The sequence below is a fragment of the Choloepus didactylus genome, chromosome 1 (assembly GCF_015220235.1).
Source record: "Choloepus didactylus isolate mChoDid1 chromosome 1, mChoDid1.pri, whole genome shotgun sequence".
NCBI lineage: Eukaryota > Metazoa > Chordata > Mammalia > Pilosa > Megalonychidae > Choloepus > Choloepus didactylus.
The window spans coordinates 24,539,904-24,611,992 of NC_051307.1; the positions used below are offsets into that span (position 1 = coordinate 24,539,904).

Below are 72,089 nucleotides of genomic sequence, written 5' to 3' on the forward strand. Positions count from 1 at the left end.
TCTGCTTCAGGGAAGTGTCACAAACTCTCTGAACCTAAATTTCCTCTTCTGGAAGATGAGGATTAGTATGTCTATTGCACAGATAATTGTAAGAATTAATAAACATGGCCATGTGGTTGGCACATGTTCTAGCCATTATCATTACAACATCATCCCAATCAAGTTAGTTTCTGTGATACTGGTGTGATCCAATTACCCGCCCCCATGTGATTCATGATTAAACTTGCTTAAACTCTATGTTTAGAGGCTTTGTTTAAATGTTGCTCTAAAATGTTCTGAAAGCAAAGATACTGTTTCTAGATGGAGTTTGCAGTGGTTTGGGGCTGTATATACTCCAAAAAACAAAACAAACAAACAAACAAAAAACCAAAAAACCCACAAACAAGTTCTTAAATCTATAATCCATTCATGTGAATGTGAAACCATTGTAAGTAGGACCTTTTGATGAGGTTACTTAGTTAAGGTGTGGCCTGGCCAAATCAGAATGGGTCTTAATCCTGCTACGGGAGTCCTTTATAAGCAGAGTGATATGCGGACCAACAGAGACAAAGACAGAAGCAAAAGCTGAAACTCAACAGAACCTGGAAGAGAACAGAGAGGCCAGGAGAGGCCACCACGTGCATTGCTATGTGACAGAGGGGCCAAGGACCAAGGGCTACCATCAACCAGCTTCACAATACCAGTCTTCAGGAAGAAAGCATTGCCTTGATGATACCTTGAGTTTGACTTTCTTTTAGCCTCAAAACTGTGAGCAAGTAAATTCCCATGGTTTAACCGGACCCATTTCATGGTGTTTGCTTTAAGGAGGCCAGGAAACTAAAATAGATTCTGGTACCAAGAGAGCAGGGTGCTGCTATTGCAAGTAACAAAAATGTGAAATGGTTTTGGAATTGGGTAATGTGTAGAGGATGGAAGAATTGTCCGGTGCTTGATAGAAAAGGCCTAGATTGCTTTGAAGAGACCATTGGTAGAAATATGGACTCTAAAAGTAACTCTGATAAGGACTTAGACAGAAATGATGAATGCGTCATTGCAAACTAGAAGAAAGGTGAGCCTTGTTTTAAAGTAGCAGAGAACTTGGTGAAATTGAGTTCTGATGTCAGATGGAAGGCCAAAGCTGAAAGCAATGAACTTGGATATTTAGCTGAGGTGCAACCTGGTTTCTCTTGCAGGTAATAGTGAAATGAGAGAGGAAAGGGCTAAGCTAAGCTGAACCCTGGGGTATACAGAAACCAGAAATTGATGGTTTGGGAAAAAAAAAACTAGCTTCTGGAAAGCAAGTTCCCAGAGAATGGTGCTCCCTGTGAGGGTTTAACTGAACATGAAACCGGTCAGCCATTTCAGGGGAAGTTAGCATTGGAGATGCAGCTATGCACCAAAGACCTATGGAAGGCTCTATTGTCTGACGGTTTAGACCCCTGTGAACTACATGCAAGGGGAACAAGGTTTTTGCATCATTTGTATGAACAGAACCACTGCCAACCTGGAGTAAAAGGAACAGAGAAGGGATAAGTTGAAGGAGGAATCACTCAGAGGAAGACCCAGGGAAGCTGAGGTGTGGATGGAAGATATGTCCTCAGGTCAAGAGAGCAGGCTCATTCGTGTGTGTGGAAAGAGTAAGTCTGCCCTGGTGCTTGGAGAGGGTGGGGCCAATGCCCTGGATTTGTGGCGAGTCTGTTTGCCATCCCAACCTGTGGAAAGGGTGGAGTGTTCACCCCAGTGTTTGGGGAGAGCACAGCCACTGTGCAAGCGCTTGGAGGGGATGGGGCTGCTGCTTCATCCTTTTGCCCTGAGGATAAAACATTGCTCCACAGATGACTCTTAGACCTTGAAATCTTATGGAGTATGCCCTGCTGGGTTTAGGATCGTTGGGGCCTGTTGCCCGTTTTCCTCCTAATTTCTCCCTTTTGGGATGGAAATTTTTATCCCATTCCTGTACCTCCATTATATTTTGTAAGCAGATAACTTGTTCTCTAGCTTTTACAGGTCTACAGACAGAGGGGAATTGTTTCCCAGGACAGACCACACCCATAACCTATTGATGAGACTGTACTCAGAATGGTTTCTGAAATGACTGTTTCTTTTGGTATGTTGTGATGGAATGAACGCATTGTGCATGTAGAAAGAAAATGCCTTTTTGGGGTCCAGAGGCTGGAGTGCGGTGATTTGAAGCTGTATGTACAGGGTTAAATGGGCACAGTCTCCAAAGGTTGGTGAAACAAAGAGCTTCCTAGGAAATCACTGCATACAAATTTAAGAAGGAAGCAAAAATACACTGAGGCACAGGTATATCTATTCTGTGGTTTAAATTAGGATCTTCAGTGAGAGGTGGCCAGATAAAATGCAGATTGGGTATAAATATAAGCCCTGTCACTCACTTAAACTTCTATTTTAAAAGTGAAGAACCTATCCCTCCAAGGAGACAGCAGCATAATAGCCACTCAGGCTTATCACAGTATTTTTACCTTAGCCGGCACTGCCACTTGTTGGCGGCATATTCCAATTGCAAGTCAAAGAAATGGCAGGAGTTGCTGGGGAGTGGGGGAGGCCGCGAATTTGTAAACCACATGTAAAGCTGCAGCATTACACAACTCTGAATAAAAGCATTTTCTTACCTATGATGTGCTTACTTCAAATAGCAACAGCATTTTGGTACCATAAAAGAATTAGACCCTGTGCTGGAGTTTTTTTTTTTTTTTTTTTTTTTTTTGGCAAGGACATTCATTCATTCAAGTATCTATAGAGCGTCTACTATGCGCCACACACAGTTCTAGGCACTTGGGATACATCAGTGAACAGGAGACAAAAATTCTGCCCCCGGATGACTTTTAGTACGGTTCCTATACTCTCTCTATATAGAATATATCCTTATCTAGATTATTTGTAAAGAGTTTTACGTATTCCCCCAATGTCAACAGGACGTGTCTTGAGGTCCACATTAATATGGCCAATTAAATGGAGAACCCGCGCGCTGACCCACTCCAGCGACCAAAGAAACCACCCCCGCAAACAGAGTAAAGGCACGAGCTAGGAGATACCGACACGGCCACTCGGGCTGACCACGAAAGTAACCATAATTAGAAGCCGCCTCTCCGCAGTTCCTCTCTCCACAGATGAGCTCCTCGGAAACAAGCGTTTCGCTCCACCAGCGGGGCTCCACCGCGCTCAGGGCCGACGGCCGAGGGCGATGGCGCACACCATGCTCCGCCTGTCTAAAGGAAGCAATTGCTTCCCTGCAGAGCCCACGAGGTGGCGGACTTGCTCCCCTGGGGATCCAGCACCTCTTGGTCACCCGCCGCGTCCCGGGACGCCGGAATTTGGCTGGTTAATCCTCACGCAGTGCGAATGCGCCCTCTGGTGGCGGTGCCCAAGCCCGAGCTCCGGGGCCGGAACGGAATTGTCGCACGGAACACGGGGTGCGCAATCAGGGTTTCCGGGGAGGACAGAGAAGAAGTGCGCGCGGCAGTTCCCACGGTCGCGATGGAGGCAATGGCTGTGGTGATCCGAGGGCTGCGATTTTGGCGGGCCGTCGCCAGTGGCGGGGCCGGCTGCAGTGAGTTTCAATGGCCATGGGGACGAGGAGTGAGGCCTAAAGGGTGGGGCTGCATGGCTTTGGGCCTGATGCGAGTCTTGGAGTCGCCAAGAGGTTTGAGGCTGAGAAAGGTTTTCTAGGCCCGGCCGCAGACCAATCCGGGGGCAAGAGGGGTCCCTGGGGCCCTGGGGCCCTAGGGCATGGGGGCGGGCCTGGGGGTGGGCAGTGCCGGAGGAGAAGCCTGGGGTGCCGTCTGGAAGGGAGCCCCTGTCCTCCTACAAACGTTGTCCTCATGTTCCTTCAAGGATACTCATACTATAGGGTTTGGAAAAATAAGCTCAGCTCATCTCACTCTAGATATTGATAGTCTTGGCGTAGGACCTCCAGTCTCCTGGAGCGAAATTTCTTGTCCAAGACCCTTTCACAGCGGCAACTTTGCTCGCCCTCCCAAAGATTCTGGTCTAGTTTTGATTCCACTTCCTGGTTACTTTTTGGCCCTTTTTGTAAAGCACAGATAGGAATTCGTCAGAAGGAGTTTTGAAGATCTGATGGCGAACTAGTCGAGTTGAATAAAGGCGCGGATCCGGGCCAGCTGCGGGTTTCTTCCGTTCGCTTTTGGCTGATGAATATTTACAAGTGGTTTATGTTTACCTCTGAGCGCATTTTTGGCGAACGGCTTTAAAAGTTCTATAGCCTCCTATTATTTCCTTGTTATGTAGGGATAGTGATGTAGGAGTGAAGCAGGGTGAGTTGTCATTCAATATGTCATTTAGTTTTTTCAGTTTTCCTATTTTTTAATAACTTCTCCACAGGGTTTATAGCAACATCACCAGCTTCTCAGCTGTCACCGACCGAGTTGATAGAAATGCGGAATGAGCTCTTTAATAAAGAGAAAAGCAGGCAGTTGTCATTAACTCCTCGAACTGAGAAGATTGAAGTTAAACATATTGGGAAAACTGACCCCGGCACTGTCTTTGTGATGAATAAAAACATTTCAACTCCTTATAGTTGTGCTATGCGTAAGTAATGCAAGATACCAGTTCTGACCATTTTACAGGAGCTGTACAGGAGGACTGCTGCAGAGGAGACAAGATGCTATAATTGCTCTCTGAATTCCCCAGAAGTTCTCCTTTATTTGGCATTTACTGTCTGTTCACTGTCTCTTTAGCTGTTGGTGGTACTGTGGATCTTGCAGGTTGGCACTGTTGTGCAAGAGTTGTCCTGGAATTTCCTTGACTCTAGCTGAGGTTGGGGTGCCATAATTGCTTCTGGCATAAGGTGGATGTGAACTCATTGCTATTATCTCACTTGCCCTTTTTAGACAGTACTCTGCTGCAGTGGGAGCAGTCACCATGTGTGTTTATTTTTTTCATGCATGTCTTTATTACTCACCTACCCATACACTGGATAAAGGGGGTGTTCAGCCCCAAGGTTTTTACAATCACACAATCATAAGATAAAAACTGTATAGTTATACAGTTGTTATCCAAGATCAATGCTACTGGATTACAGTACAACATTATCAAGTATCTCCTTCTCACTTAACACTCTAGAAACTAACAAGAAATGCCTATATAATGAGTCAGTAGTCATAATCATTTGTTAAATCCTCACTTCTCCATTAAAACTCCTCCCTCTCATTTGATCATTCTCTCAGTCTTCAGGGATATTTGGGCAATGACTATTCTAACTTCTTTGTGCTAAAAAGGGCTGCTGACATTATGGGGTAGAGTAATGAAACTGATTGATGTTCTTGGAGAGACTGGTATCTCTGGGTTTCAAGGCTTATCTGGCACAGGAACAATCTGGAGGCTTTATGTTTCTGAAGAAATAAACTTAATAAGTAAAACTTATAGTCTTAGATAAAGCCCAGGATAGTTTTTCTTCTTAAAGGATATGGGATAAAAGGACAGCAATGGCTTCAGATAGCCAGATTTTTTGCCCTCTTTCTCTTTCTATCTATATAGCCTAACAGATCTCTTATCTGCCTCTTTGTTGGGTTTTTGGGTACATTCGTATGCATATTTGGTAAATGTGTGAACGGAAATGTGCATGAGGTGAATGATGGTGCTGGGGTAAAAATATTTGTTTCTGTTTATGTTTTGAGGGAGATAACTACTGATGTTACTTGGTAAGCAAATGAAGGGAACAGGGCCTCTCTATATAATTTTTGATGAAAGTATTTGTGTAATAGCTTTGATAGGACTCAAAATATTTACATTTTGAAAGCCCCCCCCCCAAATACAACATGATATAGATGCACACAAACACATACACACACATACATACACACATAAACATGACAAGTGCATTGTTTTAACTTTTGGAAAACTCAGTAATGATTACATTTAAGTAATTAACAACTTTAGTAATCATGGTAATTGGTTTAAGCTGGGCTACAGAGACTACACTCTCAATATTCCTTTACTTCAGCACTTGAATTAATTTAGATCCTGTACCTACAATAATTGCTTCTTCCTTTGTTTTGCAAGTATTGTTTGAGCTTTTGCTCTGTGATTGGCATTAGAGTTACAGAGGAGAATCAAACAAAACCGGGGCCCATAAGGAGTTTTACACACATCACATGTAGATTTGAGCTTCTGAACAACTCTCAACATGACCCATAGCCTGAGACTTTTCTTGTCATTTATATCTTCATTCAGTAATGAACACCTACTGTATTCCAGGCTTGGTGCGAGGCCCTGTGGATACACTAATGAGGGAGCAAAACTGGACATGACTCCTGCCTTTATGGAACTTATGTAGTGGGTGATTATTTAGACACTGTAGTTTTGGCCACTTTTGTGACTAGTTGTGTACTCACAGAATATTTAATCAGGGTTAGAGTTGCATTCTGGGGTCATAAAAGAGATCAGAGCTGATTGGCTTATTTGTAAATTCATATAATAATTAAAAACAAGGAACTATGATATTTAATTTAAAGATTCTGTATCCTGGAAGTAAGAGATGGTTTGAAGCAAGGCCCAAAACCCATCTAGAACAGATTTATTGCGGTTGTGTATTAATATATTTTCCTTTTTTTCCCTAAGTTGTGTGCATATATATTCAAATAGATCCATGATGAGACTATGAATGTTTAAGTGTAGCTTTTGAAAATTGTTTCATTAATATTGACAAATTAATTTACAACTACGCTTAGATTTAATGATTTTTGTAAATGGTTTGGGTAACTTTGTTAATAATACATAGGGGGAGTTGGGTATTATTTTTATATTGGTTATAGATTGATTCTTATTACTTTTTCTTGAAAAAAGACAACCTACAGAATGTTATTTTGTTTCTTAATGTAGCACTCAAACATGTACCTTTTCATTGGGTTTTGTTGGATTTAGTTCATTAATCCATTTTAAATTCCTAGATTTAAGTGAGTGGTACTGCAGGAAGTCCATTCTGGCTCTTGTGGACGGACAGCCTTGGGACATGTATAAGCCTTTGACCAAGTCCTGTGAAATTAAATTTCTTACTTTCAAAGATCGTGATCCAGGGGAAGTGAATAAGGTATTTCTGTTTCTGTGTTCTTTTTTCCCTCTCCCAGTTTTTTTTTGTTTGTTTGTTTGTTTTTTCACCCTTTTTATTAAAACCATTTTCTGTGGAGAATGAAATGTGAAAATATGGCTAAGGTCAAATATTGAACTATACTGAGTCAGGGTTTTATTTATTAGATTAGACAATTTCATAATTAAAAAAAATACCAGTGGAATTCATTTATCTGTATTTTGGTTTAAGAAAATCATATGACATGTCTTTTACATCCATATTTTTGTTTAACCTGCATTTATGGATCAACTTCTTTGTATTGCAGGTAATTCCATTCACACTTGAATTCAGGCTTTGACTGTCTTCTTGTAGGATTATTTCAATAACTTTTAAACTCTTTGCTTCCATTTTTTTTTAATACTTAAAAATCTTCCTTCATATTTGTATTAGAATTTTATTAGGCACAGTTGGATCATGTCACTTCCCCCTAAAAAGTTGCCTGCCTGATAACATTCGCATAACTTTCCAAGCCCCAGCCTGCCTTTTGAGGTTCACCTTCCAGTTCATCTTCCCATTTCCTCTTTGTTCCAGCCACACTGGAGTACATGGTCACTAATGGTTTATGCTGTGTTACCCTCATTGCTTTTTGTGGCTGCTCTTTCTCAGTCCTGAGCATTTTCCTTCCTCTTCTATTAAGATCCTTTTCAACTTTTATAGTTCATTTAAATGTCATCTGCCCTATGGGAACTTTTCAGTTTCTTCTTGTCAGAATTAATCTCTCTTTTCTCTATGGCCATTATTTTAATTTTCCTTGTAACAGGATACACTAGATTCTTGTCTCTGTGAGGACACGAACCATGTCCCTTATTGGACCTAGTCCTTGACTTGTACACAGTAGCTATTGAATAAATATTTGTTGAAATGAAATAGTTAAACAAGGAATAATAGAAACGATCATAGTAATTGCTAACATTAATTGGGTACTTATGTCTCCAGCACTGTTCTAGGTGATTTACAGGTATTAACTTATTTAATCCTCAAAAATCCTATAAAATAGTTGGTATTATTTCCATTTTCCAAGCAAATAAACTGTGACAAAGAGAGGTTCAGCGTCTTGACTAAGTTTACTGATTTGGTGGGTGGTGGAGTCTGGATTTGAACCTCTGCTTTCTGACTCTGAAGTTTAATGCCACATACATTTTATAGAAATACATTTTGCTACTTGCCTTCAAGACCTGGGTCTGTACCTACTACTTTTAGTGTGTGTTAAGTGGTTGCATGGAATACATTCTGGAGCAGGCTTTGCTAAACACAGCCAAGTGACCTCATTCTTGTAGTCCTCAAATGTGGAGAAAGACATGAAAATTAAGTGCTTGGTTATAGTAATGCCAAGAGAAAAGATAAAGCAGGTACAGTGCAGGTTGCGTATTTCGCTTTATGACTCTGATAAAGAACTGCATGGATACCTATGTCAGGCATGTCTATGAATCTAAGTGTGTTAGTAAAATGAAAGCCAAGTTGATGGTGGGGTTGTTTTGCTGTAAATAAGAGTTACTTCAGTGCTGTATTATGTGATGGTAGGTGTAGGATAGTAGTTATGAAGAATTCTTAAAGTTTTTTTGCCACCATATTTATGGAATAAATAGGTATACATTAATATATTTTATTTTAGTACAAATTTGTTAACGAATTAACTTTATCCTGGGTTAAAAATAAAATTACTATCAGATACTTAAACTTTCTGTTGGTTGCTAATCATTATAGTGCCCAATACTTTGCACAGAAACATTGCTAACAACATAAAGTTAGTTCTTTGTTCTTGTGTGTTTTTTGCTTGGGTGAATAAAAGTAGAGGTAATGTCGTGGTCTGATGGTAATCATTGCTACATGCTGAGAACAGACAGATTTTGAGAAATATTTTCTAAGTCAAAGTCAACCTAAATTTTAATATTGTAGAAACTTTAAAATCTTAATGTGTTTTATGTTTGTTTGTATTTTTTTTATTCTAGGCTTACTGGCGTTCTTGTGCCATGATGATGGGTTGTGTAATAGAGAGGGCGTTCAAAGATGAATATGTGGTCAGTTTGGTCAGAGCTCCAGAAGTGCCTGGTAATGTACAAACTTATAAATGTATAAATACATATACTTTGTGAAATCCTTAAATATTTTGGTACCTATTTTCGATGATGTATAGAGTTCATTTCTAATTTTATCTACTATAAATTATGTCATTATATAACATTTACTATGGGTAACCGTATCCATCCTATTGTGATGTAATATGAAGTAATCTTTAGAAGTCAATAGTTAACATAAAAGAGTTAGTGAAGAGTGTTTCTCTTGAATAGAGATTTCATGGAATTATACTGCCTTGGTGAATTTCTGGGATGAAGCTTCATGAATGAAACTGGGATAATGGCAGCATTTTTATAATTTATAATTACAAAGAGTTATATAGAGTTGGGAAAGATTGCTAACCCTGAATTTTATGGTATAAATATTCAAATGTTGCAAATTAGTTAACTTTGTACCCTAACAGATTTCACTTTGCCTTTTGTTTTGGTTGGATTTACAGTAATTGCCGGAGCCTTCTGCTATGATGTAGTTTTGGATAAGAGACTTGATGAGTGGATGCCAACAAAAGTAAGACCTTTTATTCTTTGGAATATTAATTTTAGAGTCTACCTTTTCCTGTTAGTATGATTCTTATGTTAGTATTGGTAAATGGCAGTGCACTTGAATATATTTAAAAGAATTGTATATTTTTAAAAACTAATTTTTTTGTTGTGGTAACATGTATATATATGACACAAAGTTTCCTATTTTAACCACTTTCATGTGTACAATTCAATGGCATTAATTACATATAAGTGGAATCATATAATATTTGTCCATTTGTGCCTGGCTTATTTTACTCAACCTATTGTCTACAAGCTTCATCTTGTATTAGAGCTTCATTCCTTTTTATGATTGAATGATATTCCATTGTATGTATATACCATATTTTGTTTTTCCATTCATCTGTTAATGTACACTTAGGTTGTTTCCACCTTTTGGCTATTGTGAATAACGCTACTGTGAACATTGGTATAAAATATCTGTTTGAGTCTCTGCTTTCATTTCTTTTGGGTATATACCTGAGAGTGGAAATGCTTCGTCATATGGTAATTTTATGTTTACATTTTTGAGGAATGGCCAAACCTTTCCACAGTGGCTGTACCATTTTATATTCACACCAACAATGTATAAGGGTTCCAGTTTCTCTGCATCATCTCTATCACTTGTCCTTTTCTTTTCTTTTTTGAAGAAAAAAATTAAATAATAGCCATTCTAGTGGCGTGAAGGGTATCTCATTGTGGTTTTGATTTGCATTTCCCAAATGGCTAATGATGTTGAGTAAGGTTTCATGTGCTTTTTGGCCATCCGTATATCTTCATTGGAGAAATGTCTCTTTAAGTCCTCTGCATAGTTTAAAATTGGATTGTTTGTCCTTTTGTTGTTGAGTTGTAGAAGTTCTTTATATAGTCTAGATATTAAATCCTTAGCAGATATATGATTTGCAATTATTTTTTCCCGTTTATGTACTTTGTCTTTTTACTTTCTTTATGTCTTTTAATGTACAAAAGTTTTTCATTTTCATGAAGTCCAATTTATCGGTTTTTTTCTTTTGCTGCTTATGCTTTTGGTATCATATCTAAGATTCTATTGCCAAATATAAGGTCCTAAAGATTCTCCCCTATGTTTTCTTTTAAGAGTTTTATGGTTTTAGCTTTTATATTAGATTGTTGATTCATCTTAAATTATTTTTTTGTATGGTGTGAGGTAATAGTAGCATGGTCAGTTGTCTTAGGATTTTTATGTCTTGACTTTTTCTCAAAGTGCCTTCTGTCTTAGAGTGTTTCTCTAAGTGGCTTTCAAATATTACTGTGGATGCCCAGTATATAGAATATAGAGGCTTAGCTTTCTTGGTTAATGCGGCAGTGGTGGGTCTGGAGCTGTACCTGTTTGAATCCCTAGAGAACAGTTGGAAACCATTGCCTGAAACTATTTTAGCTTGTCGTACACCATGAAGTTCTACCTTTACATATTGAGAACTAAGGTGGATTAAAGAATCAGATTGTTGGCAATGCTGTCCCCTCAAATAACCACAAATAAAACTCCTCTAGAATGGCCTGCCTTCATGATGAGGGTAGCCCTTGTTGTTCTGGGACTTGGGTTGCAACAGGGCCTGGCTAACAAAAACAACCCAGATTGTGTGCTTAGTAGATATGGGGGCAGATGACTACCAAAGGTCAAATCTAGAGACATAGATGTGATTGCAGAGAATAGGCAGATACCTAAGTCTTAGTTAACTTTGTTAAGGCATAAATTGTATGCCTTACAGATTGGAAATTTGGAGATCAGAAATAGCTGAATTTTTTCACTTCCATGGTGTACATTTTTTTTTCTCAGTTTTTATATTTTAATAGCTCTGAAAACAGGATGTGTGCTACAGTGGATGGTATCTCACACTTAAAATTGATAGTTTTTTTCTTAGCACATCTTATAATTGTTGACATCTTAGATTCAGTGAAATACTCTAGTTCTAAAAAGCAAGAGTTTTGAAGTCAGGGCAGATCCAGGTTTAAATTGTGGCTTAGAGGTTATTTCTTGTGTAATCCTGCCCATATTGCTTAATACTGAGAAGGAGAGATGAGGGAAACAGGAAAGAAGGAAGGGGAAAGAAGGAGAGGGGAGAGAGGTCAAGAGAGGCAGGATGGGCAGAATCCTGGGGCTGAGCCTGGACCCTGCATCGTGTGATTCAAAAAGCCTCTGGACCAAAAGGGGGAAAAGAATTGAAAGAAAATAAAGTTTCAGTGGCTGAGAGATTGAGTCGAGAGGTCATTCTGGAGGTAACTCTTATGCGTTATATAGATATCCCTTTTTAGTTTTTAGTTTATTAGAATAGTTAGAAGGAAATATTTGTAACTGTTGAACTGCAATCCAGTATCCTTGATTCTTGAAGGCAATCGTATAACTATATAGCTTATATGGTGCGACCATGTGATTGTGAAAACCTTACGGCTCACACTTCCTTTACCCAGTGTATGGACAAATGAGTGGAAAAAATGGGGACACGAAGTAAATGAATAATATGGAGGAGGGAGGTATGGGACATTTGGGTGCTCTTTTTACTTTTACTTTTATTTTTATTTTTTTGAGTAATGAAAATGTTCAAAAATTGATTGTGGTGATGAGTTGCACAACTGTATAATGATATTGTGAACAGTTGTTTTACGCTTTGGATTATTGTATGGTTTGTGAACATATTTCAATTAAAAAATTAAAAAAAGTAAATGAGGGGGTGAGAAGGGTTATGTGATGTTTTTAGTGTTCTCTTTTACTTTTATTTTTATTCTTATTTTCGTTTTTATTTTTTGGAGTAATGAAAATGTTCAAAAATTGATTGTGGTGTTGAGTGCACAACTATATGATGAAACTGAACAATTGTTGTGTACTTTGGATGACTGTGTGGTATGTGAATATATTTCAATAAAATTACATTTTTAAAAAAAAGGGAGAGGCGGGATGAGGACAAGGGGGCAGGGAAGGGATTGGATCTTTTTCTTCATGATCCCTGGACTCTTGTCAAATGTAGCTTCTTTTCAGGTATGTCTAAAATTTAATAATAGGTTGGGGAATTAAATAAACACAAGCAAGATCAAAGTTCAACTTTCTTTATCCATGAAACTTGCTGCCTCTTTTTTTTTTTTTCTCTAAAAAGTTTGATCCAAAAAATGTACTACCTAATTGAAGGTTCTGTGGAGTTCGGTGGGTGGTGTAGAGAAAGCAGGGGAAGGTTACATTGAAGGAATGATATATTAAAACATGAACATGGATTTGTTATAGTGTAAATTATAGCTTTAAAAATGGGAAAAAGAATCATTTTATACAAAAAAATTCTAGTAGGAAATTTATGGAAATAATTTTATTGTAAAATTATTGTCATAATAGTGGTTGATCTTTGCTTTATCAGTAATTTATAGTACAGAAATTCAGTTATAGTTTCTATTAAAAATCTCATAAACATTGTTAATGTGTATTGTTAGTCAATTATTTTAATCATGTAAAATTTACATTTTCATTGAATAGAAATTAATGAAGTTGAATATATGCTGTATTTTGGACAGGGTCTGTGATGACATTTACATTTTGTATTGAAACTTTCTGAACCACATAAATAATAAGCTTTTTCCCTTTGTATTTGAAAACATTAGTTTTATTCACAGTGTAAACACATTTTTGTATTTGCTGTTTTTTAGTATTTCAACTTGTTGCATCATAGTTTTAATAAACATTTATAGGCTATTTAATTTGGATGAAATGTTTATTAAAATTTTTGTAGGATTATCTTTGCGGGTTATTGGGGAAGGCTGATATCTTAATTACAAGTAAATTATATCATTTGTAAAGCTGAGAGAGATTGCTAACCCTGTGTTTTGTGGTTCAAATATTCAGTTGTTGCAAATTAGTAATTTTCTTCCCTAAGATTTGACTTTGGCTTTGTTTTTATTTGGATTTTTCTTATCTGGTTTACAGAAAAATGCTTTTATGTGAAGTATTACTAAATGTTAATGCTTTCATTTTTAAGGAGAACCTGTGTACCTTCACAAAAGATGCTCATGCTTTAATTTATAAAGATCTTCCATTTGAAACTCTGGAAGTTGATGCAAAAGTGGCATTAGAAATATTTCAGCACAACAAGTAAGTGGTGGCTTCCTTTAAAGCAATGTTAAACTTTCCACAATTACATGTAATGAAGAAATTCAGCTCTTAAAAATTCTTTATTCGGTGTGCATTTGACACTTTTTATTTTTATCCCAATATCCTCTCTTTTTGCCCAGCTATTTACTTTTGTTCATCTCATTTTGTTTATTTCATGAGAAAAACATTCCCCCCATTTTAAAGTTTTCTTACTTCGTTTTACTTCATTTCTTGGCTGGTTCTTCTCTTTTCATTACCATAGCAGTGTGTTTCCCCCTTTCCACTGTGAAGTGATAACATATGTTAAGAAACTCTAAACTATTTTGTGCACTTGGCAGCCTTTTCTTCCCATCCTTCCACTCATTAAATGAAAGGGTAAGACTGAAAAAACACAAGCAGTTTGGAAGGGAGCTAAGAGCTGATGTAAAATGTTTACAAAGCCATGTCTTTGGATTACCCATTTGATGGATTTTCTTTGTCAACATTTCAAATCCTGTTTGGCTTCCCAATTCCTTTTCTAACTCAGAAAACTTCACCTTCTTCTCCTAGTTATATGCTCTAGTAAGTCAATTTACTTGAAATTTAATTGAAATTTAGAACTAATTAGAAAGGGAAATCTGTGCTGCCAAAATATAACTTATGTACTATATTCTGAAGCCAAAATATGCACTCACAAATAGTGAATGACTATGGATTAGAATTTTTTTAAGTATTAAGAGATTGAATCACACATTCTCATAGGGATAATTTATTATAGATATGTATATACTCCTTGATATACTTTAGCATGGGATTTCTCAAACTGATATCCTTCAGAATACTCTTCCAAAATACATTAATTGGTATACTAAAAAAAGGTACTGTGTTTAGTCATGATCAAGTCTTCCAAAGTGGAATAAAAAACAGTATTTTCCAAATGTATTTGCCTGTAGGACCCTTTTCTTGAAGCATTTATTGCATATTCTGTGATCAATGTACTTAGGAACCCATAGGAAAATATTATGTTAACTGAACTGAATTAAAGTATAAATTGTACTGGAAAACGTAACCACCATTCATAGGATGATTCTATAAGAAAGTTAATTCCTTGGATCACCAAATCACCTCCCTTGTCAAAATTCTAGGGTGGTGCTGTCCAATAGAAATCTAATGCGAGTCATCTATCTAATTTTAAATTTTATAGTGTCTACATTTAAGAAAGTAAAAAGAAAACATGAAATTAATTTTACTAATATATTATTTAAACAGTATAACCCAAGTGTTATTTCAACATTGATCAATGTTAAAAAAGTGTTAATGATATTTTACATTCTTTTTCTTGAACTTAGTTTTCAAAATTTGGTGTATATTTTACATTTAGAGTTTATCTCAATTAGGACTAGCCATATTTTAAGTGCTCTGTAGCTACTATATTGGACAGTGAGTGCACTTCAGACTTTCATCCTATGTTCATTGAGGATTCTCTCTCCCCCACTTACCTGTCTTAAGTCTGGTAGGGGCTTCTGGGACTTTGGTAACTTAGATGGGTGTGTTGGGGGAGGTAAGGGTAGTTTTGAAGCCAGTTTGAGAGGATAGAAAAGTTTTGGGTGATTGTAGGTGGGTAAGTAATTGGGCCTTTCTGTTATAGGGTAAGGGTGGGAACTTCCAATGGCTTTGGTTCCCAGGAGTGCCTGGGAGTGCCTCTTAGGTATGGTTTAGTAGGGACAAGTATTCAGAAGAATTGGCTCCCTCAGAAATGCACTGGGGGTAAACAGACAAGTCTCTTGATACTGAGTGAAGTCATGATTTGAACCTGAGCTGGCCACTTCCATTTGTGCTATTTAGTTTTACTGTTAGAATTGGGTAGATTTGACAACATTTAGGCAGTAGAATTGTCAGGATCTGGTAATGAATTGGATGTAGGGCGTGTGGTGGGAGAAGGAGGAATTAAGGAAATCTCCCAGGTTTTTCATGTGGACACGGGTGGTGGATGGTCTCATTTACTAAGATAGGAAATCCAGGAGGACAAACAAGTGTGGATGGGTCAAAGGGAATAATGAGTTCACGTTGGGAATTCGGGGGGTTTAACATACTTGTAGAACAAACTAGTTGGTGCTTAGAAGGGTCTTGGATATACATTTAGGGCTCAAAAGAGTTTTGTGGATTGGAGGCAGAGATGTGGGATATATAAATGCATATGTAGTAACTAAGGCTGTGCAAATCAAGAAGGTAGCATAGGGAGGATGCTCAAGTGAAAAAAGGGCTTAGGACAGAACCCTCAGTTATATTAGTTGGGATTCTCCAGAGAAACAGAATCAACAGAGATTTATTATAGGAATTGCCTCACACAACTGTGGGAATTGGCAAGTCTGAATTCCGTAGGGCAGGTGCAAGTTGTGAACACTGATGAAGGTTTCGATGAATTCAGCTGGCTGGCTTTCAGCCTTCTGACTGCTGAAATCATTGCTTCTCCCTTAAAGGCCTTCGACTGATTGGATGAGACTTCTCTCATTGTTGAAGGCAATCTCCTCAGTTGATTGTAGATGTGATCAACCAATTAATGATTTAAATCCACAGAAAACCCTCACAGTAACAATCAGGCCAGTGCTTGTTTGGCCAGACAACTGGACACCATAATCTAGGTAAGTTGACACATGAACTTGGCCATCACTACCACATTTAAGGAAAAGGCAGAGAAAGAGGCCAGAGTGGTAGAATGACAAGCAGTAGAGCGGGTCATGGAAGCCTGCGGAAGATAGCACTTTGAGAAATAGAGTGAGCAGTATGCTAAGAAAATGAAGAGCTGCCAATTAGGTTGGCACCAAGGAGGTACCTGTGGCTCTGGCAGCAGCAAGTTAGTGGAGTCATGGGGCCATGGCCAGATTGAAAGGGTTAGAAGTGAATGGGAGGTGAGGAAGGGAGACTTCCATGTAGGCTACTCTTTGAAAAAGTATGGCTGAAGCAGAAGAGAAAGGGAAGTACTTCTAAATGCCTTTTTATAGTTTTAGAGTTGAATTTTTTTTTCTTTGCTGTTTTTCAGGTACAAAATAGATTTCATAGAAGAGAAGTCATCCCAGAACCCTGAGAGAATAGTCAAGCTGCACAGGTAAGGAAAAAATCTAAAAATTGGCTCCTATAATAATTCATAGTAATGCTTAGCTTATTGTTACCTAAGCGAAATGCACCACTAAAATAGATGCATTTTTTTATCTTATTTTTTCATTCTGATTACTTTATTTTCTGTTGCTTTGTTTGGGAATTGGAAGCTTTAAATTATGTTCAGGAATGGTTGTGGTTTCTATTCGTCTTTTTATTGTTATTTTTATTTTTGCTTTGCAAGAGTTAAAACCATTGTATAAAAATTAATTTAGAGTTATTATAATTTTGAAATTGGGCAAAATATTCACTGTTATGAATTGAACATGATAGTTCATGTATGTACTGAAATATGGATACTTAACTATTCAATTATTACGTACATTGTATATGTAGTTAAACATAATGTGCTTTCTGAGGCATGCATGAGAGAGGTTCACTGTTTATGTTGGCATCTTCCATGAGATGCAGTTCTCATGATAATGCATTATGCTAAATTGATTTCATGGCATGCGTCTGTTTCCTCAACATCATGTTTTTTTTTATTCAGACCTTTTTTCCTTCTAAAAATGTTTTTGTTTCTAGACACACAATCTGTTCTACATAGTGAATTCCAAACTCTGTTGAGATGAGTTGTTGTAAAGTTGTAAGATTTAACAGTGCTAATCAAGAAAAAGTTTCATTTGGCTTTGATCTTCAAAGTATTGGCCTCTTTAATATCTGGGTTGTCAGAGACTGAATTGAGCCATTTTAAGTGTTCATTGATTAGGGATCTAGTAGCAATGAGAATAGATGTTTTTTCCAAACTATTGTAAATGATTTGATTTAGAGGATTTACTTATCTGTTTATTTATGTATATCAAATCAGATTTGGTGACTTCATAGATGTGAGTGAGGGTCCTCTTATTCCAAGAACAAGTGTTTGTTTCCAATATGAAGTGTCAGCAGTTCACAATCTTCAGAACACCCAGCCAAGTCTTGTGCGAAGATTCCAAGGTCTGTCTTTACCTCTTCACTTAAAGGTAAGTAAAACTAAAGGAACCAGTTCTTCCAGTTTGGATGGGGATGTATTTCTGGACTTGAATTTTATACCAATTTGAAGGAAATAAATTTTAATTTTCATTGAGCTGTGGGACACTAATATTTTATAAACTCAAGTTTATGATTAAAAATAATTTTTCCTAGGATATAAACAGACAATTCATAAAAGAAACATTAATTGAAAAAGTTAAATCAAATTGAGAACTTTTAATTTTTCAAATTGGCGTGAGTGTGTACTGAGATGATAGTGGAGTATATATATTGGTAAGACCTTTCTGGAATGACTTTTGGCCTTGCATTTGACATGCTCTTCCCCCTCATTTTAATGCTCTGTTTATGACCCAAAGCCTATCAGGTTCTACATTGTTTTCACCCCTTGCTAATCCTTATTTTTTAAAACAACACCAAACGCTAGTGAGAATGCAGAGGGAATGTTAAATTGTACAGCTGAATGTAAAATAGCACTTCTGGGCATTTATCCTAGAAAAATGAAAACTTACATTCACAATAACCTGTTCATAAATGTTCCCAGTAGCTTTTTTCATAACCCAAAACTGGAAACAACCCAGATGTTCTTCAGTGGGTCAATGGTTAAACAAACTGTGATATATCCATACCAAGGAATACTACTCAGCCAAAAAAAAAGGCACAACTATTGATACACGCAACTTGGATGACTCTCCAGAGACTTAATGCTGAATGAAAAAAAGCCAATCTCATAAGATTACATTCTGTAGTTTTCCATTTAGAACATTCTTAAAATGACAAAATTATAGTAATGAAGAGCAGGTTAGTAGTTGCCGGGGAAGCAAGGAGGCAAAGGGAAGTGGTGTAGCTATAAAAGGGGAGCATAAGGGATCCCTGTGGTGATGGAATTGTTCTGAATCCTCACTATATCCATGTCTGTACCCTGGCTGGGATATTATACTGCTGTTTTGCAAGATGTTACCATTGGGGAAACTGAGTAGAGACTCTAAGATCTCACTGAATCATTTTGTGTGAATGCATATGAGTATAAAATTATATCAAAATTAAAAGTTCACCGATTTCTGTTCTCTTTTATTATTTCCTTCCTTCTGCTTGCTTTGCTCTTCTTTTTCTAGGTTTGTGAGGTGGGAGCTTAGATGATTGATTTGAGACCTTTCCTGTTTTCAAATGTATAATTTATTGTCATGTTTCCCTTTTAGCAGTGCTCTAGCTTCATCCCACAAATTTTGATGTTATATTTTCATTTTCATTCAGTTCAATATATTTTTTTAATTCTCTTGAGATTTCCTTTTTGAACTGACCCATGGATTACTTAAAAGTTTATTGTTTAGTTTCCAAATGTTTGGAGATTTTCCTTTTATCTTTCTGTTAATTGATTTCTAGTTTGACTCTTTAAGGTCGAAGAACATAATTTGTGTGATTTCAGTTCTTTTAAACTTGTTGAAGTTTGTTTAATATGGCCCAGGATATGGTCTATTTTGATATATATCCTGTGGATGTTTGAAAAGAATGTGTATTTTCCATGAATGTCAATTACATCCTGTTAAGTTAATGGTGTTGTTGAGTTCTTCTTTATCTTTGCTGATTTTCTACTTGTTCCATCCATTATTGAGAAAGGGGTTATGCCAATTTAGATATATTATATCCCCCACAAAAAGCCATGTTCTTTATAGCAATCTTGTGGGGGCAGATTTATTAGTCTTTTGATTAGGGTGGGAACTTTTGATTGAATGTTTCCATGGAGATGTGACTCACCCAACTGTGGGTGATACTTTTGATTAGATTATTCCATTCAGGGTGGGTCTTGATTAGTTCATGGAGTATTTAAGAAAGAAGCTGTGAACCGACACAGGCCCAGATGCTTGCTGATGCTGACGCTTGGAGATGTTTGGAGAAGGGCCAGTCTAGAAAGCCATTTTGAAACACAGCACAGGAGCAAGGGATCAGCAGACACCAGCCATGTGTCTTCCCAGCTGATAGAGGTGTTACAGACACCATCAGCTGTTCTTCATTGAAGGTATCATCTTGTTGATGCCTCAGTCTGGACATTTCTATGGCCTTAGAAAAGTGACTTTGTAACCTAATAAGCCCCCTTTATAAAACCCAATCCATTTATGGTATTTTGCATAACAGCAGCATTAGGAAACCGGAACACGGATTAAATCATCTCCAATATAATTGTAGATTTAGTTCTGCCAGTGTTTGCGTCATATATTTTCCTTCATATATATTTGTATGTTGTTTGGTACATATACATTTAGGATTGTAAGTCTCCATGTTAGCACAACCCATTGATAATTATGACACTGTCTCTGGTGATTTTCCTTGCTTTGAAGTCTACTTTATCTGATATTAATATAGAAACTCATGTTTTCTTTTCATTAACGTACCCATGATATAGCTTTTTCCATACTTTTACTTTCAACCTAATTATATCATAGTTGAGATTCTTATAGACAGCATATAATTTGGTCATGCTTTTAATTTACTCTGCGAATCCAATAATTACATTTAATTATTGATATGTTAGGGCTTAAGATTGTCATTGTATGTTTTGTTTTCTACGTGTCTCTGTTTTTTGTGTATCTGTTTTCTTTTTCTTGTCTTCTGGTTACTTGAACATTTTTTATAATTCCATTTTGATTTATCTATAGTACTTTTGGATACATCTCTTTTTATGTCTTTTTTAGTGGTTGCTCCAAGTATTACGTTTTACATACATAACTTATCACAGTCTACTGTTGTTGACATTTTACCATTTTAAGTGAAGTATAGAAACCTTATTTCTGTTTAAATCCTTTACCCTCTCTCATGTTTATAATAAAATTGTCTTAAATATTTTCTCTACCAACATTTAGAATCACATTGATAATGTTAAAATATTTACCTCAACCATCATGCATAATTTATAAAACTCAAGATGAGAAGGAAAATGTATTCTATTTACTCATACTTTTACTCTTCCTGTTACTCTTGCTTCCTCCCTGATGTTCCAAAATTCCTTCTTGTATCATTTCCTTTATGTTTAGAGAAAGCTTATTTTAGCCATTCTTTTAGGGTAGATCTGCTAGAGACAGGTTCTCTTAGTTTTCCTTCAACTGGGAATACACTGATTTTCCCCTTCATTCCTAAAGGATGTTTTTGCTGGTTGGATATTTTCTGGATTCACTGTTCTTTCAACACTTGAAAAATGTTTTGCCACTTCCTTCTGGTTTCTGTGGTTTTGGATGAAAAATAAGCTGTCATTCAAATTGTTTTTCCCCGTAGGTAAGGTGACATTTCTTTCTTGCTGCTTTCAAGATTCTTTCTTTGTCTGTAGTTTTCAGAAGTTTGACTGTGATGTGTTTTGGTGTGGATTTCTTTGACTTTATCCTGTTTGGGGTTTACTTAGCTACTTGACTCTAAATTTAGGTTTTTGTTTTTTTTTACCAGGTTTTGGAAGTTTTCTGTCATTATTTTGAGTACTTTTTCAGCCCTGCTCTCTTTCTGGTCTTTTTCCAGAACTCTGATGACATGTGTTAGATTTTTTTGTTCTAGTCCCACAGGTCCTGAGGGACTATCCATTTATTTATTTATTTATTTATTTATTTATTTATTTAAATTTTCTAATAAGACTAAATTTATTCAATACCCTAGTAAAAGTTTTGATTATAAGTATCCAATAGTATAAAAGTAAAAAACAGATTTGTAAATTTCTAATATATTAATACAAATACCACATACATACTGTGTACATCCTACAGTCAAAGAAGGGTGGAAGGGGAAAAAGAAGACTGTGGTTGAGGTCCAGTAATAAATAAATAAATACAGAAGTTGAGATGATCCATATTGTAGTATGTTCTACCACCAGTACTGCAGCCAAAATTTACAAAAAATAAAAAAAATAAAAAATAAAATCATTTTAAATATAACTCAGGAGGAAGATGACAATGGCTGGGACTCGGACTCTTGTAATACACCTCAAAGGCTGTAGGAGAGCTGCCCCAACTCACTGTGTAGTCTGTGCATTTGGTGGCATGTAGCATGTAGGTTTTTCCAAAAGGAAGAAATACAGAATCTTAAGGTTAGATTAAGAACTATAAAACTATAGGGTGTCTATAAACTATGGCTCACTCCTTGTTATTCATACTATCCAATTTTTAAAATCCAGTTTTAAAAATAAGCACTGAGTCATGTTATTAGAAGAAGGTAGGCAAAAATGTTCCTCCCCTCATGAAAAGTGATATTTTTTTCCTGAAATTTTAGAAATGAGTCAATGAGAGTACCTTGGTTTGGATTCAAGTGAGAAGCTATTAACAGAGATTTTAGAATTGAAGAGCTCCATGTTCAGGATTTATTTATCACCTAACATGTCAGTGTTCAGAAAGCCTGACTAAAAGAGGCCGAGGCCAAAACCAGCACACTCAACATTAACACACACCTCTTTTCTTCTAGTAGAATTTTACTTTAAAAATTGAAAAGAAAAAAAAAATCTAATAGGTTAAAACAAGTCTAACACCCACTCTACACAGATAAAACCTTCACAAAAGTCAATTGAAGAAATCCAGAGCTAAAACTGAATTGTGGAGATTTGCAATGAGGTCACCAAACATTCCACAAACAAAAGTCAATTATATACACACTAGGCAAGCCCTCTAAGAAATGTGCCCCAAGAAGCATTAACCTTTGTTTTGTGCCATCTTGAAGACTTGCACACTTTATTTTTCAGACATTTTTAATAGTGTGTGTTCTCTACCATGTAGTAATGCTTTGGTACTATTCATATATGATTGCTTATCCTGAAGCCTTGCCATTTCCCCAAGAGGAGCTATGATTCTGCTTTAAAAGTTTCATATAAATTAAAATCTTTATCAAATATTAATATGAAGGGAGGTGACACAGAGTGCAACATATACAGTCAAGTTATCTCTCTGTATATTTAGTAATTATTTTTTTCTTTCAAGGTATTTGTACCTGAAAGCTTAGTCTGTCCTGCTTAATATTTCAGTAGTACAGGTTTGAATCATGAGAACCTTGGCAAGACTTTAATATTTCAGAATTTTAAACAGTTACCGATAGGGGCAAGTCCATATTATTGAATTACGACAAATTTACTATCATGAGAGAAAACAAGTGTAGCCAGCCATCTTAAATAATGCCTCAACCACTACTTCTCAATATAAAAAAGACTAAACTACATATGGCTTATTATATAGCAAATCCCATCTGTGTCCCCTGAAATTCCCCTAACTTCATTCATGAGAAGGGGATTTTAAAAAAAGACTTAAAGGGCACTTTACAGCAGCATTCAGTTTTCCTATGAAATACTTAGCATCTTAAATATTATATGCAGTTCTCTTTTTCTTTTAGTAAGCTAGACACTGGCTTCAGAGTTTGTGAAACTGGGGGGAAAAATAACCCATTCAAAACCATTCTAAAAATTGTCTTTTGGCAGAATAGCAAGTATCCAAGTTAAAAATAGGAGGGTCACTTTATTGCTTGTTGTCTTTCCAAAATTATTATTTTTTTGTTCTCCTACATAAACCTCAGTCACCACTCTGAGTGGATATGGGTAGAGACTCTGGCCCCTGCTCCTCTGGCTTCTCAGCAGTTGTTTTCTTATTGCTGCAGCAAGGCTTGAATAGATGTGTCAGTGAGGACTTCCCCAAATCAGCCTTTACAGATAATCTCGCAACATATTTTCTGTCTTTTCCAGTATGTGAGATGTAAAAAGGAAAAGACTGGGGTTCTATTAGAGCCAGAAGCCATCTTGGTATCTGACCCATCATCTGACAGGTTACTGTAACGAGGAGACTGGGCTGGGGAGGCCCTTGAGGTGGTATGTGAGCATCAGAATTGTGACATTTACATTCTTTCTGTGATTTACTGATCTGGTTGCTTTTTATCCTGCTTCCAGACAGAGTTTTCACTTTCTTTGGTCAATGTAGTCTTTAAACTGGGTCCTACCCTTGCGTCTACCACATGATTCCAGTTTTTTTTTTGATCTTGTTGGCAATTTCTTCCATCTTTTCACAAGGAAGACATAAGCATTGCAGATATCTCCTGAACGAGTCTCATGCAACCCAAAACAGTTCTGGAAGTCCTTTGCATAGCATTTACAGTCAGTGAATTGAGAACTGAAGGACTTAGCCCTGCAAATATAGCAGCCCTCTATACGTCTGTACATGTTTGGCTTGTGAAACCCCAAACGTCTTTTCTTCTGGGCAGTAGTCTCCCATCTTGCCTTGGAAGTATCCTTCAAAGTTCTTCACTCTCCCTTCCCAGCCCATGATTTTAAGTTGAAACTATCCCCAGTTCCCTTTATTTGCTGTCCTTAAAGATAAATATACAAGGTTTTCATTTGTTTTTTTTTTTTGTTGTTTGTTTGTTTTTTGAGAATTACTCTTCATCAGGAAATGAAAATAACAGGAAAGCTATTAAACCACAATTCCCCAGGCTCCCTTGCTGAGGGAAAGCCCCTCTGGTAAGGCTCAGACCCTTACATATTCAGATTAAATCACACCGAACAATAGGGGCACTTTGGTTTCAAATTGGTATTTTGTGTGTTTCATCTAACTGGGGAGAATGTGTCAGGTTTCACTGGTCTCTTTGCCCATACCTGTCCATTTATTTTTCAGTTTGTTTTCTCTCTCTTGTTCAGATTGGGTGATTTCTATTGGTCTGTCTTCAAGTCACTGATTCTCTCAGCTGTCCTCTTTATTCTGCTGTTGAGTCCATTCATGGAATTTTTAATTTGGGTTATTTATTTTTCAGTTCTAAAATTTCCATTTGGTTCTTTATATTGATTATTTCTTTGCAGAGTCTTACTATTTCATTGCTGAACCTTTCTAATTTTTCGTTGTTTCAAGTATATATGAAGTATTTTTATGATGGCTGCTTTAAAATCTTTGTCAGATAATTCTAACATTTCTGTGATCTCCGTTGTTCTCTGTTGATTTTCTTTGTTTCATCTGAGTTGAAATTTTCTTGGTTCTCAATTATGATGAGTGATTTTCATTTGACCCCTAACATTTTGGGTACTATGTTATAAGACTGTAGATATTATTTAAGTCTTCTTTTTTAGCTGACTTCCCATTCTGGCAGGGGGCAATACTTCATTACTGCTAGGTATGGGTATAGAAATCCAGGTTACCCACTGGGCCTCCTTTTACATCTTAGAGGGAGAGGGGCTCCGTTTTACTGCTGGTCAGGAGTAGGAGTTCTGGCTCTCCACTGGGACTCTGCTGATATCACCCTGGCTGGGAGGGGGAGGAGTGCCTTCTTTGTATTCCCCACGTGGCCTGCACAGCCAGCTTGAGGATGGAGGAGGTGAGTGGGTTAGTTACTGTTAGGTGGTAGTGAAAGTCCTGATAATGCACTAGGTCTCTCTTTTTTTTTTTTTAATTAAATTCAGTTTTATTGAAATACATTCACACACCATACAATCATCCATGGTATACAATTAACTGTCCACAGTATGATAACATAGTTATGCGTTCATCACCACAGTCTATCTCTGAACATTTTCCTTACATCAGAAAGAACCAGAACAAGAACAAAAAATAAAAGTGAAAAAAGAACACCCAAACCATCCCCCCCATCCCACCCCATTTGTCCTTCAGTACTAGGTCTCTTCTGACACACCCCACCCGTGCTTTGTGCTTTGTTACTGCCTGGTGGGGATGAAGTCTAAGCTTCCCATGTGGTCTTCACTGATACGACAGGTGTTGGCGGGGAGCATGGGGCTTGTTTCCATTTGGCAAGGATGAAAGTCCTGGCTCCTACTTGACCACCCCAGCAGGAGAATTGAGGTGCCTCATTACAACCTGGTGAGGTTTGTAATCTAGGCTCCTCACTTAGTTTTTGGGGGTGTGAGTGGGGCTAAAGATTTTCCTATGGTGTTTAGCTGGAATGGAGAGTTTATTATCCTAAAAGTATTCTGTCTTGCTAGGCTGTCCTTTTCCTGGTCTTTTGGCTAGAGGGGGGCAGACTTTTGTTTTTTCTGTCTGTGTGCATTAGGGTTTCTGGGTTGCTGGCCTTTTTTTTTTTGGTTCAAGTCTGGGTTATATGAGGCAAAAGGAAAACCCAGGAAACTCACCACTGTAATGTTCCTTTGTTTCTGAGGTTCTTAGCCATTCTGCTGTCTTCCCTCACCTTTCAGAGTCTCATGTTTGTTTTATATATATATATATATATGATCCAGGGTTTTTTAGTTGTACTTAGAGGAATAAGGAAAAATAAGTCTACTCCATCTTCCCAGAAGGGGACGTTCCACTAATTCTTATTAATAGCAGTACTGTACACATGGCATTGTGGCGTATGTTTTTCTAATTATTTCTTTTGTGTTTTTCTTTCAAATAGTTTTCTTTTTAATTAAAAAATTGCAAAAGTAATTTAAGCCCATTATAAAAACTTAGACATTGTATACATAGTAGAAAGTGAGAGACTTTATTTCCAATCGCCAGGGATAACCCCTGTTGTTCAATCATAATATACTTAAACAATAATTTCTTATATTTATTTTATGTCCCTTTAGGCCTATAGTAGGAGTTCAAGTTATTTAGTAGATATGCCAGTAAATGTTTATGATTTGAGTAGATTACTGCCCTCAAAATAATTTTCTTTAAATGCACTTTTATTGAAATATATTCATACACCATACAATTCATCTGAAGTATACAACCAGTGACTCACAGTAGTATCACATAGTTGTACATTCATCACCATGTTCAATTTTGGAACATTTTCATTACTCCAGAAAGAGGGTAATTTTTATACTGTGACTTTGAAGTCCCTTTCTTAGATTTTAGCTGATGGTTCAGAGTTGATCATCCTATAAGTTAGAGATTTATTTTTCTCTAAAATGCATCACATGTGTATTTAATCCACATTGATGTTATCATCAGATTTTCTGTCTCCATACTGCTCTTGCAGAATTAAAACCTTCCTCACAGTTCATCTCAGTTGTGTTGCCATTGTCCCACCTTTGAGAGGTTAGTGTGGTCTTCAGATTTGGAGAGAATGTTACTCTTTTTTAGAAAAGGAACTCTTATCAATTCTTAGATAAGTCCATTGTTTTTAGATCTCTTGTTTATTTCCACTCTTTATCTCCACTGCAACTCTTGGCCCAAGGTAACATTTTTCTCTTGGTATTAAGTCTTCTTAAATGTTTGAGTAGATCATTTGCTCTGAATTCCCATTATCTACATGTTTACTCATGGTCAAAAATCTGCTACTAGCCCTCCTATGCTTCACTAGTGTATTTGCTTTCCCACCCTTCAGAAAGACTATTTCACATCTTCTCTCTCCTTACAATTCATATAACCCTTCTTCCCGACTTCATTCAGTTGAAAATCTTGCTTCATATTTCATTAGAAAAATAGAAGTTATCAACAGTGTTTCACTTTGCTAAAACTGCCGGAATGCAATATACCAGAAATGGATTGGCTTTTACAATGGGGGTTTATTAATTCACAAATTTACAGTTCTAAGGCCATGAAAATGTCCAAACTAAGGCATCAACAGGATGATACTTTCTCTGAAGAAAGGCCAGTGGCATCTGGGGTTCCTCTGTCACACAGGAAGGCACATGGCTGGAATCTGCTGGTCCTTCTCTCCCAGGTTTAGCTTCTGATTTCTGTGACTTGCTCCAAAATGTTTCTGGGCTTTTTCTCTCTAAGCATCTCTGGGCTCTCTCAAAAGTGTTTCTGCCTTTTAGCCTCTCATAGAGGATTCCAGCAAGGAGATTAAGACCCACTTTGAATGAGCGGGGTCACATCTCCATGGAAACAACCTAATCAAAAGGGCTGACCCACAGTAGGTCTGCTACCACAAGCTTGGATTAAAGGAACGTAGGCTTTTCTGGGATACATAACAGACTCAAACCTGTACAAACAGGAACTCCATCTTCCCACAAGCAGTTCTTCCCAGCTAGCATATGCGCCCATGTTCCATATCTTCTCCTGTAGAATAGTGGATGATCTGTTCTGCGCTTATCAAAGGCCAACCTCTCTATTGATGCTTCAGAAACTGGTCCCTCTCACTTCTGACTCTACTTCTATGGTTGTTTTCCCTTCAATTTTCCCCATAATTTTCCCCTTCAGAATTATTTCCATTAGAATTTTATGTATCTCATAACTAAAGAAACCTCTCCCATGACCTTTCATCCCCCTCATAGTGCCTGCCCCATTTTCCTGCTTTCTATTCTCTGCAGAACTTAAAAGTTATCTGTAGTTGCTGCCTCTACTTCTTCACTTCTCATTTTGCCCTCGACCTACTCCAGTCAGGCTTCTGTTCATGCCATTACATGAGGTTGTTTGTTAAGGTCTCCAGTGACCTCCATTTTGCCAAATCCAATGGCCACTTCTCTACTTTTATTTTCTTTGACCTCTTAGTAGCTTTTCAACCAATAAGCCATTCCCTCCTCCTTAAAACACTTTCTTCTAGTGGCATACATAACACACATTTGTTCCTGGTTTTCCTTCAGCTTAAGTGATTGGCCCCTCCTCAGTCTCTTGGCTGGCTCTTTCTCCTGTATTCAATGTCAAAAGGTTGGATGCCACAAGGATTCTATAAATATTCCTCTTACATTATCTCATCTGACACCATGGTTTAAACTATCATCCATACACTAAAATCTTTTGGGAGTTTGCATACTCCTACATGCTACTACTTATTTGACTTTTCTGATTGTATGGCTTTTAGTTATCTCCTACTTAATGTGGCCAATGTAGAATTCTACTTCATTTCCTACCCTTCATTTCAGTAAATGGCATCATCTACTTAACTGTTTGAGGTAATCCTTGATTCTCTTGTCCTTCATAGCCACCTCCCCCATTCTACCCATGAGTAAATCCTTTTAACTGTTAACTCTAAAACATACCCTGAATCCATCCACTGCATACTATCTCATCTATTGCTGTTTCCCTTATTCAAGTCTCTCTTTCTCTTATCTGCCTTTCTTTGTTTTTATTCTTGCTCTCCCCAGTACATTTTCTACTTAGTAGCCAGAATGATCTTTTTAAAACACAAATGAAAGAATTCCCCTGCCCCAGTGGCTTCCCATTTATAAAATCCCAACCCTTTACCCTATTTCACAAAGCCCTACACTGGCTCCTGCTTACCTTTCTGACTTCATCTCATATCACTCATTCACCCACTATATTCCAGTCACACTTTTTCTTCCTTGAATCTGGTGAACTGATTCCCACTTAAAGGTTTTTGCACCAGCTGTCATTTTGCCTGATACAGGCACGGTTTTCCCTTCAAAAACACCATGCTGCTCTCTCTTCAGAATGATTTGCATGTAGTTATTTAGTAATTTTACCTTTTATATAGATTTTACTGGCTAATTCCATCTGAAATAGTCACTGGCACACCCATATGCCTTAACATCACCTTTATTTGACTTAATAAAATTGGTGTAGTCATTATGCTCTTTGCAGTGTTTTCAGTAATGCATTCTAATAATCCTCTGCTGTATAAGATTGCTGAGGATTAATGAAATTGGTTCTGTAATTTTGCTACTGATTTTGTTAGTTTTTGCTTGTTCTTTAGAGTAATTTGCTAAATCCTCTGGGATTTCAGTGAGAAGATGTCACAGTTGGTTCTTAATAAACCTCTCCTTGTGATTGCTTATGATTTGAAGAATGACCTGTAGTATGCTGAAATTGGCTATTCAAGGAAAGAACTGCAATCTGTGGAAAAGTGGGGCAGTTTTTTGCTTCCCATTAGAAGGAATGCTTTTTATGATGGAAATGATTAAGTGGGACAAAAGAAGAATGGCATATTCAATCCTTAAGTCTTTTTTTTTTCTTAAATGCCAAACAAAACAGCTATTCTGTATAGTACCTTTTCCTGTAGTTTGAATCATTTTTGTAACCACTCAGCCACATAAGTGCTGCCTAGGTTTTTATTTATTTATTTTGTTTAAAAGCTATGTAAAGACTAAGTCGTTTTTATTTTGCCTTTATTGCTTTGTTTAATTCATAGCAAATCTTTTCTTTTCAAGGCACACTTTACAATATGGGAAAAGCTATTGGACAGATCTCGGAAAATGGTAAGTGTTTTTGAAGCTAATGAGTAGTCTTTTATGAAGAAATTTTCATTGAAATTAAGCAACAACAACTGAGAGAGAGAAAGAGAAAGACAGAAAAAGAAATTGGTTGTTTCAGTTGTCAAACCAGCATTGTGATTGTTCACTTCAGTAGTATTTTGGCAATAGAAAGTTGTGGTGTGGAAATTCTCTTGGGATTTTACTTGTTAATGTCATGGAAATGATTCCACAGATCTGGAAGAGAAATAAGAATATTACAGTATAGTAGTAATAGTTCTTAACAGTTGTAATGATGTTAATTGGGTCTTATGATAATTTTTTTATAAACTTAATGAACATTTAAAGGATTAAGATTTGTCAGATATACTTTAAAACTGCCCTGACTGTTGACATTAAAAGCAAATATCTTGAAAAACCACACTTGAATGCTTATGTTACTGTATTTAGATTTAATATTTAGATTTCATAAGTAGGAGTGATTACCTTTCTTTACCAAGACTATCCTTGTTCTTTATTTCATGTTAAGTATTCACCTTTTACTTATGTTAACTTGAAAGCTGGCCTCACGAGCCCTTCCTAGTTACCCTGATTTCCCACTGTTTTACACACACTCTAGTCAGGGTTGCAAGCACACTTATGAGCACACATCAGATTTATTAAGTATGTTTATTTCTTCATGACAGTTCTGTGTGGATTTTTCTTCCTATTCCCTTCTGTTATGTTTATTTACAGTCTGTTCATTCTTCACAACCTCACCCAAGTTTCACGTTCTCCTTGAAACATTCTCAGAGTAATATCATAACAAATATTTATATACTTCTACTTGATTGTATACCTCCTTAGATTGCTTTCTGATTGTTTTCTTTGCCATTATATTTACATCCACTCTGTTAACCTATTCAGGGTATGTTAGCTCTGACTCAAATTTTGAACATAACATTTGGCACAGTGGGGAGTTACCCAATAAATATCTATTATTTTTTCATGGTGATATATAAACATAGTCTTTATTAATGAATTAACAAATAGAATTTATTGTTTAGGGACTTAGCCATAATGTTCTTGTGTGAAGGTTATGTAATTTTCTTTTTCTCATAAGGAGAAAATATGGGTAAAATAATTTTGTCTCTTTGGTTGGCCACAATGATCTTTTAGATTAAGAAACTAGAAAAGTTTTGACTGTCTAAGAAATGGTTTTGGAAACTCAAGAAGCTATAATAACTGGACACCTGAAGGGAAAGAAAAATGCTGAAAAATAGTAGAAACAGTAATCTAGACTATCTAGTAGAAATTGTTGTGGTAGAATCGTTGCCTTTGAAATACTTATTCTGGTTTAGCTGCCTTCTTCCATTGTCTCTTTTTGTTTATCCAAAGGGAATAGACTTATTGGTTCATTGATTGATGGAGTCAACTAACACAGACTTACTGAGTGTTTTTTTTATATACCAGGTACTATTGAGTTCTGGGAGTACAAAAGTGAACAAAATGTATTTGTAGCCCTCAGGGAAGTTACTTTAATGGGATAACTAGACTTATAAGTAGATAGTTCAGATGTTCATGTGGGGCTCTGGAATACAAAAGAGAATGACCCAAACCAAGCTGAAGGTTTGGTTAAGGAAGGTTCCCAGGAATTGGCATCTCTTCAGCTAGTTTTAAAGGATGAATAAAAGTGGGCCAGATAGATAAATTTGCTGGGGGAGTAGGGTGGAGGTTATCTTAGCAGAAGCTATTTCCTTAGAGGCAGGGAAGAATGGAGAGCGTAGTGAATGTAAGATGAATCTGAATGTACAGGTCACATGTAGGTGGGGGATGAGTCCAGAGAAGTTCATTGGAGATAGAATATGAGGAGCTTGCTTTCCATGCTATGGAATTTGCATTTTCCCTTCACAAGGAGTTAGAGAATGCAGGAGGTGGGACAGGTTTGGGATTGATGAGGAATTCAGCTTTAGCCCAGTTTGTTTGATGTGTCTGAATGACAAGATAAAAATATGAACATCCAGATATTACTTGGACTAAATCTGTAATATGCTGTACTCTAAATCAAATCATACCTCCTGACAAAATAGATTTCAAATATCTTGTGTTAACACTTCTGGTATTTTTTCTTATACTAATGATTTTGTTTTATGGATAAAAAATCAGATAACAAACCTAAGAAGCCTTGATATAAAATATACCTCAGATTATATTTTTGAATGGAATTGCTTTACTTGATAATTTGTAATGGTAACCTTGCCTTTAAGTCTTCTCTTTATAATTAACTTTTTATAATTATTATTGAAGGAGAGAGACAAAGGGTCATTATATGAGAGGGACTGTGGAATGATTTAAAATGGTGGGTGAAGGGGAAAACTGGAAGTGTTTATTTAAAAAGTAAATGCCCTCCCCCCTACGTGGGATCAGACACCCAGGGAAGTGAATCTCCCTGGCAACGTGGAATATGACTCCCAGGGAGGAATGTAGACCTGGCACCGTGGGACGGAGAACATCTTCTTGACCAAAAGGGGGATGTGAAAGGAAATGAAATAAGCTTCAGTGGCAGAGAGATTCCAAAAGGAGCCGAGAGGTCACTCTGGTGGGCACTCTTATGCACACTTTAGACAACCCTTTTTAGGTTCTAAAGAATTGGGGTAGCTGGTGGTGGATACCTGAAACTATCAAACTACAACCCAGAACCCATGAATCTCGAAGACAGTTGTATAAAAATGTAGCTTATGAGGGGTGACAATGGGATTGGGAAAGCCATAAGGACCAAACACCACTTTGTCTAGTTTATGGATGGATGTGTAGAAAAGTAGGGGAGGGAAACAGACAGACAAAGGTACCCAGTGTTCTTTTTTACTTCAATTGCTCTTTTTCACTCTAATTATTATTCTTGTTATTTTTGTGTGTGTGCTAATGAAGGTGTCAGGGATTGATTTAGGTGATGAATGTACAACTATGTAATGGTACTGTAAACAATCGAAAGTACAATTTGTTTTGTATGACTGCGTGGTATGTGAATATATCTCAATAAAATGATGATTAAAAAAAAAAAAATTAACAGAAAAAAAAAAAAAAAAAAAAAAAAAAAAAAAAAAAAAAAAGTAAAGCTATTCATATTTTTACAGGTAACTGAAGATCAAATGAAACCTATAGAGGAAAGTGCATCTACCTAGTAACTTCCTAAAATTTAAATATGTACAGTAAATTAAAATAAAATGTTTTTATGTGATGTTCATGTATATTTATGAAGATTAACTCTCCTTTTTTCTCCTAAGATTTATAGTGATCTTTATTTTTCCCTTTCTCTGAAGGATAAAACAACTTTTGTTGCTCGTAATAAAAATTTCACACAAGAACCCTTCCCTTTCCACTCCCTGATGCTGCACTTGACTTTGACATGTTTTCTTCTTTTATTCTTTTTTCTCCATATATATATATATATATATATATATATATATATCTGCAAATCTAATCTTTTGAAAACATAAATGGAATCATAGTATTTCGCACCCCTCCCCCCGCCGTTTTTTGATATTTTAAACAGTGGTGCAGTAAACATCCTTGTACAAAACAGCAAATGTTTATAAATAAGTAATGATGTTACCTGAGTATTTAGTATGTACTGTGCATTGTACTAAGCCCTTCACAGGGGTCCTCTTACGGAATCCTTACAACAACCTTTTGAGAAGATGTTTCCATTTTGTAAACGAGGAAACAGCATGGAACTTGAGCTTGCAAGTGGCAAACCTGGAATTTGAACCTAAGCAATCTCACCCCAGGGTGTATGCTCTTATCTACAACTCCACACTGCCTCACATATAAATAGTTTTGTAGGAGAAGATTTCTGGTGGTGGAGTTATTGGCAGATGCTACCAGATCTTGGCCTCAAAAAGGCTTTGCCAAATGATGCCAAATAGCAGTGTCTAAGAATGCCTGTTTCCCCACATCTGGGGTAAGCCTTGATTGTCAGTCTTTGAAAAGTATTTTGCCAAAAAATTTCTTCCCATTCCTGTCGGAACCCTTTGCTTCCTTGGCCTGCTGCATGGGTTTTATCTGAAGACTTACTATGTTTCATGGGTTGGATCTAGTTTTTCCTAGAGTCCATTATCTTCCTGTGTCTTGATTAACTTTCTCATTTTGCTAATGTCCATCTCAAGTTTCTCCCTAAGAAAAAGTGTTTAAGAGGTGAGCCCTTGCATGTTTAAAGTAGCATTGTTTTGTAACCTTTGATAGATTGACTAGAGGATTCTAGATTGAAAAATAATTTTCTATCAGAACTTGGAAAGCAGCTCGATTATCTTCTAGCATCTGGTGTTTCTAATGAGAAATCTTATACCAGTTTGATTCTTTTTCCTTTTTATAAAATTGTTCTCTGCATCCCTCTCCCCACAACATACTCTGGAAGCTTTTAGGACTTTATTCTTGGCATTTGTTATGGATTGAATTGTATCCTCCAAAAAGATATGTTCACGTCCTTACCCTTGGTCCTGTGAATGATTACATGGGCCTATTTAGAAATAGTATCTTTCAAGCTATTATTAGTTAACATAAGGCCAAACTGAATTAGGGTGGGTCCTAATCCAGTATGACTGGTATCCTTATAAAGAGAGGAAATTTGGCCACCATCAATAGGAGACAGAGTGAGAGAGATGGCTATATGAAGGAGGCAAAGATTGAGTTATGCCATGGATTGCTGGCAAGCCATTGCCCGAATCCTACAGACTTCAGAGGAAACATGGCCCTGCCAACACCTTGATTTGGGGTTTCCAATTTCCAAAACTGAGACAATAAATTTTTGTCATTTTTTAACCATCTACTTTGTGGTATCTTATTACATTGGCCCCAGCAAACTAAGACAGTATTGTAAATTTCTAAAACTTCATATCTGTATCAGTTGAATAAGTTTTAATTCATTTACACTTCACTGTGATTACTGATGTATTTCTATCATATTTGGTTTTCTATTTACTATCCATTTCTTTGCATTCATTTTTTTCCTTTCCTGCCGTATATTGGATTGATCCAGCTTTTCTTATTATCCCTTCCTTCCTATTTTCTGTTTTAGGTGTTACATATTCAATTTCTATGTTTTAATATAAAATATTCCATTTAAGGGTATACCATAGTTTATTTCATCAGCCACTTATTGATGGCTGATTTTTAATTTTTGCTGTTACAAATAATGCTTGTACATAAGGTTACACAGGTGTGCAGGTAGATCTGAAATATAAATTATTCTAGGTGATTGTGTTGCTTTGAAGCTGTTATGTACCCCAGAAAAGATCATGTTCTTTTAATCTGTTCCTGTGGGTGCAGACCTATTTTAGGTGGAACCTTTTGATTAGGTTATTTCAATTTGACCCACCTCATTCAAGGTGGGTCTTAATCCTCTTACTGGAGTCCTTTATAAGAGGATAAAGGACATACAGAAAACAGAGAGAGAGAAACACCCAGAGAAGCTCTCAGAAAAGAACCCAGAGAAGCAGAGAGATGAGGACACACCCACAGAAGCTGGTAGAGGAAGCCACTGAAGCCAGAAGCTGAAGCAATGAAACCTGTAAGAGAAGGACCAGCAGACGTCACCATGTGACTTGCTATCTGATAGAGGAGTCCAAGCTCACCGGTAACTGGTCTTCAGAGAAGGTGTTGTCCTGTTGATGCCTTAACTGGGACATTTTCTTGGCCTTATAACTGTAAATTTGTAAGCTAATAAATCTCCATTGTTAAAAAGCCAGTCCATTTCTGGTATATTGCATTTTGTCAGCTTTACCTACAGATCAATGAGTTTGTATATTTTAAAATTTTGATAAATACAATAGCATCCTGTTTAAGATAAATTTATGCTGTAAGATTTTAGATTTCATAAAAGGTTAAATGTATTGAAATTTCAGGGGAGGCTGAAACGTTATTTCTACGTTATTTCTACGGGGATCTCTAAGGGTGTTTTGTTAAGGCTGCCTGTGGAGAGAAAATATTGAGGACAAATAAATTTTCACATACTAAATTTTCACCTAATACTTGAATTTTCTTAAAATGAATATGGTGTTATTGACTGTCTTCCTGATCTGCAGAATTTTGGGAAAACAAAATTGATGTTGGAAGTGGTCTGTAATGAGTCCATACACTTCAGGGTGGAAAACAGTTCCTCAAATTGGGACCCACACATTTGCCGGGTTCAGACAGTTTCCAACCTCAGAACAAGTTGTATTTCTAAAGTAAGTGGAGATTGGATACATTTTCCCATTCAACTTGAGCAGCTGTGAGCAAGGCCCTGCGCTGAGTGGAACACAGAAAAGTTTAAAATAATATTCCCCTCCTACAGGAGCTCATAATCTGGAAAAATAAGAAAGCACTTTTTAGAGAACTACAAACTGGACTTTGGGAAGGCAGAAGAGCAAGGTCATTTCTGGTTGCATTCATTTTCAGAGTTCTTTTATTACGTGCTAGGCATGGGCTAGAGGTTCCGAAATTGCTGAGTTGTCAGCATTTGGGAAAGGGTAAACATTTCTTAAGTGGAGATTGGGTATACTGATTGTTGAAGATGGGCAGACAGGGGTGAGAATGTGGGATAGGATGGCAGTGGCATTTTGTGTCTATTCCATTAGTCACCTGGCTTGGCAAGGTAGGAACCTGTACCCACTCCCTTCTCACTGACTTTCCCTTACTTGTGTTAAGTAGCAGCTGAGGGCTTGGGGCTAGGTATTGTAAGATTGCTTGCTTGTGGCTGGCGGTGGAATACAGGGCAGCTGGTTTCAGTGGGTAACTTTAAAGACAGGTGGATTTGATTGAGGTGGTTAGGATGTTTTTGGTGGGGAAGGCTGATGGAACTTGAAATATAATTGCTGCTTTTCCCCAAAGAGCCAACTATAAAACATCTGTCACCCAGCCCATGTTGCAGAATTTCTCATTACACAGACTATTGCAGGATTTCTGCCATGCACCATTTCTAGTTACCACTTCAACAGTAGCACTGTGTTTAAATCACTGTTTCTCAGAGTTGCTTTATGAACCACCTGCATCCGGATCACCTGGTTAGCTTGTTAAAAATGTAGATTCCTTAGCTCCATTACCAAATCAGAACTCTGAGGGTGAAGCCTGGGAATCTGCACCTTGGCAAGTTTCCCAGGTGAGAATCACTGCCCTAGTTCCTCAGCTATATGTGGAGCTTTATAGTCATTTGTTTGCTATAGCGAACTTTTATTTACCAAAAATCATCTTTTTGAGCCTATCTGTATGGTTAAAATGAAATACTCTGTATCAGACTTGTTCCTGATTTTAGAATTGGACTTGGAATAATAATGGTATACTCATGTCAGGAAACCTTAGAGATGGTGGGTCAGCCCTCAAAGGTATCATTTCCTCTAGTGGAGTCATTCATGTGCCAAAGCAAACAATTCTATGCAGTGAGTTGAGTGCTAGTGAACTGGAAAATCCCTGAGCATTGCAGAGAAGGGTGAAAGAGTGATAGTGATTAAAGATAGAGAAGACATCATTGAGATGACATTTAAGAAATTCACCTCAAACCCATTACTTAGGTGGTTAAAAGTATACATTTTAGTCAGGTGAAGAGTAATTCTGGGACACTTAGGTTTGTTAGAACACAATGGTAACACACACACACACACACACACAACACCTTTATGTAAGCATTATTTCTTTATTGCTGTGGGAGAATTTGAAAGCCAAATTGGAAAGCTGCTTTTTTTTTTTTTTTTTTGGTCAATTTCAACAGCGGGAATTTATTGGCTAATGGTTTTGAGGTTAGAAGTCCAAAATTGAGGTGTCAGCATCCTAGAACTGTTGTGTTCTGGGACTGACTGCCAGTGATCCTTGGTCCTTGGCTTTTCTGTCACCTAATGTCTGGCAGATCAAGTCCTTCTACAGAAATGTCTGAGCCAGTCTTGGCCCTTTTCATTCCATATAAATTTTAGAAATGGAAAGCTGGACTCTTCTGTGCAAGTTTCACTTATTGGTTTCACTGTTTTCCAGACCTTATTAGTAACAGAGCTACACTCTGGATCAGCTTTTTTTTGAGTGCTTCCTATTTCTCTCTTCAAGTTTCCCTACTTTCTCTGAGGAACTGTCTTCTATATTCACAAAATTTCTAATATTCTATGTTCTCACCCCCACCCACCCACCCGCCCCCTGCCCCCCTTTATTCTTTCTTTTTTCCTTCAGTTTTTAGGTACTGGCTCTAACTGCTAGCAGTGAAGAGACAGAGGCTGGCCTCCAGTTGAGCACATTTCTGGGGAAGTGGGTCAGATCCTAAGTAACTTTGCCATTCTGGAAGCCATGTCTTGTATAGTTTGGCACTTTTCAGTTCAGTCTTCTGAGTACAAAACTGGGCTCCCTACCCATCCCCCACAGAGCCCACTTACTCATCAGCAACCTGCAGTTTGTCACTTCAAAGACAAACACACACACTTCCTTGACACTTACTTCCCCCGACCCAAACACAAGCACACCCAGTGTCACTCATGCGCCAAGAATTTTTGGAATGATTGGATATGTTAGAAGAATCCGTCTAAGACCAAGAGATCAGGAACTAGAAGTCTTGGAGGGTTAGGCATCAGAGAAAACCCAGCAACCTTGGTAAGTTTCTCAGTTCTGCTTATTACTGTGGGATTATGTTTAGATTGGACCTGGAGTGTCCCTGGGGAGATATGCTGGGATGATCTTTTCGATCTTTAAAGCTAGCCTTTGTTTAACACTTAATGCACAATAGACATTATGCTGAGTGCTTTACACGCACTCATTTAAGCCCACCATCCTTATGAAGTATTTACTACTTAACATTTTGCTGATGAACAAACTGAGGCTCAGAAAGATTAAGTAACTTGTCATGCAGTGCTCTTCAAATAAGGCATGTTACACCACAGCTTTTCTTAAAGTGCTGCATTGATGTGCATAGCTTTTCATTATAGCAGTAGGAAGGTACTAATAGATTAGTCTATTCCAGTCCTAACAGTCCGTGACTTTACAGCTGTAGGCAGTAAGCAGGGTTTTGAAGAATTGGGACTCAAAGACTCCTCTTCTAGATAAACAGTGGTGATAAAATGAATAGTTCCAAGAAACACTCTTGAATGGGACAGTACCTACATGGGGGCTCTGTGGAGCCATATGTTCATTCCATGGGTTAAGAAGAGAAATTTATCTTGGCAGCACAGAACAACTTGAACAGAAAGAGGTGTGAAGCCAAGGGGATGCCCTTAGATCAGAATACTTTGTCCTAGGAGCCAGGAACATTCTCCTTACTCTCCTCATTACTTTTTCCCATTGTCTTTGTGTGTGTGTGTGTGTGTGTGTGAGAATTACCTTCTGAAATTACAACTGGTACTTCTCAAAAGAAAAAAGGCCATAGCAAAAAATTTTATTTTAAACCAACTGAAAACAACAGCTCAAGAGATTTATCTGGTTACAGTGAATAGCTGTTTGACAAAATACCTTTTGAGAAGAATTTCCAATACAAGTATACATTAAATATGTTAACTTAATTACAGTTGACTATTTGTAATTGTTAATTATGAAGAAAGACTGCATAGAAATTGGAATCTTAAAATTCTAATGAAATCAGATCATTAGCTTTTGTCTAACAAATTGTGGGGACAAGTTCTTGGATTAATTTTAGTACATTATTAATATAGTGGTTCATATTTTACAAAATAGTTTCTCATCCTCTAATGTAAGCCTGCTCCAACCTTGTTAAGTTCATCCACATTCCATGGATAAAGAAACAGGCAGAGAGGAAAAGTGGATTCTCTGACCCATTGTGATAGAGCTCATATATTGTACTTGAACCTAGATTTGGGACTTAATTTCAAATATGCTCCTTTTTATTAAATCTTTGTATCTTGTACAAAGAGAGGTGGTCAGCTCTCTTAGATGTCATTTACCATGTTCACTGTTAACAATATTTGATTTTTAATGAATTTAGTGTCATAGCCTTTCAAATCCCCTTTAAGAATCAAATAAAAATATTAGTTTTCAACTGAAAATGTCTAATTAGAAAATTGTAACACGGGGACAAATACCAATTTCCAAATCTGTTCATGACATAACTGGAGGATAGTGTCCTAAATTTATAACTACAAAGATATCATAAAAATTTGTTTTAGAATGTGTTTAGCCCATAGTTTTTCCAGTTGAGTCATTAAAAGTACTTATAAACAGTTATAACACACAAACCATAGCACTGAACTAAAAAGTGACATGAATGCATTTTCTAAGATAAAAAAAAAGATGTAGATTTGAAGATTAAAACAAAAATGTTTGCACTCAGAATACTGCAAACAGATAAATCTTTTAAATGACCTTAATCTTAAAACTTAATTCAAGGCAATACATCCCAGTGACCAGATCATGATTAGCAAATCAAGAAATAACAAAGCCTGAAGTCTTTAAGTTTATCCAGCAGGGTGAGTCATGTTTCTTTGTCATCCTCCCACGGCAGCAATTTGTTCCATGTGATTGCTAGTAACAGGCATCATACCCTGTTAATGCTAACATGTAGGAGTCAGTTGAAGGTAAAAACCCCTATCACGATTAGCATTAACAGCATACAGCCTACAGTCAGCCTCCAGAATTCAGAGGATGAGGCATAAAGAATTTAAACCACAGATTTCCCCTTCCTGGTTTGCACCACCTGCAAGAGAGAGAGAGGGTTGTGTATGCACATCAAGTTCTATAGTTGGAGCGATCGAATGTAAATCTTAAAGCAAAAATAATATAAATTGCAAAGCAAAAATACTCCTCATTTTCTTTTTTAAGGAACAAACATTGTATCTTAGGAAGTAGTTTGCTGAAAATGGTGGAGAAATTGGCAATTAAAAGACGATACTTTTACCTTTAGGTGATTTTCAGACTTTTTAAAATTGTTTTAAATTCTGTTGTGTAGTTCTAAATAAATATTGTCTTCTTTAAAACCAAATTTAAACCACTCTTCAAAATCCTCAAATGTCAAAATGAAAAGGTGGGGAGCTTGTGTTCTGACACATTATCTTTTCTGACTTATATCTTGCTTGGGAGCTAGGTAACTTAAGGAAAGGCCAAAATATTGAAAATAGTACTTAATGATTTATGGAAGTTAAAAGCAAATTTACCTGTTTTACAAAGGAAGAGTTCTGGCTAGATTTTCATTCTGTAATAAGTAGTGGAGATTTTACCTTTATTCTTCCAGGAAATATGACACAGGCAATGGAGGTCTTGCCTACAAATGAATCCACCTTAAAATGTCCCTGGCTACTATTTTGAGATTCCTTTGGGGAAAGCACTGCATAGTGGCTTTGGTTTTGTTCTACGTAAAGGAAGTATAACTTAGAGAGCGCTCTGTGTCTCAAACTACTTGTCTTCCGCAAAGAGTTGATTAAAAAAAGAAAAAGAAGAATTTGATACTTCCTGTAAGAGTCTGATTTTACTCTCTCAGATAAGTGGCATTTCTCCCACAAGCTTCTGGTTTCACTGTTACTATAGCAGAACCTAGAAGTTAGAGTATCATTCAAGTATGTGGTCTCCTTCAGTACAAAAGGGGAATCACCTTCTCTTTTATTTAATAATGAAACCAGGTAGATGTAAAAATGTGATTAAGTTCAAAAGAAATGAATAAAGTTAAAAATTCCCCAATGAATATATTTTGACAGGGCAGAATATCGTGGTTTGGAAATTTCCAAACCAAGGAAATACATCTTTCTTACTGACAGTATTTTTTAAATTTTGCTATTTTCTGAGATGAATTACTTTCAGGATGCAATGAAAAGCTTTGAATTAAACTGTCAATTCAGGATTTTAGTTCATTTTACATAATTTCAGTCAACAAAGATTGTAATAAAAATAGGGACTTTTTTTTCCCCCACAGTAGCATGGACATAGCAAATGCTCAATAAATATGTATTAATTTCCTAGTATTATTTCTTCCCCAACTTGAAATAATTTAACCTCTGTTAAAGATATATATCTAATTAGTACTTAAGGTGAATTACTTGCATATTATTCTACACATAAATTTACTCCTGTTCTTTAAAAGATAATATCAGGGCACAGATATTAAAAGAAGTATTAGTGTAATAAGTGGATTTTTCCCCTTGTACCTTTTTTTACTATACATATGAATTGCCCTATTAGAATACTCACAAAAGTGACAAGTGTTTTTGATAATGTATAATATTGTATTTTATTATTTTATTAGTGCACACGCTAAAAGTATGTTGAAATAAAAAGCATCAGACAGGTCCCCTTTTGTTCTCAATGCTCAAACATAAATTTTGTGATACTGTATTATATAGATTTCTCAGGCAGGATAGATTTTTAAAACTTCAGAGAAATGAACAACTTGTCTAAATATACCACACAAACTTAAGTCTCATTTAAAACAATAAATAGATGAAAAACATTAACCTGAATAAACAGAATAAAGGAGAAAATATTTCAGAGCAGTTTAATATATATACATAGTAGACTTTTAGAATGACCAGGAAAGTCATTCAACCATCAGTGTTGAAGCTGTGCTCGCTTTCAGTTTTTTGGACTGGCCTTGCAAGGAGGAGCAAAGCTAACCAATCAACAATAGAATGTTTCTGAGTGGGAATTAGTGATCACAGGCAAGAAAGGCTAGTCTATTAGGCAAAGCACTGGGCAGAGCATGAAGTCATGAAGTAATAAGACATGAAGTGGCTCTTTCTGGAATCAGTACAGCTTCCCAGCTGGTAGAGTGGCAGAGGAAAAATTAGACACAATTATAGACCCTGCAATCAACAGTGACAGCTGCTAACCAAGCGATAACAATGTGACAAACATAATTTGGAAAGTGTAGCCATAGAAGAGAAATTTATATGGATTATACAATATAAATTAGACTGGGGGTCTTGACTAGGATAGTTCTGCGGATCTACTTAAAACCTCTTCACTCCACAACACTTTTAAGCTTACAACATGAAATATCCATTGTCCATATAAGCTTCACCGTAAATCTAGGCTACTTGAAAGAATTTATTACTGTTTGGGCATCAAAACTATTTCTTCTCACCTTAGATAAAAATCCAAGATGAAGCATTATGCATATACCAGAGAAATAATAATATCAGATATTTTTCATTAAATGGCAGGCTTCTCTTCCTCTGGTAGTGAGAAGTGAACTGAAGGTAGCACTACAGGACATTGTCCCTTAAATTATGCTTTCCTGAGGATTTTTGTGTATGTGGGGGGTGGGTAGTGGATAGGATAATTTCAATATATCCTTTCATTCTTACCTTATTGATTTAACAGGAAAGACAATATCAGCTATGTATTCATAGTTGAATATGTGCTAAGTGTGCCACTAAGGATCTTTTTTTTTTCCACAGATGAATCATGATGTTATTTCCTTCTACAATGTTACATCTCTATATATTTTCTTAATTTTGCTACTTATTCTCAGCACCAACCACTTAATATTTGCAGTCCAAAAACGGCCATAAAGTTTTCTTTAAAAAAAAAAAAAACAAGTGTTTGAATTTCATAACCAAAGTTATCATGTGACAGCTCTGATTTCATTTACCCTAAAATATACAAATACTTGGAAACTATTAGTTTGTTGTTAAAAAGTGAATGTACACCTATTTTCACTGAAAGGCATGATGTTATGCAATACAATTTCTAGCTCGAAAGCCATTTTAATAGGTGAAAGGTAATGTAATTATGCTTTACATTAAAAAATGTAAACTTTTTGAACTTGACATAGTTAATTTTTGGAATAACAACAATTTCTTAATTACTTTTTGACCTAGGATCAAAAATGAAGATGGCTGCAAAAATGCTGCTCCAAAGACCTGCCTTCCTAAAACTTCATCTGTCCTAGTGGTCCCCTTTCCTTCTACTTATCTTACCATTGCAACCATTACCTTTGGGTGAGAGAACCAAGGTGGCAGGTGACATCTCAGGTAGGCTGTTTTTGAAATGCAAATAAGTCATTTGGAGAAGGAGGAAAAGGGTGGGTTGACACCCCTCCTATGGGCACCTTAACTTAGACGTGTTTATTAGGTTAGTTAGCTAGTCATTGAAAACAGAGATCAAGGACTGAGGAAGGTGGTTCCAGGGTAGGTAAACTTTAATGGGGATGAAGAATGGGAGAGAACACAAGTGATTTAGAGGAAAGGTGAGAAGGATATGCCCAAAATAGTTCTAGAGCTCATTCTTTTCATGTTCACCACAAAAAAGCCACAATTATAAGTATTTAAAAGAGCATCACCTGAGTTTTAGTTCAGTTCTGTTTCAAACTCTCTACATGCCATACAAGCTCATATTAAGTGTTTAATTTCTCAGTTATTCTTCATAAAGATCTTCAATATTCTCTGACAAAAAAACATTTAAGTGAATGGTTTTCTAAAGTGTGTTTATTCGTGCAAAGTTTCTTTATCACGTTTTCTTTAGAATACGATTATTCTGTGTTACATCACAGCAACTGATTTTAAAGATAAGTCAATCTGTGTGTTGTCAGGAAGTGGGGCAAAGAGTTTTATATTTCCTCTCGAATTCACATGAGTTCCATCATTTAAAAGGAATGATGTGACCTTCCTGCTACCAATTGAGACCATAATCCACTGGGGTATTGAAAACACACAAGTGCGATATATAAAAGTAAAATGGCTTGTTCTGAAGAAATAACCCATAGCCTGAACTGTCAGCAAATGATGAGATTGCTTTTCTTATCAACTTTACATTTAAGAAAAATTCCCTGTGTGAGTCATGGCTGGCAACCACCTCCCCCCCCAAACAGCACATGATAAACTCACTTTGTCATAGTATTTTATTTCCTTAAAAATCTAAGATCTCTTGATATTTCTAAATTAATAGCTTTTTATTGAAAAGATCAGTTTACATGACACAGCTTTAATACAACATACCTTTCTGTATTTTGAGAATTTAGAAAATGAGGGTTTTAAAGATATAAGCCAATAATAACATTAACACATGAAACTAAAAGTGGGATATACTTTCAAATGGTCTCAGAAGAAAACAGATATGGATATCACAGAATCACTCTGGAAACATTATTATTTTGAGGGATGATTAAATTGCGAATGCACAAAAAGGATGGGATATTGTCCTTAAAGGATTATTCTACTTTACTCAATTTCAAAACAAGGAAATATTTTCCTGAAACACCGTGTGGAATTTATTTACAAACTAAATAACCATCCCAATAGTTCTATTATGGATAGCGATTACTACCTTCACTTTTCAGGTAAGGATGTGGGGGGTGGGGGGAACAGAGCCAGCCTGAGTCTAGCTCCCTCCCCTGGATCAGGGGATTGCAAAGGAGGGACTCCCTCACAGGAGCTCAGCTTCAGGCTTGACACTGGTAAAATGTTATAAAATGAATATAAACAAAAACAAGGGGTGGGAGTGAGAGAACTCCAAGGAATGATGCAGTATATTGCCTTACATTATGGCCATAACTTCTTCCATCTTTATAAAAAAATGTCTTCCTAATAACTTTTAACTTTCTAATAACATACTTCCATAAGAGACTTCTAATAATAATTTTCTTTTGCATTTAGATGATATTTTTGATAGCCTTCACTTTCCCCGCCCCCCCACCCCAGATCAAAAAAGGGATGGAACTTATCAAGCCCCAGTGTTCTGTCCATCCTTTAAGGGCCACCCCTCCAAGAGGCCTTTCTTCACTTTAGTTCATAGTATTCACTCTCAGCTCTACAACTTTTACCTCACTGTTACCTGTTTCTTAGTTTTATGTACAGGGTCTGTACATATGTACAGATGTCTGGCATCATAGGAAAGGTTCACTTTTTTATATCTACAAGGCATAGTTCATACTTTTCTGTTTCTACAGGCCATCATGGCCCTAAGCCAAGAAGAATTTGTGTATTGAGAACTATGTCAGACAAACTGAACAAGTTCTGTGAACCAAAGGTTTTGTTCTGCCTTTTTAAAAATTAGTTTTCTTATGCTGCTACATGTATGGGGTACCCTGTGTTACAAGCAAAGACTGTACTGTTTACTTTTTACACCCCATAGCATTTTACACAATGCCTTTAACATCCCAAATGAGGGGGACATTTGGTGATTCACAAGATGTCATCTCTAAACACAACTTCATACATACATGTATATCTACTTCAAGTTGTTCCTCAATTATGGACTTGCCCATCTTACTTACTGCCCCTTTGCCTTCTTTCTCTTTCTCCCTCTCTATCTTTCTGATGACAAACTCCTGGAGGCTGGGCTCTCCATCTGGCTCCTGTGTGCCCCCCACCCTGTAACCCCAAGGTGATTACTGCTCTCTGCATCCTCTATCAGAGCACTCACACATTACACTCATTCCATGTGTCTCCTCTATGGTGCTGAGACTGGGTCTTACCTCAAAACTTGATCCACAGCTGGCATGCAATAAATGTGAATGCATGAGGTTCTCAAAAGGCATTTCTATTGGCTTAACTTGCTTGGATTTGGCACTGGAGCCTTTCTGTAAAATTTAACTAATAGATTCTTGGCAAATTAGTAGAAGCTTATAAATGTGGAATATATTAGTGAGATTTGTTGATATTACAGATTAAAAATGAAGCCCTTTAGAGAAATCCAGGCTTTGATCTTAATCCACAGAGCATAATCATCAGAAGGTAAAGCTAGAGAACTAGAAATAATCATATGGAGTTGTAGGTAAAAATGAGATTTTGCTCCCTTTTTAAAACCACACTTGGATGTCATAATCATGTATTTTGGTTGTGTAGGAGATGTCTTTGTTCTTAGGAGATATATGTGCTAAAGCATTTTGAATAAGATGCCAGGTCGGTATATAGATATATACATAGAGATAGAGATATTTATATAGATAAAGATGATAAAAAGATAGAGAAAGAAAGAGAGAAAGAAAAAGAAAGAAAAGAAAAGGAAAGAAAGAAAGAAGAAAGAAGGAAGGAAGGAAGGAAGGAAAAGAAAATGTGACAAATGTTAATCACTAAGTGAAAGGTCTAGGACTGTTCATTGTTCTGACTTTTTCAACCTGCCTGGGTTCTGTGCCTGACCCCACCAGTGTTACTAGCTGTGTGGTATATGGCAAGTTAATTAACCTGTTGAAGTCTTGGTTGCCTCTCTGAAAATGGAGATAACAACAGAACCTACTAAAAAGGTCATGGTATCTAGAATAGGCAAATTCATACTGACAAAAAGTAGATTAGATTCTGATCGATATAGTAGGAACAAGTTCACAGAAATGTTGCTATATTATGTAACTTTCTTGGGGTAAAGTAGGAACATGTTGGAAGTTAAGCAGTTATCTTAGGTTAGTTGTCTTTTTCTTACCCCCTTGTTATGGTCTCTTTGAAATGTTCTTTTATTGTATGTTTGTTTTCTTTTTAACTTTTTTTTTCATACAGTTGATTTAAAAAAGAAGGGAAAGTTAAAAAAAAAAAAAAAAAAGAAAAACAAGGAAAAAAAAAAAAGATGTAGTGCCTCCTTGAGGAGCCTGTGGAGAATGCAGGGGTATTCGCCTACCCCACCTCCATGGTTGCTAACATGACCACAGACATAGGGGACTGGTGGTTTGATGGGCTGAGCCCTCTACCATAAGTTTTACCCTTGGGAAGACGGTTGCTGCAAAGGAGAGGCTAGGCCTCCCTATATTTGTGCCTAAGAGTCTCCTCCTGAATGCCTCTTTGTTGCTCAGATGTGGCCCTCTCTCTCTGGCTAAGCCAACTTGAAAGGTGAAATCACTGCCCTCCCCCCTACGTGGGATCAGACACCCAGGGGAGTGAATCTCCATGGCAACGTGGAATATGACTCCCGGGGAGGAATGTAGACCCGGCATCGTGGGACGGAGAACATCTTCTTGACCAAAAGGGGGATGTGAAAGGAAATGAAATAAGCTTCAGTGGCAGAGAGATTCCAAAACGAGCCGAGAGATCACTCTGGTGGGCACTCTTACGCACACTTTAGACAACCCTTTTTAGGTTCTAAAGAATTGGGGTAGCTGGTGGTGGATACCTGAAACTATCAAACTACAACCCAGAACCCATGAATCTCGAAGACAGTTGTATAAAAATGTAGCTTATGAGGGGTGACAATGGGATTGGGAAAGCCATAAGGACCACACTCCACTTTGTCTAGTTTATGGATGGATGTGTAGAAAAGTAGGGGAAGGAAACAAACAGACAAAGGTACCCAGTGTTCTTTTTACTTCAATTGCTCTTTTTCACTCTAATTATTATTCTTGTTATTTTTGTGTGTGTGCTAATGAAGGTGTCAGGGATTGATTTAGGTGATGAATGTACAACTATGTAATGGTACTGTAAACAATCGAAAGTACAATTTGTTTTGTATGACTGCGTGGTATGTGAATATATCTCAATAAAATGATGATTAAAAAAAAAAAAAAAAGAAAAAAAAAAGTAGATTAGAGGTTTCCAGGGTGCAGAGAAGGGAGAATGAGGAGTTATTATCTAATGGATACAGAATTTCTGTTTGGGAAGATCAGAAGTTCTGAAAATAGAGGTGATGGTTTTATAATTTTGTGAATGAAATTAATGCCTTTGAATTGGATACTTAAAAGTGGTTACAATACTAATTGTTAACTTATGTCTATTTTATTGCAATAAAAATACATGAATGTGAAAAAAAAAAAAAAAAAGGTCATTATGAGGATGAAATGACAATGAATGTAAAACATTTAGCCCCCTGCCAGGCTCATAACCATGGATGTTAGCTATGATAGTAACAGGCAGTCAACAACACTTGCGGAATACCTGGTATCTGTACGTCTATCAGATGGTGCACTTTTCATTTTAAAAGTACATGTCAAGGTACATTTACTACTGTACAACTGAATAGTTGTATAAATAAGAGGTTATCTAAAAGCACATACAAGTCAAATTAAAACAGTTCTTTGGTTTATCCAAATCTCTAAGTGATAAAGTCACCAAATGAAGGTACATCAAATGTTTTCTGGGAAATAATTATCTGAAGCATTTGATTAGTCGTGTTTGTTTGTTTATGAAGGAGAAAAATGCATTCTGAATCAGTTAAATACTTTAAAAATAAACTTTTTACTGTGACAGAATTTTTAGAGTCCACTTTGTACATATATACTTTACATTCTCAGACTATTTTTATATCTCCCTGTGCAAATTAGTTTCTTGAAATATGCAAGAGTGCAAATTTACATGTAAAAATAGCAAACTCATACAGGGCTGCCTGTGTGAGGCACTGGTCTGGCTGCTTTACCTACATGAACTCATGTGTGCACCCCACCAGCCTTCAGATGGATTAGTATCATCCTCTCCATTTACACAGGGGGCACTGAGGTGCAGGCAGGGAAGTAACTAGCCTAAGGTAAAAGTGCCGGGAAGAAAGAGGCAGTGCTGGGTTACGAATCTGGGCAGTCTGGCACCAGGTTCTTAAGCTCCATGCTGGCCTACCTGATGGTGGATGAGCAACGATTCCATAAATTTGTTGTGACCACCAGGAACCTCTACTCTGTATAGAACATTCTCATTTATGGAGAAAATACCCCTATTGTCATTGTATATCATTGTTTCACCTTATCCAAACGTGAGTTTCACAATTTTGTTAATTCATCTGTTTGATATTCTTCTAGCAATGCTTTAACCCTGTCTACCCCCACATGGTTATTATTTTTCAGAATTAGCCCAGATATTCACAATCAAATAAACCGCAGTCATCTGACCAACATCAAGCCTCATTTTCTGGCAGTCCGTAGAGGCTAAAGAGTGGTAATTGCACCTTTTGGGTATCAAGTGTTCTTTCACGTTGCTGGGTACCTCGGAGTTAGGAGTGAAGATGCTGAACTGCTCTGATGTGTTAATTTGAGGATAAATGTGGTTTTGCTTGAGGGCCGGAATATTGTAAGCCCAAAGACACCGATTGATGGACTGAGCTCGAGCTTTTCATAGCTGGTGAGAATTATATAGCAGCAATCAAATTAAAAGCACTGCATTTCCTTAAGATTCTGAGATTAAAAGAATATATATATATATATTCACATACACATATATATACATATGTATGTCTGTATATGATGTTGTCAGTGGCAAGTTGGGATTAAAAGAAACTTAAAAATTTTAACATTTTTCTTTGAGAGAAACTCACAACTTTCTAATTCTATCCAATTTCAGGAAATGAGTAAGTTTTGAACTCAGTAAGAACAATGAAGAAAAAACATATATGATGCTTTTGATAGTCAATTAAATTTATACCAGTCCTTACGTATTCTAACTCTCTTTGGCCATAGAGGGTATTATCATAGTAAGTGAGTTGTGCCTTAGGAGATATATGAAAGTGTGTTTGGTAGTCACACTAGAATCAAAATTTCACCAGCTTGAAGAGACTTTAGAAATTATTCAGTCCCAGCCACCCAGTTTAGAAATGAGGAAAAGGAGACATAGGAATTTGCACAGAGTTGGTAGAAGACACATGCCTTGATTCTCAGGCTGGCAGTCTTTCCACAGTACCCTGCTTCTGTACTGTGGAATGGAGACTTAGCACCCAAACAATAGCTATTAAAATCAATGGCTTCAGCTAAGTAGCAGCCAATGACTCACAAAAATGTAGAGATGCCAGCTAGCTAAGGACAGGTGTGCTCAGTCCAAATGCAACATAAAGGGTCTTCACACCACTCTCCACCATTCAAGTTGGTTAGTCCCACTAACTCTAGAATAGGGATTATGAAACTTGACCCCCAAGAGGGCCATGGTTGAGATTCAAGATTGCTTTGAGTCCAATGACATTGAATGCAAAACTGTATGAGGATGTGTGAGGATGTGTGTGTGTGTGTGTGTGTATGTATGTATATATTAATTTCTGGGAAAAGAGTTCACAACTTCTATTAGATTCCCAAAGAGGTAGGAAGAAAGGGGGTTGAGACCTATTACTCAAAATGAAAAACTTCTGTTAAATTGAATGGTAGTTCTTAGTCATGACATAAAATAGCTGATGAAAAAGCTTGTTAAAAGTTAAAAGTTAAAACCTGAGGCTTTTTTTGGGGGTGTGTGATGGAGTTTTTGATTCATAGAAGACTGATCTGGTGAGCTATGAAGAGGAAGGTTATTAATTTTCCACGTTTGCATGTGGAAAGTAAAGAATGGCAAAATTGATGACATATTCTAATTACTTTAAGTATTTATGTTACTGCAATTCAGATGAGAACAAGTTGGATAGAAATGTACTGTTAGCTTTTCTTCTAACTGGTAAGATCTAGGGGTAGGCCTGTGCTTGGCTTGCTTACCTTTGGTTTGCCAGTATCTAGCAGACTGACAGCACAGGGTGAGTACAATAATGACCTTCCTAAAAGGAGAACATGGCATTTAGGAACTTTTAAAAGACCAACATGTTATACTTTTTACACATAATTAGTCAGATAAACATAAGAGTAGAAGTTTTGGCAAACACTACTTCTGCCTTGAAACAGCTGACAGACTCAGCCAGCAGTCATGTTTCTTTTTCTTCACATGTGTGGTTAGGAAGCGGGGACCTGTGGCCAGGGTGAGCTGACCCATAGTGAGGGAGCTCAGCTTTTATAAGCCATTAAGGAGTGGCCTGTGCTGCAAAAACAAGTACTGAATGTGCTTTGGTCCTCAAAGAACCAGAGGGGCAGCAAGGTATAATGGGAATGAGATGGAGCTGGTCTCCCACCTCCCCCCCACCCCATACATCCCCTAAAAGCAAGCTTTATTTACTAAGGACCTATTGACTTTACAAGAGAAAACACAAATTCTCTGACCCACAAGGTCCTCATGGGTAAAACGGGTATAACACCACCTGCCCTGCTAATTTCATAATATTGTGGTGCTGAAATTAGACAATAGGTGGGAAACTATTGACATTTTTATAGCTTGTATTACTGTTCCCATAGATAAGCAATTTGTTAGACAAGAATGCTTACATCCATTTTTACCAGTCTTATGATAAAAGAGGCACTACTTCAGAGAGATGAATGAAGACGATAGAGTAACTTTGGCTTTCAAATGTCTACATAGTGATATGTAAAAAGTATATCTCCACTTGATCTCATCTACTGGACACGAGACATAAACTAAGTTATGGGTGTCATTAGAAGAACGTTAGCCCCTTCAAATCACACAGCATTCTGGATCTGATGTGTGATTTTGGAGAAGTGGTTTCACCTCAATGGGCCTCGGTTCCCTCATTTTGAACACAGATTGGGTTTTCTTACATCTTTGTCAGCCGTCTACTTCAGTGATTCTAGGTTAAGTTTTATTCATAACCATACCAATATCCCCCTTTTAGAAGATCTAAAATTAAAAAAGACTTGGGCTCCACATTGGGAGCTGTAAAATGTGGAGGGCACTCAGGGATTTTGCGGGAATAAAGAAAGATAACCCCAGTTATCTGCGCTAGCGCACCGTGGCCCGATGGGAGGAATACAGTAGCTCACTGAACATCTGCAGTCCTCCCGTCTATTAAATGAAGAAGTTGGTATCAAAAAGTCCAACTTTTTGTTTTCAATTAATGAGTGGTTTTACAAAAGAAAGCCAAGATATAAGTTTGGCAAATGCCCCCCTGGTTGCTCCAGTAACTACGCTCTTCCAGGATCAAGCCACGGGTACCAGTTCTACCAGCTAAGGGAACTCTGCAAAGAAGCTGGAGTGTTCTGCCTTCAGCATCCTTCCTTCCCCTCGCCCCTTACCCCCCACGAATCCATCCAGAGCAGCCCCTCGACCCAGGTCAGGCTGAACCCCCATCTCCTCCGGCAGCCCCCCGCTGGACCGCGCCCCTCCGGCGAGGCCGGGCGGGCGCACGTGGGGCCAGGTTGGGCGCCCCGCGGCCACGTGTCCGGCGCCCCCCGCCCTGCCCGCCCCGGCGCCCGCAGCCGTCGGACCCGGGCCCCGCGGCGTGCCTGGCGCGCTAAAGAAGACTGGAGAAGGGGAAGAGCAGAGTCGGCCGTACCTGCAGGACCGGGAGCGGCTTCCTTCCTTGGACCGCGCTTCCTTTGTTGTGGCTCCGGCGCCGGGCCCCGCGGTCTCCTCCCTCTCCCAGGCTGGACGCGGCACCGCGGGCGGGAGCGCTGCGCCCGGCTCGGCCGCGCACAGGAAGCCCGCGCCTGCGAACGTGCGACCCTTTTATAACCCACTTGTGACTCATAACCGACCAGGCGTCTTTTCTGTAAAACCCCCCGCCTCGCCCCCCTCCTGCTGGTTCTTGGAACCTACGGCTTGAAAAACTTTTTTTCTTTTTAAAGGAAAAGTAGAAAAAGCCCAGCGCCCCGAGGATTGGTGTTTTCCCCTTTCCCTTTCTCGTGGGTCTTGCCGTATGTCTCTATGTGCTTTTTTTCTCTTGACACATGCCGTGTACTTTCCTGCCCCGCGCTGTAAGGTTTGGGCTCCAACCTTTGTTCTTAATTAAAAGGAAACGCATTCAAATAACGGCCCAGACGTGTCGCCGGAGCGTACAGTCGGCTGGAGGGGAAGTTGCTACTTTTTGCAACTGATGGTGGGGGTGGGGGTGAGGGGTCGGGCAGGGTGTCTTTACGCTCCCGTTGCAGACGAGAAAGAAGGAGGTACCAAGGAGGGGCAAAGGGTAGGCTATGCCTCCCCAACAGAATCAACTGGAAGCAGGCGGAGGCAGGTCCCTAAGAGGAAGACATGGTTCCCAAATGACTCCTGGATGTGACTCCCTCGCCGCTTCGAGAGTCAGCGTTTGGTTTAGGATGCACGCGCGGAGTCTATTCCTCAAATTTCTGTTCGGGGTACTAGGATTGCTAGGATATGGGACGTGAATCTTCTTTAATTTCGTGCTAACCAATACTGCCTCCCCTCCCCTAAGAACATATTCCTGGAGCGTATTTAATTCTGGCTTCATCGCCTTCCCACCCACTCTCCCCCACACTACCAAAAAGGGGGGCGTATTCCTGGAGCGGGTCATTTGACACATTGGATGGAATTTAACAAACAGATCTAAAACATGGCTCGTTTATACTGCAGGCCTAGTCGAGCAACTTTCTCGAGAAGAAAGAAATGTGGGGGGTGAGGGAGGTAGGCAGGAGGCCCGGAGGCAAGAATTGAGCCTGCTGTCATCATATGTAACATGCGTTTCTGTAGATCAAACAGGGCGACTGCTGGATTCTAGCACAAGTCCCCTATACCTGGATCCTGCATCCCACCGGAAGAAGACATTTCAGAATAGTTTGCTTTAAACTGATGTCAGTCATTCATTTCTAGAACCCCTAAATGAATGTCAGTCAGTGCTGGAAATCACATAGCCCTTATCTTAGAGTGGCTCAGGCTGGTTAAGGCACTTGTGAACATTTTAAAAGCCTGTATTCTTAAGGTTTATAGTTTTCCTCTTCTTTATAATTCAAAAAAGAATGATGGTAGACATAATGATTACAATTAACATTTATAAAGCATTTACCAGATGCCAGACACTGCTCTAAAACTCCTTACACAATTAACTCTTTCACTCCTCATAGCAGTGATATGAGAAAAGAACATTATTATCTCTATTTCTAGATGAAGATGAGAGGCAGAGAGAGTCAATACTTTGGTTTAAATCACAGTAAGTAATGGAACTGAGATTCTAACCCAGTTCAGGCACTGGCAGTGTGACTCCAGTCTCCCTTGTTGCCAGATCCATGTGGAATCCTGGCACCGGGGTGTGTGTGTGTGTGTGTGGGGGGGGGGGGGGGGATGGGATGTGGGGGGCTGGGGGGGGGACATATGGCCTGGGAGAAGAAGTGTGATCCCCACTGGGGTGGGCTGTGTCCCCCTACTGGTTATAGACATCCTGCGAGGACTTTCCAAATTGCCTTTTTCTTGTATTAAGTTGAACACTCAAAATTGCCCGTATGGGTCCTTTTCCACTCCTCAGAATACACTGCATGTAGTTCAATGTAATACAAGCAGGATTTATTTCTCAATCCTCCCTTCTCCCAATGGAGAACCCTAAATGATACACTTTTCTTTTCAGGGGATAAAGGAGTGGCTGTTCTCTCCCTCCCACCCTCTCTCCTTCAAATAGATGAAGCTTAAAAATTAGAGAATGAACCTTCCAACTTCATCTTTGCTATTCATTCCTTCCCAAAATACACTGGAATGAAGTCAGCGTCTCCATTCAAGAAGGTAGCATTTGCTGCAATCAATTATAGACTCTGGTCAGCTATACCCTAATTGTCTAGTCATTGTCAGTTATCCAGTGTCTCATGAGAGTCCTTTTGTCTGAATATATGCTGCCTTCTGCACATAACTTGTTTCACAACCTTGATATTTAAACTTTTATGGCAATGCAAAAATTTTTGTTCTTGGATAATTTCTTCTTTTATGTTTTGGGAAGCTAGGTTGTCATGGGCTATTGGAAAACTTCATAGAATGAAGGAATAGTCAGTCGGGGTCGTGGGACTGAACTGAGATTCCCAAGACATTTAGGTTCATGAACAATGTTGGCAGGGAACTGTTCTGCTTCCATGTGTACCAGTATCACACACAGAGAAAATTCCTCCACCGCTCTCCTCAGCACTCACTCCGCTCAGCTATCTGACCTCAGCCCTGTCCTTATCTCAACTGGCCTGGCCCAGTGTTCTCAGCTTCAGTTGGTGAATTGATGAGTCACCCCCAGTAAATCACTCTCCACTTGTCTTTTTTTTTTTCTCCCTTAAATGACTGGGGACACTTCCGTGAACACCCGCACTGTCTGTTATGTTCTGTTTCTGCCCGAAGACTAACCTGCATAAACCAGGCACCTAGAACTATCCATCAAACTCAATACTCCTCTCATGTTACTCACTAAGATAATGGTGTTTGAGTTTCTTCTTGGATTCTTTTATCTAAATAAAATCGCCCCAGTTTTCTCTTTACAGAGCTCTATTGTTAATTATTTAAATCTCCTCAATGGCTATTTGAACCTCTTTGGCTTTCCCAAGTGTGCTTTAGGAACAGCACTCTAATATTCATACTACCGAATATGGTTTAAGAATGACCCCAGAGTTGGGCTTATGAAATGGGAAATAGGATCTGAGGGAGTAGCACAAATAGTGATGGTAAACTATAGAAACTACAGTGGATCTTCAGCGGTGAGATTATCAGTTGTGGAGCTGAGTTATAAAAATAATATAGAAATAACCAAAAGATGATAGCATTATTATATTTAACAGGAAATACACACACACACACACACACACATACACACACACACACGCTCCCAACTAAATATGTTCCGGGATCAGTTATCTCTGAAATAACAAGATGTTTTCAGATGATTTCTATTACTAAATAAGTGGAATAGGTAGACTTCATTTTTCCACATTCTATATTTACTCAATTCCAAAAAAACCATGGAGCTAAATCTACATTTTGTAGAAGTAACCAGTGTCTTCAATATCATTGAAGAGCAGTGATAGCCATGCTGAATTCTGTCTTGCTTTTGAACACAGCTGTTTGTTGGAGTTCCTTATATTCTTCCAGAAAATTTTCCCTAATTTTTGCAGTCCGCACATTCCAAACATTTTGTCCGAACTCTTAAGGCATTGATTGTCAGATTTCTTTAATATCAACTTTTGGACTAAACACTATATGTGGGGACCCAGGGCCTGGGCTCCCTCTCCCTAATGGAATGGAGAATGAGGCTATGCAGCACGTAGCAGCCTATGTGACTGGGACAGAAGTTGAAGGTGATCAGACCTCCTCAGGGAGAAAAGTATGTACGGATGATATTGTAAATAAAGCATTAAAACTCCCCTCCCCAATCACTGTTGATAACAAGCCTCCAGACCCCTGTGTCATGATACTCTACTGAAACTCTTCTCATGCCCTACAGAATGTCTTTATCCTAAACCCTTATAAGCTGCCCTTTGCACTCTCTGCCCTTGTGGAGCGCTAATTCCATTTTCCTTGGACGGCTGCCACAGGGGATCCTTTCCTGTTTGTAAGTCCTAATAAACCCATGTCTGACTCTGTGCCTGGCATATTCTTTGGTCTTAGGGCTGCTCAACCTAAGCCCTTCAAGAGCTGAGTTAGAACACTATATGACTTGATTTTGTTATTTAGCTGCACTGTCAGATAAAAACTAACATTTTTGTTTTTATCTTGCCAACCAAACATGTATTATCTTCAAGAACTGGATTCATTTTCTAATTACTGAATTACTATTCCTAGTAATACTTAGCCTGTACTTATCGTTAATCACAAACTAGTCCAAGAGAGGGTAGCAAGTGTATACCTTCGAAAGTATTCAAAGGTAACCTGGAGGGGTTCAATTTTGAGTCAACAATTAAGGATCATGAATGCTGATAAAACATTTCTAGTATTTATTTTATTTTGGTATGTGAAGATTAATAAAATTGTATTGATTCATGAGTACCCTTACTTGAAGAATGATATAAATTAGTTAATTTTCAATTTGGCAGTTGACAGAATTCGTGATTCTTCCTTGGTCCTCCCTATCTCAGTAATGGACACATCCACCCACTTTGTTGCTCAAGCACCCTGGATTTCTCGCTTTCTCTGACCCCATATGTTCAATTCCTTAAAAAATTCTATAGACCTTACTTCTAAACCATGGTCTGTTTCCATCTACTTCTCTCCATCTGCACTGCTTGCTACCTTAGTCCAAGCCACTGTCCTCTTTCACTTAAACAATTATCTTGTTTCCCCCTTTCTCACATACAATGCATGCATAGCCTGGGTTGTCTTTTAAAAATCTAACATAGATGTCACAAACTCAAAACCCTGCAATAGCTTCCCACTGACCTCAGAATACATTCTGAACTTCCAACCTGGTCTGAAAAATCCTATGGCATCTGGCTCCCACTTACCCCTTGGGCATCATCTCCCATGCATTTCCCATTCTTGCTATACCTCAGCCACAATGACCTTACTTTTATTCCTGAATTTACTGAGCCTGCTTCCATCTTAAGAATTTGCACTAGCCATGCCCACTGTGCTACTTCTGACTTTATGGTCCCTATTGGGTAAGAGGGAAATTTCTGTGAAAACAAGCAAACAAAATTGTGGGGTTGACACTTAAGCTACCCCTGGTCCTCTTGGAGAATATACTTCCCTGTTTCCAGAAAAATGGACCTGCCCCCAGTGGGTTAAGCCAGAGGTGAAATTTATAACTTATGTCAAAAGGTAGTGTAACTACTTCAGCATATCCTTATATGGGAGATTGAGTTATGTGCCCCAGAAAAAACAGGTTCTTAATCTTAATCCTATTCCTGTGAGTGTGAACCCAACATAAATAGGACCTTTTGAAGATGCTACTTTTAGTTAAGGTGTGGCCAACTGAAACAGGATGGGTCTTAATCTGTGTTAAGAGACCTTATAGAGAGGTGTTAGGAGACCTTATAGAGAGAAAGCCATGAGGAGGAGCTGGAAGCAGAAAGTCAGAAGGAACTGCAAGAGAAAGGAAAGGACATGTGGTAGGAAAGCCAAGGAACCCAGGAATTGCTGGCCAGCCAGAATGCCACTGACCCTGGGATGAAGCAACCCTTCCAGCCTCTGAAGGTGTGAGCCAATAAATTCCTTTCTTTAAAGCAACCCATTATATGTCATTTGTCATAGCAGCCTGGAAGCTAAGACACTTTATAAACAATCTGGCTTCTTTGTGAGGAGATGATAATCCAAAGGAGGCCAAGGATGTGTCCTGAGTGGATCTGAAGAATACAGCTAGATAGAAACCAGAATCTTGTTCTAACCACTTATGCCCTCGTCCTCAAAGCAGGGAAACAAATACCCAGAGTTGTGTATTCCTTGACAGTCAGCTCCTAGGCTCCAGGCCATTTCTGTTCCCAATACTGGTCCTCTACTCAATGAATTAGCACATTTTACCCAGTGGGAATGCAGCTGAAGTCCCACAGAATCCTTTGATGCTGGGAGATGTAAACTGCCAATTATCTTAGGATAAGTGAGTTTTCACACAGTGGTCATTCCCTCAGAGTTTGGTGCCCAAAGTGGTCAATTTCCTGTGTAACCATCTCCTGGGTAGTAGCAAAATAATAGCTAATAATGCTGGCATTCTCTTTATGCAGTTATAAGAGTTTTGGGCTCAGACCACATGTTTTGAATTGAATTGTGTCCCTAAAACAGGCATGTTCAAGTTCTAACCCCCAGTCGTATGAATGGGAACTTATTTGTGAATAGTATCTTTGAAGATATTATTAGCTAAGATGAGTCCAAAGTGAATTAGGGTGCACCCTAACCTGATGTGAGTGGTGTCCTTAAAAGCAGAGGAAATTTGGACACAGTTTTACAGAAACAGACAGAGGAGAGATGGTCATGTGACCAAGGTGGAAATTGAATTACGCTGCAAAGGAATGTCATGGATTTCTGGCTATCTGCAAGAAATCAGGGAAGAGACATGGAATGCCTTCTCCCTTTTAGGAGGAAGCCAGGCTCATAACTTTGGACTTCTAGCCTCCAGAATGGTGACAAAATAAATAAATTTCTGTTGTTTAAGTTTGTTACAGCAGACCTGGCAAACTAAGACATGACAGATATTCTTTCTCATCCCCTAATTCAAACACAGATTCCAAAGATGGAAATGGAAAAGGCCCCTAGGTGTGTTTCTGTAAAGGATGGTGGTAGGGAAGGTCTTTGATGTTCCCTATACATCAACATACACCAACAACACAGTGCTAGAATGTCCTTAGAAGGCAGCCTCACAATAAAGCCTAAACTGAAGTAATTCCACAGCAGGGTGGATTGATGCCTCCCAAAAGCTGCTAATCTCTGTGGATGGCATGATATGCTGTGATGCTATCACACCTGGAAGACAGTTTTATGGCAGGACTCCCTACCACCACCAGGAACTTTTGTGTAATCAGGGAAACCAACCCCAGACACTCCCACCCATGGAGGGGTCCTTCAGAGACCCACCCCTCCCATGGCTATTGTTGTTGTTGTAGTTATGTATTTAAAAGCAAAAGTTTATTACTGCAAAATTGTCATCTAGGATTGAGAGTGAGAAATTTCAGAGTTCTTTCCCTCCACAGAAGCTTTAAACAACTAGCAAGAATGGGCAGAAACATCTATCTCAAAGCTACAGAAAACAATATAAGGATTGCAGTGACAGGGTGAGCACAAAATCAAGAAAAGGCAACTTAAAACCAGAAAGATCTCTTGGCATCCTTGCGCCTCCCCCCCCCCCCACCAACTCTGCATGCAGCTGGACCACACTAACAGTTTGGTTTTGGAGGAAACGGAGAAATCTCATGCACATAGATGGCACATGTGTGTTTGGCCCAATCCATCTGGCAGCAGCCTGAGGGACAAAACCAGGGCATTTGTCACAAGTTTGCCATCCCAGAACTTGCCCTGTCGGGTAGCTCAGAGAACACTCTTGCAGAATGCAATAGGAGAGCAGTCAAGTCAATTGCTGCCTGGGGCAAGGGATTGCTGGCTGTGAGACATACAGCACAGTGCCTGGGACCATGTGCAAACTGTTTCCTAAGGAAGAGGAGACATTCATATCTGTGTAAATAGGGGAATTCCTGTGGCCACATGCACATGCCCAAAACAAGATGCATGCTCAAAGGATCAGGGAAGCCCTTTGCTTTAGCCTTGAGCTAGTCTGTAAACACATTGTATGGCTAAGCTCTAAAAAAGAGCACTTACACAGGCCAATCTACAAAAATTGGGTAAGGTATTTTCTTTTTTCCCCATCTTTTTGTTGTTGTTCTTAGCAACTAATATTCAAGAAAAGCTCTGTCAAAAACCTCAGCTAGATACAATCTTAAGGAATGGATGCCTCAGAGTCCAAATTCCAGTGATAACACATTAAACTATCAAAATGTCCAGGTTTCAACAAATGGTCACAAATATACAAAGAAGCAGGAAGCAAAGGTCAAGGCAAAGGCTAAGATTAAAATATTACAAACCATCAGTGGGAAGGATCAGACCTGGGACATTGTAGACAAAGGCTTTAAAAAATGGTCTTATATAGGCTCAAAGATATAAAGGAAAACATAGACAAAAATGAAAGAAAATCAGGAAATAATGGGTGAACACAAAAAGAATCTCAATAGAAAGATGGAAATTACAAAAAGGAACCAAACAGAGCTGAAGACCACAGTAACAGAAATTCAAAATTCCCTAGAGTGATTCAGCAGTAGATTAGAGCTGGCAGAAGAAGAATTAGTGAGGTTGAGGATAAGGCTTTTGAAGTCATTCAGTCTGAGAAGCAGAAAGAAAAAAGATGGAAGAAAAGTGAACAGAGCCTGGGAAACCTGTAGGACACCATCAAGCATATCTGTGTATAAACACTGGAAGTCCCAGAAGGAGAAAAGAGAAAAGGGAAAAGAGGATATTAAAAGAAATAATGGCCAAAAACTTGATTTAACAGAAGACATTAATATCCATATCCAAAATGCTCAACAAACTCTAAACAGGATACAACTATATCCACACCACAGCATATTATAATCAACTTTCAAATGCCATAGATGAAGAGAGAATTCTGAAAAGCACAAGAGAGAAGCAGTGTGTCATGCACAAGGAGCCTCAAGATGGTTAAGTGCTGATTTCTCATTGGAAACCATGGAGGCAAGAAGGCAGTGGGATGACATATTTGAAGTGCTTGAAAGCAAAAAATTGCCAACCAAGAATTCTATATCCAGCAAAACTATCTTTCAAAAACGAAGGAGGAATTAAGGTATTCTGAGATAAGCAAAAGATGAGGGACTTTGTCATCACTGGATTGACCCAATAAGAGATGCTAAAGAGAATTTTACAGTTTGGAAGGAAAGGACAATATACAGTAGACAAAGCTACAATGAAGAAATGAAGATTTCCCATAAGGGTAATGACATAGATAAATATAAATGCCAGTACTACTGTATTTTTGGCTTGTAACTTCACTTTTTTACTTCCTATAAGATCTAAAAGGCAAATGCATAAAATGTAATGATAAATCAGTCAGTTTTGGACTCATAATGTATAAATATGCAATTTATGACAACAATTACATAAATGTAGGGGAATGGAGGGATATGGAAACATAGTTTGCATATGCCATTAAAGTTAATTCTGTAGCAAAGCAAATGAATTATAGATTTAAGATATTACATTTAAGCCCCATGCTAATTGCAAAGAAAATATCAGAGTATAAGCAACCTCATAGAGACAGAAATTAGAGTACATTTTGCCAGGATCAGGGGTCAAGGGTAATGGGAATTAGTGCATAATGAGTGTAGGGTTTCTGTTGAGGAGATGGGAAAGTTTTGATACTGCATGCATTGTGAATGCAATTAATTACACTGAATGGTATGCTTGAGAGTGGTTGTGATGGGACAGTTTATGTTGTACATATCTTCCCTCAACTGAAAAGACAAAGAGCAACTAAAGAGACAATGAAAACCAAATGAAATATGTGATCTGGACAAGATTAAAAGGGGAAGAGAAAGTATTTGAGAGGACATTAGTGGGACATAAGAAAAAATCAGAATACAGGCTATGTCTTAGTTTCCTGGCTGTGATCACAAATGCCGTGAAGTTGGTTGGCTTAAACAATCAGAATTTATTTGCTCACAGTTTTGAGAGAAGTCCAAAATCAAGGTATCAGCAAGGTGATTCTCTCTGAAGATCATGGTGTTCTGTGGCTGACTGCTGGCAATCATTGCATCCTTGGCTTTTTCATCAGATGGTAATGCACATGGCAGCATCTTTTCCTTTCTTTTCTGGGTTCATACACATCTATACACATCTACTTTTAAAAATACATACATAAATGCTCTATTGCTAATAAACAAAACAAACTTAAATGTCTTAAAAAGGGTGGGGCTAATATCTCAAAAATGCACTTAGTGTGGTCTCCACATGAGGAAATAAAGATTACTTTTTGTCTTTTATATATACTACTCAGGTAGCAAAAGTTTAATTTGGCCTCACCTTGTGAATAATTTGAATTCTCAAACATCTGTTAACTTTGTGCCTTTATGCTGTTACCATGCTTCTGGCTTGTTTTAAGATACACAATAAAGACTCCTCATTTTCAGAAATACTAAAATTATTAATTATTATTTTTTTGCTCTTTTATTTTTAAATACTGCATTTTCACTTTTTAAAATGAAATAGTTATGGCTATGTTTATTCTTTTTTTTCAGAACCAATCTTCTGTGACATTTTTTATTTTATTTTGTTTTATTTTTAATTTTTTAATTGAGATTGTCCACATACCATACAGTTATCCAAATATCCAAAGTGGCACCATCATAAAGCTGTGCATCCATCACCACAGTAAATTTATTTTTCAATTTTAGAACATTTTCATTACTCCAGAAAAGAAATAAAGACACACTAAAAAAGGAAACTCAAATGCTCCCATGCCCCTAACCAAACCCCCTCCATTATTGATTCATACTATTGATATAGTACATTTGTTACTTTTGAATGAAAGAATATTAAAATACTACTAATGGTAGTACATAGTTTGCAATAGGTATATTTTTTCCTATATGCCCCTCTATTATTAATTTCTAGTTATAGTGTCATACATTTGTTCTAGTTCATGAAAGAGATTTCTAATATTTATACAGTTAATCATGGACATTGCCCATGACAAGATTCACTGTTTTATACATTCCCATCTTTTAACCTCCAACTTTCCTTCTGGTGACATACATGGCTCTGAACTTCCCTTTTCCACCATAATAACACACCATTCAGCACTGTTAGTTATTCTCACAACATGTTATCATTTCCTCTATCCATTTCCAAATGCTTAAGTTTGCCCTAGTTGAACATTCTGCTCATAATAAGCAACTGCTCCCCCTTCTTTAGCCTCATTCTACATCCTGATAACTTATATTTCATGTCTATGAGTTTACATATTATAATTAGTTCATATCAGTGAGACCCTGCAATATTTGTTCTTATGTGTCTATCTTATTTCACTCAATATAGTGCCCTCAAGATTTCTTCATCAACCCATTTTTTTTTAAGATGGTTTTGTTCACACACCATACATTGCATCCTAAGAATACAATTGATGGTTCCCTGTATAGTCAAGTATTTATGAATTCACCACCATCGCCACTATTTGTATAAGTACATCTCCATTTCTTAAAAAAAGGAGGAGGAGAGTCAAAGAAGGTAGAGGGATAAGAGAAAAAGAAAAACAGAAAGAAACAAAACAAAACAAAACAAAACAAAACATGACAATTAGGAAGCAACAAAAGGAAAGATAGCATTAAACTAAAGTAGAATAAAGAGTCAGACACCATCACCAATGTCAAGAGTCCCATACCCTTCCCCCATGTCCCCCCATATGCATTTAGCTTTGGTATATTGCCTGTGTTATATTAAAGGAAGCATAATACACTGTTTCTGTTAACTGTAGTCTCTAGTTTGTATTGATTGTATTTTTCCCCATCCCACCCCATTTTTAACAACTTGCAATGTTGACATTCATTTGTTCCACTGCATGTAAAAACACATTTGTACCTTTCATCACAGTTGTTGAGCACCCTAGGTTTCACTGAGTTATACAGTCCCCATCTTTATCTTTCCTTTTTCTTTCTGGTGTCCCACATGCTCCTAACCTTCCTCTTTCAACCATACTCACAGTCATCTTTGTTCAGTGTACTTACATTGTTGTGCTACTGTCTTCCAAAATTATGGTCCAAACCTCTAACTCCTTTCTTTTCCTTTCTGTCTGTAGTGTTCCCTTTAGTGTTTCCTGTAGAGCAGGTATCTTGTTCACAAACTCTGTCATTGTCTGTTTGTCAGAGAATATTTTAAGCTCTCCCTCATATTTGAAGGACAGTTTTGCTGGATATAGGATTCTTGGTTGGTGGTTTTTCTCTTTCAGTATCTTAAATGTATCATCCCACTTCCTTCTTGCCTCCATGGTTTCTATTGAGAAATCCTCCCATAGTCTTATCAAGCTTCCTTTGTATGTGATGGATCACTTTTCTCTTGCTGCTTTCATTTTTATCTTTGATGTTTGATAATCTGATTATTAAGTGTCTTGGCATAAGCCTATTTAGATTAATTCTGTTTGAGGTACACTGTGCGGCCTGGATCTGTAATTTTATGTCTTTGATAAGAGACGGGAAGTTTTTATTTGTTATTTCCTCTATTATTTCTTCTACCTCTTTTTCCTTCTCTTCTCCTTCTGGGACACCCATGACATGTATATTCCTGCATTTTATATTGTCTTTAAGTTCCTGGAGACATTGCTCATATTTTCCCATTCTTTTCTTGATCTTTTCTTTTGTGTGTTTACTTTCAGGTGCCTTGTCCTCCAGTTCTGTATTTTCTTCTGCCTCTTGAGATTTGCTGTTGTATGTTTCCATTGTGTCTTTCATCTCTCGTGTTGTGCCTTTCATTTCCATAGATTCTGTCAGTTGTTTTTTTAAACTTTCAATTTCTACCTTATGTACACCCAGTATTTTCATTATACTCTTCATCTCTTTTGCCATATCTTCCCTAAACTTTTTGAATTGATTTAGTCTTGGTTGTTTAAATTCCTGTATCTCAGTTGAAGTGATGTTTGTTCCTTTGACTGGGCCATAACTTTGTTTTTCTTAGTGTAGGTTGTAGTTTTCTGTTTTCTAGGCATCTGGTTTCTTTGGTTACCCCAACCAGATTTTCCCAGACCAGAAGGGGCTCAGGTCTGGTAGGAGGCAATAGTATTACATCTCCCTGAGGGTGTCTTAGATTGATACACCCTGTGAGGCCTCAAATCACTTGTGCTTTTCTTCCCAGCAGGTGGTGCCTGTCAGCCTGTCACTCCAGACTTGTGTAAGGAGGTGTGGTATATGGCTGTTTTCCCCCAGGCTCTGGGGTCTGCTTCTGAATGGAAGGCAGGTAGTGGAGCTTGGTACCATCTCTTTCCTCTTAGAGAAGATACACCCCCTGGGGAGAGGTATTAGCATTTGAATAGTCTGAAACTCTGCTATTTCCACCCTTGTCTGGGTCTGAGTGCTGGGAATTGAAAATGGCTGAGGCTTTCTCCACTGAGCTGAAAAAGGGACAGAATGCCCCCTTTCAGGGTCAGTCTGCGGACCCCCTCACTTTCACCCTTTGGCCAGAGACAGCATCCAGTCCTCTGGGCTTCCCCTCCCTCCCAGAGAGGTCCTCTGGCTCTATAAGGTCAGTCATCACCATTAGCGTCTGTCTATTTTTTGGGGATTCATAGCTTGTAGTGAGCAGTCCACATGTGTTAATTAAAACCCTAGTTGGAGCTCAGCTGAACTATATTTGCTTGCTCAGAGAGTGCTGCTCTATAGCACAGTGAGGCTTTGCATTTTGCTGTAGGGGAGGGAGCTCTCAGGCTTTGCAGTTTGGGCCATGGGGGGAGGGAGCTCCCAGCTTGGATCCACAGTTTTTACTTGCAGATTTTTTGCTGTGATCTTGGACATTATTTCCAATTCCAGTTGGTGTATGGTGAGTGGACAGTCACATTTGTCCCCCCACAGTCATTGCAGATTATTTACTAGTTGTTCCTGATTATTTATTAGTGGTTCCAGGGAGACTGACTAGCTTCCACTCCTCTCTATGTGCCACCTTCCTGAGAATCTGTGACAACTTTTTGGTATTGCTTTCTATGATGGTTAAGTTCATGTGTCAACTGGGCTAGGTTATGGTGTCCAGCTGTTTGGTCAAGCAAGTGCTGGCCTGATTGCTACTGTAAGAATATTTAGTGGGTGGATTAGTATCTATAGTCAGTAGATTGCATCTATAGCTAATTGCATCTACAATCAACCAAAGAAATTGCCCAGTGAGGGGAGTCTCCTCATCCACTCAATTAATCTTAAAAGCTAGAAATGAGGATTTAAGAAATCAATAAGAAGAATTTCCCAGCTAGCTTTTCCTGAGAAATTCAACTTCATATTCATCAGAGTTTCCAATTTGCAGCCTGCCCTACAGAATTCAGACTTGCCAATCCCCGCAGTCACATGGTCCAATTCCTATAATAAATCTCTTTACATGTCTCCTATTGGTTCTGTTTCTCTGGAGAACCCTTATCCCAAAGATCAGATTCTAAATTCAGAAAAATCAAACTATCAGGATGTCTTTAAAACCCAATTCATTCTTAGTGCTTTCCAGATGTTTCTAGGGAACACTAAAGGTTTAATTCTCCACCTTTTGAAATTGGCTCAGCAGTAGTATAAGTGCCATTTCACATTTTGGAGACAAACATTTGAAAGAAGTGAATTTTAAAAAGTACATATAAAGTATTATATTAGTTTCTTATGGCTGCTGTAACTAATTACCATATACTTCGTGGTTTAAAACAACAAAAAATTACTCTCTCACAGTTCTGGAGGCCAGAAGTCCAAAAGCAGTTTCATTTGGCCAAAATCAAAGTGTTAGCAGGGCTGTGCTCCCTCTGGAGGCTCTAGGGTAGAATCCGTTCCTTGCCTCTTCCAACTTCTGGTAGCTGCAGACATTTCTTGACTTGTGGCTGCATCATTCCAATTTCTGCCTCTATAGTCACATTCACCCCTCCTTTCTCTGTGTGTGTAATCTCCCTCTGCTTCTCCCTTTTAAGGATGCTTGTCATTGGATTTAGGGTCCACCCAGATAACCCAGGGTGATCGCATCTCAAGATCTGCAACTTAATCACATCTGCAATACCTTTACCATATAAAATAACATACAAGGGTTCCATAATTTGGTGGATGTGGAACTAACTTTGGGAGCCAATATCACCTTACTACAAGTATTATTAATAAACATGTTTCAGTCATTGCATACTTTTTTAAGGGTGAGTAGAAACAGATTCATACTAAAGTGTATAAACTGATATAAAGACATCAGCTTAAAAGAAGTTTTCTATCCTTGTCCATTAGTGATTTTTGTGGCTCATACTTTAGGGGTCAAATTGTAATGCTTTATCAATAATTTTACAGTCTGCAATAAGCCTATACTACATTATGTTATGATCATTAATTACAACCTGTGTCCCACATATGTGTATATTATCCACAAGTAGAAGTCTTTGCTCATTGCTCTTCTGCATTTTTCACCTACTGTAATCAATTAAGCAACCCATGAGTGATGTCATCAACAGGTGGTTTCTACACTCCAAGACTGCCATAAGCTCTATGTTATTGATTGTGTCTTCTGAAAGAAACACCCAAGAAAGGCAGACTTAGAACCATAGAGAAAAGGGCTGTGCTAAAGCTTTGAGTCTGGACTTCCAGAAATATTTCAGTCCATAAGCAAATACCTTCCTGGTAGTAAATAGACTGCTAACCTAAGATCAACAGAGTAAGCAGGTTGCTCCCAGAAGTAGACTACAGACCACAACCATTAGCAAAATTGTTACTAACATGAGATGAATGAAACTGATGAGAAAAATCTGCCTGTTTACTTTGTTTTCTTTATTGGAGAAGTTATGAATTTACAAAACAATCATACATAAAATACAGGATTCCCATATACCACGTCACCAGCAATGCCTTGCTTTGGAGTGGAATATTCATTACAATTGATGATAGGACATTTTTATAATTGTACTATTTATTAAAGTCCATGGCTTAACTTAGGGTTCACTGTTTGTGCAGTGTAGTTCCATGGATTTTTTAAAAATTTTTATTCTGTTACCATATATACAAGCTTACACTGCCTCCTTTAATCACATTCAGATATATATTTCAGTGCTGTTAATTGTGTTCACAGTGTTGCCTGTCTACTTTTAAAGTTTTGGCCATTCTTCTTGCTAATCTGCATTTCTGATGGTCTTAAATATTAAAGTCCTTTGTTCTCTTCTTGTTGTTTGATCTCTAACCACTAAATGAAATTGTCATTCTTGCTGCATTTATATGCTGTCTTTACCACCATATTTGAAAAATCATACTTAGATATTATGCTAATTGAGAAACAATATAGGAGAATTCAAGAATTTCTACCCCTTTGGGCCAAGTTGTAAAAACAAGATCCAACCTTGTACCAAGAAAAGATAGGTATGAAGTAGTCTATAAACCACTTTGGTACAAACACTAATATAATCTTGCAGAGAGTCAAATCTATCTAATGGGCAAATGTCCAAAGAATGACAAAGGAATCAAGGACAGGTTGCCTATTTTTACATGCAAAAATCTGTTATTTAACAGGCAAGTTTGACTCTAGAAATAGCTACCTACATAAATAAGATGAGCCTTCTCGGGTGTTAAAAGCCCAGGTACTGTGAAGCTAATAAAATCATTTTTTTTTTTTTTTTGTCTCATCTCAGCAAGAAAAGGTACATGTGCCCCCTGCTTGCTGCAGTTGATTATCCAGTCAACTTTATTGCTCCTGTCTCTCTGGGTTGTTTGAGTGTGGCTTCTGGGTACAGTGTGTGTGTGTGTGCGTGTGTGTTTTGTTCTCTTTTCCTTTCCTGGATTTCTATGCTTTGTAATAAATATTTTGTTTTAATTTGCCAGAGTAAGTGCCTTCATTTGCTCTCCTCCAAATTATCTAATGGAACAGTATCCAAGCATTGTAGGTAATCAGAATTGATTGTTTTAAGCAGGAGGCTCTATTTGGTTTCCATGCAGCAGATAGCTTAATAGCACACACAATGCACCTGCTGGATTAGTGTTCAATGGGGGAGAATTCATGAGCCCAAGGACAGTAGCAGGTGTGAAGTTTCCTCGTTGCCATTTATATTCTGAGGCAGAGTACAGCAACACGACAGGGCAAAGTATGAAATTCTGAGAGAGTGACACTGATCCCTGGGCTGTGAGGCTTTTACGATCATGATTAGGAAATACGGGCCCTTCTCCTGATATGATCAGGGGCCAGAGTCCCAACTATATGAGTATAGCTGTGTGATTTCAAAACTAGTGGCAGAATTCACCACATTAACCTTCAGAGCTGGGGAAGCATCAGCCTCTTTCCTGGAATGTTGGGGGCTGGCTGGGGGTTTCTTAAATCCAAGCCTCATGCTTAAGAAGGGCGCAAATCCTAAAGTGGCTGGGTTGTAGCCAGTTTCTTTTTTTTTTTTTTTTTTTAGAGATTTGCATGAAGCCAACTCCTTCCCACTGCAGGTGGACATTCTTGGTCTTGTTGACATTTGTGATTCAAATTAGAACTACATTTAACTTTGGTATTGCACCTGCATCTCTTCTCATGCCGAATATCCTGACTCCCCAAAGTGTCAACATTTCTAATTGTTTGTTTTAACCTACTACAGCATCTCTTTCTCTCTCTCTCTCTCTCCACACACACACACACACACACACACACACACACACACACACACACACGGACAGACACAAACATACACATATATACACACATACATACATACATGCCTCTTTATGTATGTATATATATATATATATATATCTCATCAATATTGTTACTAGTAATTTTTTAACTGAAACCAGTTAATTACTTTTTAAAAATTTGTGGTTTTTTTTTTTGTCTTTAGAGAATAGCCCTCTGGGGATGTGTAGTCAAATTACTTTGTATTAAAGTTACTTGAAATACTTTCTCCTTGTTTGTTACTAACTTGATACTGAATTAAGTTCACTTGTTTAATTTTATTCAGCTTACAGGGATTGGTTTTTTATTTTGAGTTTATTTTGTTTTAGATTTTGATAGCTCATTTGCATAGTCCCAAAGTCAAATATACAAAGCAAGGTGTATTTAAAGAAGTATGTTTTCTCTCCCTGATACCTCCTCTCTGTTTCCTTCTTTCTTTTCTTTTAAATATTAAAAAATAATTCACCCATTCTATTTTTAATATAAGCAAATATGTATATCTATATTATACACACACAAATACATGCTCAAAGCACATGCTGGCTACATTTTTATCCACCTTGTCTTCCTTTCTTTCTTCCTCCTTCCCTTCCTTCCTTCCTTTCATTTCTTTCTTTCTTCACTGTCACTTTACTGGATTTAGACATTTTAGCCCACTTAGGTACCTTACATCATAAACTACCTCTTTCTTCTTTTCTCAGTATGGTTTTATTCTCATGTTTGACTTATGTATTGATTATCATTGTAGCCTTTTATTACTTATTACATCAAAATCATACTTCACTTTGTAAGATGAAATGGTCACAAAGAGAAAGAGAGCTTTCCCTTAAGCTCTTCTCTCACTCTTTATCTTTCAACTTCTTTTATATGTATTCTTACTTTTACACTGTAATGGTTAATGACACATACTTTGTTTTGAAGCCGTGATTAAATCTTTCATGACTTTCTTATAGGTCAATGCCATAAGTTGAAACTCAATAGTCAGAATTTACATTTTTTAGTATATATTAGTACATTTTTAGGGAATAATGCAGTTCTCTCCTTGAACAGTGTTGCCTTTATCATAAGCTCATTTCCCCTACACTTCACTAAACTCTCCATTGTATGGTCTATTGTGTTAAGTTCTGTTTCCTAGAAACTTTTTCTTTGGTAATTCTATCTTTCCAATCCTATATGGACAAGATGCCCTTGTCCATATAGTCAGTGCGTCATTGTCATCCTGAAATCTTCCCCACTATGCTCTTGGGTTTGAGCCTTTGTTTGCTGGTTCACATGTCCGTTCCTTTCCTGTTTTATGCCTCGTTGTGCACTGCATTTTCTAATCACTTTCTAAAAGTGCATGATACATTGATTTCTTAGTTCTTTTTTTATTTTAAAATTACTTTATTTATTAAATAAAAAACATTTCCAAACAAAATAAAGCAAAGCAATGGGAGAAACAAATATCCTGAAATAACTTCATTCCTTCCAATATACTCCTACCATACCAAAAGAAAATTAATGATAATCTAATAAGAACAGACAAGATAGGGTGATCTTAATGATATGTGAATGCTCAGGTGTGACTATGGTTTCTTAATTTTCTGTTGATTTCTTAGTTCTTAAATGTTGGTAACTATATCTTGCTTTCAAGCTATGTGATGCTTTGGAGGGTTATAGGAATCTAGATTGAGAATAATTTTATTTTAGAAGAGGGGTCAGCAAACTTCTCTTGGAAGGGCCAGATTGTCTTTGTTGCCACTGCTCAATTCTGTCATGGTAGCATGAAAGAAGCTACAGACAATAGTACATGAGTGAGTGTGGCTTTGTTCTACAAAAATTTCATTTCCAAAAGAGGTAGCAGGCTGAATTTGGCTCATGGGCCATACTTTGCCAATTCCTGCTTTAATTTGTTGAATATGTTGATTGTGTTCTAGCATCTAGTGTTGCTAATGAGAAGTATGATGCTCGTCTGATCCTAGTTCTTTTGGATGTGGTACTGTTTTTCTAACTGGGAATGCTCATAATCTCTAACTCTTGCATTCAAACATTTCACAATAAT

The 72,089-nt window shown here is 37.8% G+C and overlaps 1 protein-coding gene and 1 pseudogene across 3 annotated transcripts; one reads left to right on the forward strand and one right to left on the reverse strand.

Annotated features, from left to right (window-relative positions):
* Positions 1-3,464: 3,464 nt before the first annotated feature.
* On the forward strand, positions 3,465-49,882 carry MRPL39 (mitochondrial ribosomal protein L39). Of its 3 annotated transcripts, XR_005216381.1 has the most exons (11): positions 3,465-3,553; positions 4,345-4,551; positions 6,912-7,051; positions 9,040-9,139; positions 9,606-9,673; positions 13,662-13,774; positions 16,794-16,859; positions 17,718-17,871; positions 29,868-29,915; positions 43,655-43,807; positions 49,525-49,882. XR_005216381.1 is itself a non-coding variant. In XM_037833205.1 (10 exons), the coding sequence occupies exons 1-10, from the start codon at positions 3,481-3,483 to the stop codon at positions 43,664-43,666; spliced, it is 981 nt and encodes a 326-aa protein (XP_037689133.1). In that variant the 5' UTR covers positions 3,465-3,480; the 3' UTR covers positions 43,667-45,374. The 3 variants fall into 3 exon arrangements, 2 of the variants coding, with proteins under 2 accessions (XP_037689133.1, XP_037689124.1); XM_037833205.1 differs by lacking the exon at positions 49,525-49,882 and having other exon boundaries at positions 43,655-45,374; XM_037833196.1 differs by lacking the exons at positions 43,655-43,807; positions 49,525-49,882 and adding an exon at positions 33,023-33,126.
* On the reverse strand, positions 23,404-24,147 carry LOC119509686 (annotated as a pseudogene).
* Positions 49,883-72,089: the final 22,207 nt, after the last annotated feature.

Excerpts from the sequence above, each read along its gene's own strand:
- MRPL39 (XM_037833196.1), top strand. The coding sequence starts at position 3,481 with ATGGAGGCAATGGCTGTGGTGATCCGAGGGCTGCGATTTTGGCGGGCC. Across the intron at positions 7,052-9,039 it reads ATCCAGGGGAAGTGAATAAG|GCTTACTGGCGTTCTTGTGC; the intron begins GTATTTCTGTTT and ends TTTTTATTCTAG. Across the intron at positions 9,674-13,661 it reads ATGAGTGGATGCCAACAAAA|GAGAACCTGTGTACCTTCAC; the intron begins GTAAGACCTTTT and ends TTCATTTTTAAG.